We start from the raw sequence: 72,089 nt of genomic DNA on the forward strand, positions 1-72,089 counted from the left end.
ATGTTTCGGATCGAGTTAAATTAATATGATTGAAAGGGCCTCTCCCTGTACTTCTGGCCCACCGACAACAAAACTTTCCACTTCGACTCGTAAGCTTTTTGTCTGGCATTGATAAACAACAGCACTAAGGATAACTATCTCTCTCCATCTCTCTGTCGGTTTGCTTCAGCTGCAAGGATTAATGGATCAAACAATCCGAAGCCAGAGTAACAGTAAGTAGCTGCCTGCCTGTCTATCATTTAAAACAAACAAATGGGAAACTCTCATGATCATGGACATCGCCGCAAGTTCCGTGACAACGGAAACGTTCCTTTCCCCGATAAAACTGCTGCAGCTCCTTCGGCATCACAGCCTGTCCCACCCTTTATTTATCAACCCCAGATTCCCACCTCATCAACCCGCACACCTAAGATGGCTACCGCTTTGCCTTACCCTCATGTCGACTCTTCCTTACGTGCTCTTGCTGCCCAAGCCGAGGGCTTTGGTCGCTCTGCCACTGGTGGCCTCCATGGCCCCATTTATTACGTCACTACCTTAGCAGGTAAATTGATTTGTGCTTTCATAATTTTTTTTTTGTTGGGATTTTTGCTTGATTTTCTTTTCTTTTCTTTTCTTTTCTTGTGGCTATGGGTTTGAATTATGGGTTTCTGTGTGAAAGTATGCATTAAACAATGTGAATAGTTTTGAATGGGGAAATGTTTCTATGGTTAGTTAGAGCAGGTGGTTTAATACATATGTAGGATAGCCGCTTTACTTCGCGGGACTTTTGAAGCGTTATTTATTTGCTTTGCAGCAATTATTGGAGTTTCACCGGATTATGATTTCTGAGTACAACATTTTGGACATCTTTTAGTATTTAGCGAAACCCTGTCTTATTGGCTAAATTTTGAGTTTTGACGATGGACACCTAAGGTTTTGGTGTCAACTGTGGTTGTGGTCATGAAATCGGGAAAAAACAAAGCTTTTTGAAACGTTTTGTATCCATTTTCTGTTCCTGCTGTTTTCTGGTTGCCGATACCGCTTCAGTGATTTTGTTGGCATGCCTTGCCATCAATTTCCAAAAAACAATGGTTATAATTTGTAGCTAATCAATGGCCTTTTTTATTCATTTAATTTGTTATGGATGGTGCAACAGCATTTTGACAATATTTGATACTCGCCATAAGTTTATTGTTGTTGTTCATTTAATTGTAGATAATGGGCTGAGTCACTTTGGAATGCATTTTGCAAAAAAGAGGATTACTTTCTCCAACATTGCGCACCATGTGATGTGAATTGTTTTAAGGTTTTGTGTAGAAATGCTGTTTCTGATTACTTTGAGTGGATGATTCAAGATACAGAGGATAAAATTGTTGCATTAGGTTGTGTTACTAAAACAATCTAGTAGTTGTTTTATAAAACATAATTTACTAGATTGTGCAGTGTTTTGTCACTGGTAATTTTAGAGATTTGTTGGTTCTCCTTTAACAGGAAATGTTTGGAATGAATCGTTAGAATTTAAAAATTTTGATTTTGATTTTTACTTTTTTCAACATTTTCGAGTTTTTAGAAAAACCTAGTGTTATTGATTGAATTTTGATAAGGAGGCATCATGATTTGGTCGTGAAACTGTGATTATGGTTGTGAACTGCTGTTCTTCGGGTTGCTGACAACCTGACACTGGTTTTATAATTTTATTCGCATGTCACAACTTCAATTTCTAAATCTAATACATTGCATTTTGTTGCAAATCAATGGCCTTCTTCTGATCATTTTCTTTGGCGTTGATGGTAGAACTGCCCTTCGAGACTATTTTTGGTGCACATCTTAAGCTCATTATTGATTGCAGATGATGGGCCTGGATCACTTAGGGATGGATGTCGTAAAAAGGAGCCACTTTGGATTGTCTTTGAAGTATCAGGCACTATTCAACTTAGATCTTACTTGAATGTTTCGTCTTATAAAACCATTGATGGCCGGGGCCAAAGAATAAAACTTACAGGCAAGGGTTTGAGGCTGAAGGAATGTGAACATGTTATTATATGCAATTTAGAGTTTGAAGGTGGTAGAGGACCTGATGTTGATGGCATTCAGATAAAGCCCAAGTCAAAGCACATATGGATAGATCGTTGCAGCCTTCGTGATTATGATGATGGGTTGATAGATATCACACGAGAAAGCACAGATATTACTATTTCTAGGTGATATGAATCCCTGGTGTGTGGGAAGCACTATTTGTTTTTGCGCACTATTTTATTTGATGGGTTTAACTATTATCTACAGGTGTTACTTTGGGCAACATGACAAAACAATGCTAATTGGAGCAGATCCTACTCATGTTGGTGACAGATGTATTCGAGTAACCATCCATCATTGCTTTTTTGATGGAACAAGACAGCGCCATCCTCGTGTTAGATTTGGAAAAGTACATTTATACAATAACTATACCAGAAACTGGGGCATTTATGCTGTTTGTGCCAGTGTAGAGTCACAGGTGATACCACTACTACTATTTGCGATTCTTTGTATGTGACCATATTCTGGTTTTATTTGCTTATATATATTGCTTCTTATCTTTTGATGTCAGATCTACTCCCAAAGCAACATATATGAAGCAGGGCAGAAGAAGATTGCATTTAAATATCTTTCTGAGAAGGTGAGTACATATTGTATTTCTTGTTGCTAAATTCATGTCCTTTCTTGTGCTTTTCTCAGACTTGCACCTTAATATTTTATTGTATAATGGTTTTTCCTATGGGCTTGAAGGGCTGGGTTGGATGATCCTGCTTTCAATATGATTGAAACTGGTTCCTGTTCATATTTGCAATTGAATTTTGTACTCCAGCTCATTTTATTCATAATGTGTGCCAAACTAATTGGCAGACTGCTGACCACCCTGCCTCTGTTTTCACCTAGCTTTTCCACTGAATCCACCTTGACTTGCTAACAAATAATTCACACTTGTGTATGAATTTGTTTGGCTAACATTTCACTCTCAAATGGCAGTTTGTCCGACTGGTAAACTACATATTATTAAAGCAATGACCGTATGCTGAGCAAATCCAGTAACTTAAATTTATAGTATATTGAATTTTGTAGTGATGAAATTCAAACTTCAAATTTGCCTCCCTTACACTGAAATATGCTTTTGGTTCTTGATTTTAGCAATCAAATGCTTTGCTAGTTGGAAAGTAGACACGTTAGGTGGCCATGTTTTCATAGTTGTTAGTTTGTAGTTTTTATGCTTTGTAATCTTATATCTATTGAGGCATATAAATTCCCATTCTTCCTTCATCGTCAAACAAGAGCTTGGCTGTCCACTTTGTACTGATGTTGTAGAGTAAGGCATCTAATATCACTCAACAGTTTATGCATTCCTCTTTTCTCTACTAGTCATTCTAGGTGCTAAAATCAAGCAATATCCCTAACCCTTAAACCAGGAAATGGACCCAAATGGTGAACTTCCTTTGTGGCTGTAAAAAACTTTTATACAAATAAACAGTGATAAAAACTGAGAGAGACAGATAGAGAGCTGAAACCCTACAGAAGGCGACCTCAGTGGAAAGAAAGAACAGAATTATCATTGGAATAACTAACAGAACTAATTTATCAATGATTTGGATGGGAGAGAAAAAAAAATGCTTATGGGTGTTGTAAATTATTCTACGATTTGGGAATGCCATTATGATTTTTTCGGAAGTCATTTTTCATACACCAGTGAAGCTCCTCTGTTAACTTTTAATCCTCAAAGCATGTAAACACCTTGCAACTTAACAACTTTGAGTTTGATTTTCAACTGGTGAGAAATATATGCGCTTTTTATGGCCTACATTTGTTATGAGAGATTTAGTGTTACCTTGAATTTTGTGCACTTGGATGTAGATTATGGATGAGTTTCCTGTGATGAGCGTGTTGTTTAAAGGACCATAATTATCATTTTGATTCCGAGGTTAAATCAGTGGCTATTGTGATGATGTTTAGGCAGCTGACAAGGAGAAAGCAAGGAGTGGCAGCATAAGGTCTGAAGGAGACTTATTTGTTACTGGGACTCAAGCAGGGTTAATGACTGAGGATGGTGAATGCTCTATGTTTCATCCCAGTGAATATTACCCCACATGGACAGTAGAACCTCCTACAGATAGCCTTAAACAGGTTCTCCAGCATTGTACTGGATGGCAGTGTGTTCCACGGCCAGCCGATCAGCCACTAGCTGCACAGTGATATCGGGGTGGAGAATATCTAATACACTAAACTACTATGGTAGTGACTTAATTTATTTCCTGCTTCAATACCTTTTGCTTGTGTTGCTATATGGTAAATGTGTAAATTTCAATCAATGTGTTTCTGAGCAATAATAAGAAGAATGAAACAGATAATAATGTATTATTATTATTTATCATGTCATTGTAGCCAATGTTTTTCTCTCCCGTTTTGAACTTGTTAGGGTTCTTATGCTTCTTGTTTGTCACCTTTTGGCTATCATGGTCGTCAGCGATCAACTGGTGAGGATTTATCAGTCTGTGTGTGAACAGTGAGTACTATTGAGCGTGAATGAACCGTTCATTAATTTCCATACTCCATCTCTTGGTTCCTGGGATTGAATTGTGCATTAATATTTCAAATTTAAAACCATTTCTTGGTCCGGTTTAGCACTTGATTTTGCTGAAACTTGGTGCAGGAGCACTTGATTTTGTTAAAAACTTGGTGCCGGGATCATTCATTGACTCTTGTGAAGTGTGAACTAGTTAGATTCTATCTGGGGAAAGAAATATAGCAGGTAGATAGCATGAGTTGAAATGTCAACGCTGCCAAATAGCTGAATTAAATCTGTTTTGGATGCAACTTGCTAGGGTTTTGTCTGGCTGTGTAAGTAAAGAAAAAAGTTAAAAATTTAATTTAAAAAAAAAAAAAATATATATATATATATATATATATATTTGAAGTGCAAAAACAAATAAATCTTTGAATCTATTGTCAAAAACTAGATTGAATTACAAAATAATTTTTTATAATTAACATTTATGTTGTCCCGCCTTTATAATAAATTTTGAAAATAAAAGAAAGAATTTTTTTTCATTGGATTGTTTATTCTTCATTAGCAACATGCAACCTGCCAATTGCCTACCTGGCAAAGAATCTCGCTCGACTTGGTAAAACGATGTTTAATGCCAAGAAGCCGCCAGTTAGGACCAGAAATCCAATGTAGGTGCACACACGACCGCACGAGTGTAGCGACCTTGCCGACTTGTCCAATTGGCTGGGCTCGACTGACTTCGATAAAAAAAAGTTTTAAATAAAATTAAAAAAATATTATAAATTAATTAGGAAATTAATATAATTTTTGCATAGTAATTTTTAAATTTTATTGTAAGGCTTTTCTAGTGTGCCTGAATTTTAACCCAATATAAAATAATTTCTCTAAAAATCTTTGGTAAAATTTCAATCTAATTTAATAATTGGATAAAAAATTATATTTGTTAGAATAAAACTACATAAAAAATAAATTTTTAACTATTGAAATTAATTAGAAGAATCAAACCTTTTTTATACATAAATTAAATAAACTAAAGTTTTATTATAACTTATTAAAGATGTAACCTCTTTAAAATTTATATTGATGGGAAAACTTTGAATAAACTTATTTAATATATTTTTAAACTTTTTTATTTTCAATCTGGTCAAAGTAGAACTTAAAATGAATCTTTTAGTGTAATTTTAATTGTATCAATCATGCATGTTTTTTTAATTAACTATTTTTGGGTTAGATATCGTTGTTGTTTTCTTGTTTTTAAGATTCTTAAACGCAAAAAAACTAAAATTAGAGAAATAGAAATTATAAATATATATATTTTTAAATTTGTTTTAAAATTTTTTATACTGCTGCTTAGAGTTCACACCCGAGAGAATTCAACTAATTAAAAGTGTTTTTATTTTTGTATTTAAAAAATATTTTTTATTTTTTTTGATTTTTTTATAAATATTTTATGATTTTAAATTATTTTGATATAATATCAATTACATCAACGCGATGTTGTTTTCACAGATTTTCAAGAAAGAAAAAGGCAGTAAACGACATATGCAATAGTCTAAGATTTTGGTTCAAATAATTGATGCTATATATATATATATACACACGAGATGATATGCCCGCGCGTTGCTGCGGGTTTATAAAACAAATGTACTTGATAGCGTTATAATTATGAACCAGCGCTAGATAAGTAATAGAAATTAAAAATATGATGGAGCAAATATTTCATGACGAAAAAAAATTTGTGTTGGTGATCAAAAACTGAGACTGAACAAAATGATTTGTAGCAATTTACCGTGTTTTGTGAGGAAAAATACAGTGTTTTCGCCACATGATTTAACTTTTCAGTTAATAAAAAGAAAAAAAATTACAAAACTAAATTCTCTACCAACTTAATATTAAAAAAAAAAACAAAGATAATTTTGGAAGGAAAAAAACCCATGAGAAAAAATGTTGTAGCAATTGACAATGTTTTGTAAGGAAAACTATAGCGCTTTTCCCAATAAAATAAAATAAAAAACCATTTAGAGAAATATTGTAGTAATCCATAGTGTTTTGTAAGAAAAACTACAATGCTTTCCTCATATGATTTAGTTTTATTGTAATTATAATTCTTAACCAACTCAATATTCAAAAAAAAATTGACAAAGATAATTTTGGAAAAAATTATAAAAAAATCACATGGGAAAACACTGCAACAACTCACAGTGTTTTAAAGAAAAAAATTACAAAGTTAAATTCTTAATCAGTTCAATATTAAAAAAAAATCGACAGAGACAATTTTAGAAAAAAAAACAAACACCAAAAAAAGAAAAAAAAATCATGTTGGAAACACTGTAGCAATTCACAGTGTTTTGTAATGAAAGCTACAGTGCTTCCCTACATGATTTAGCCTTATTTGTAATGACTTGTAATTATAATTTACAAACAACTCAATATTAAAAAAATAAAATGAAAAAAGATAATTTGAAAAAAATTATAAAAAAAAACCATGCGGAGAGACACTGTAGCAATCCACAATGTTTTATGAGCAAAGCTACAATGTTTTCCCCACATGATTAAGCTTTATTACAAAGTTAAATTCTAACCAACTCAATATTAAAAAAAAAATCGACGAAGATAATTTTGGAAAAAAAATATCACAAAAAAAGAAAACACAAAAGAAACGGGAAGAAAACCATGTGAGGAAAAATTGTATCATCCATAGTGTTTGTGAGAAAAAACTTGTATTTACTTGTAATTGCAATTCTTAACCAGCTTAATATTTAAAAAATAAAATTGACAAAGATAATTTTAGGAAAAAAACATTATAAAAACAGAAAAAAACCATGTGGGAAAAAACACTGTAGCAATCAACAGTAATTTTCAAAAAAAGTTACAGTGCTTTCCTAACATATTGTAACTGTAATTTTTAACCAGCTCAATATTAAAAAATAAAATAAAAAAGATAATTTTGGAGAAAAAAAATCAAGCGGAGAAACACTGTAGCAATCAACAATGTTTTAAAGAAAAAAAATTACAAAACCAAATTCTCAATCAGCTCAATATGAAAAAAAAATCGACAAATATAATTTTGAAAAATAAAGAAATAAAATAGAAAAACTATGTGGAAAAACATCGCAACAATTCACAGTATTTTTTTAAAAAAAATTATAAAGCAAAAATTTTAACCAGGTTAATATTTAAAAGGTAAAATCAATAAAAATAATTTTGAAAAAAAAATAAATGAAAAAAAAAAGAAAAAATAGGAAAGTTGAAAAAAAAACGAAAAAAAAGGGAAAGTTAGCAAAAAAAAAAAACCGGGAGAAGAATCACTGTGGATTACTGTTGTAATCCACAGTGAAATGTGTGTGGGGGAACAGTGATTCCCCCACACCATTTAGAGTATTGTACGAGATGACATGCTCGCGCGCTGACGCGAGTTTATAAAACAAATGTACTTGATAGTGTTATAATTGTGAACCAACACTAGATAAGTAATAGAAATTAAAGGTATGATGGAACAAATATTTCATGACGAAAAAAAAGTTGTGTTGGCGATCCAAAACTTAGAGACTGAACAAAATGATTTATTGCAATTTACAGTGTTTTGTGATGAAAGATAAAGTATTTTCGCCACATGATTTAGCTTTTAAGTTCATAAAAAGAAAAAAAAATTACAAAGCTAAATTCTCTACCAACTTAATATTAAAAAAAAAAACCAACAAAGATAATTTTGGAAGGAAAAAAACCCATGAGAAAAAACGGTGTAGCAATTGACAATGTTTTGTGAGGAAAACTATAACACTTTTCCCAATAAAATAAAATAAAAAACATTTAGAGAAATATTGTAACAATCTACAGTGTTTTGTGAGAAAAACTACAACGCTTTCCTCATATGATTTAGTTTTATTGTAATTATAATTCTTAACCAACTCAATATTAAAAAAAAATCGACAAAGATAATTTTGGAAAAAATCATAAAAAAATCACATGGGAAAACACTGCAACAATTCACAGTGTTTTAAAGAAGAAAAATTACAAAGTTAAATTCTTAATCAGCTTAATATTAAAAAAAAATCGATAGAGATAATTTTATAAAAAAAATAACAAAACAAACACAAAAAAAAATCATGTTGGAAACACTGTAGCAATTCACAGTATTTTGTGATGAAAGCTACGGTGCTTCCCCACATGATTTAGCCTTATTTGTAATGACTTGTAATTGTAATTCACAAACAACTCAATATCAAAAAAATAAAATTAAAAAGGATAATTTTAAAAAAAATATAAAAAAAACCTTATGGGAAAAAACACTGTAGCAATGGACAGTAATTTTCAAAAAAAGTTATAGTGCTTTCCTCACATATTGTAACTGTAATTTTTAACCAGCTCAATATTAAAAAATAAAATAAAATAAAGATAATTTTGAAGGAAAAAAAAACCATGCGGAGAGAAACATTGTAGCAATCAACAATGTTTTAAAGAAAAAAATTACAAAACCAAATTCTCAATCAGCTCAATATTAAAAAAAAAATCGACAAATATAATTTTGAAAAATAAAGAAATAAAATAGAAAAACTAAGTGGAAAAACATCGCAGCAATCCACAGTATTTTTTTTTTAAAAAATCACAAAGCAAAAATTTTAACCAGGTTAATATTTAAAAGGTAAAATCAACAAAAATAATTTTGGAAAAAGAATAAATGAAAAAAAAAGAAAAATAAGAAAGTTGAAAAAAAATAATTTTGTAAAAAAACAAAAAAAAAGAAAAAAGGGAAAGTTAGCAAAAAAAAAAAAGAAGGAGAAGAATCACTGTGGATTACTGTTGTAATCCACAGTGTTTTGTGTGTGGGGAAACAGTAAATTCCCCACACGGTTTAGTTATATGTATAATATAAGGTGTATACGTTTGAAACACATAAATGCGTAAATTCGTACAGAATTTGGCATTTTGTATACAGTATGATAAAAATTTATATTTTGCTAATTATCGTAAAGAAATGATTAACTATATAAACCAATTACGGCATCATCACAAATTTATTTAAACTAGTTTCCTTATAAAAAATTTTAAATTTAAAAAAAAAAGCAATATTCAGGATGCAATAAATTATTTGAAATTATTAATAAATCATTCTCATGGTCAACCTTGAATTCTTTTGATCTAATTTCTAATCTGACCCGAGTTTAAAAATTAATTTATGTGAGAGTTGTCCTGCATGACACAGTTAACTTGACGGATTCAAAGACAATATAAACAATTAATAAAAATTATGGTTTTACTTTAAATTTTTTTAATATTGAAACAAATACATATTAAATTGATATGTGTGTCGCGACTTAACCAACCAAACATGTTACTCAAATCATGAAATTTATTGTGTTTAAGAACTTTGTTTTTTTAAAAAAAAATTATTTTTTTACTTAATGATATGATAATAAAAATAGATTCTTATAAAATTGAGTACTAATCAAATATTGGGACGCTTCTTTGAGACTGCGATAACTTCATAAAAAATAAATTGAAATAAATTATGATGTTCAATTCAAAATCAATCAAATATTGAAAAATAAATTAAAAAAAAAAGCCAAAAAGAAATCAATTAAAAGAGAGAGAGAAAAAAGAGGAAGATGGAATTTTGTTTTTTAAAAAGAAATTATTTGGAATTGTTGTTAAACCTAACTGAATGAGTTAACCTTGAAACCTTATGACCCAATTGTTTGCCTAACTCAGAGTTTAAAACTAACCCATTTGACTTGGGAGTTGTCTCTATATGACCCATTTGACTTGATAGATTCGAAGACAACTCAAATAATCGGTAAAAATATAGTTTGGCTTTTAAAAAAATCCAAGACGATATTTTTTTTCAATATTAAGATAACAACATATTAAATCGTCTTGAGCTTCATGACTAAACTCGTCACACTCACAACTCGAATATGGACTCCACAGCAGCGCTTAAAAACTTTGTTTTTAAAAAACTGTTTTTTTATTTAATTATATGATAAAAAAACAAATAAATACTTGTAAAAGTAAGCACTAATTAAAAACCGAGATATTTATTTAAGACTGCGATAACCTCATAAAAAGCATATCAAAATAAATTATGATGACCAACTTAAAATCAATAAAACATTAAAGGATAAAATTGAGAGAGAAAACTAGAAGCATTCAATTGAAATAAGAAAAGAATGGAAGATCATTTTTTTAAAAGAAAACAAAAAAAAAAAAGAAGGAAAAGAAAGGGATCACCTTCTTTATTGTTCATATGTACAACGAAGAAGGTGAGGGGAAACCCCAACTTTGGCAATTGCCAGTTAGAAGTTTCTGATATGTTCTACTGCTTATAATATCCTGCTTCTAGCTTGTTAGTTTTTGTAAGTTATAACTATTGACTGCATCAAAGGTTAACTGAGATAGGTTAACTGCTTAAAATAAATATTTAACCTCACGGGCTATACACTTAATTATATATAGTAACTTCATTTCTTAAAATATATATTTTTTTCAATCAAACGATTATACATCCTGGTAAAACATAAAAAAATTCACCAACAAAAATAAATTGAATAAAATTATGAAACTCAAATATCAAACAACTTAATATAAAATTTTGAAACTGAAAAAACAAAAAACAATGAAAAGAAAAAGATATAGGTCAAATTGGTAACCCCATAATTATGGATGCAAGATTAGGATAGATTTTTTTTTTTTTGGATTCGAGGAAACCCCACCTCTTGAAAAGCGTACTTTATGGGTCCAGGTGAACGAGTAAAACTCCGGCTATTCCAGGCTCTTACAAGAGGTACACGCCCTGACTTGAACTTGAGACCTACTGTACATATCTCAAGCCCTTTGTCATCACGCTATGTTTCTTGGGGACAAAATTAGGATAGACCATAAAGAGAAAAGATTAAATTTGACATAAAATAAATTAGAATCAAATGCTTATAGATGAAATGAAAAACAAATTTTAATTAGTAAAGGGGAAAAAAAGATCAAATGAATGAGGACCAAATTTAACATGAAAATAAAATTAAATTAAATGACATGGATGAAATTAAATAAACAAATCAATAAAAATACAATAAAAAGAAAAGTATAATATAGTAATTAAAAAGAATGATGACTAAAATGGATGTAAAAATAAATGATAGAACACATATATTTTGGGAAGGAGAAAAAAAAGAAAAGAAGAGGAGAAAAAAAGTTTATTGGGACCAACCAGAGCTTCACCGCACACAAGTGTTGCACTACTGTGTGGAGGACGTCAACATGCTTCCAATGCCACCTTTGAAGGTGATGTTTGACCATAAAATACCTACATATGCGGCATTTAATAAGAGCTAATAGCGTCCACTCTCTGACATGTGTCACATATTCACCAACAACTATTTTTTATTAATATTTTATATTTATTAAAAAACTAAAGTTTTTCTTAGCCCTTCTAAGAATAACAAAAAAGCCAAGATCAAAAGATAAAAGAACCCTGCAAGTAAACTTTAATTTTTTTGATCCGGAGACAGTTGAGTAACTATATTGTACGTCAAAAATTAAAATTTTAATAAAGGCCCTCCACAAGATTAGGATGAGAGGGATGTGGCTTTTCAACCTCTTATGTTTTGATGAAGATTGAGGTGGTTCTTACCGGTTTGCACAGCCGACAATTCTACATGCACGTATCACCTTTAATATTTGCGTGAAAAGATGAGTCTTGGAATTCCGTACGCACACTCCACTAATTTTATATCAAGTAATTAATTTAATCTAAAATTTTATATTATTATATAAAATTTTAAGATATAATTTATATTATTTTTTAACATATATTTTTAAATGAAAGCTTTTTGACCTTCAAACTTATACAGACTCATACTACGTTGTGTTTAATTTTTGTCAAATAAATAAAAATAGTGAGATTTGAACTCGTGACCGCTTGATTATCAAGACTCTAATATCATATTAAAGAAGCAATTCAATTCAAAAATTTAAATTATTAAATAAAATCTCAAAATATGTCTTATATTATTCTTTAGCATTGTATACTTTACTTACTTGACATTGTTGGATTTTGTACCATGACTATTTTGGATGTGTGATGATAAGGTAAGTATTGTGTTATTAATCATATGAGATGAGGGTAGTAAGATTTAAATTTGTGATTAACTAGTCAATAAAGTTCTAATATCATGTCAAAAAATCATCTCAATCCAACAACTTAAATTATTAAATAAAATTTCATGATATATTTTATATTATTATTTAATAACATGTATATTATTATTTAAAAGGTACTAGGTTATCAGTTTCATTTTTATATATATATTTTTTATTAATATAGGTGTCCGGACCAGCTTGCACACACCTCGACTAATCCCACGGGCCCTGAAGTTAACGAACATGTAAGCCTCCAGTGGCCATCATATGAGCAACCACATGACTCAAACCTGAGACCACATAATCAGTTTCATTTTAGTTGAATTAGTGGGGAATCAGTTCATGTAAATATTGATATTGCCTTACTCATTTCCCGTGTCATAAAGAAACAAAAATTAGGTTTCTGGATCGAAACTATATGTTTAATCAAGTAATTACTTTGTACCAATTCTAACATTATGCTATGAAATAAATACTAACAACCATGTTGGATAAAATTACCAATAAAAAGCTGATGTTAAATCATGGGTCAAGTTCATCTACATGCGTTTAAAATACAAATATACAAGCTAGTCGAGGGAGAGGGAGATATATTGTATTGATTGTACAGTGAGATTATTGGATAAAGAAGGAGCAACAAACAAAGTGATTAAGCTTTAATGGATGCACGTTATAGCCATACTAGCAAAGGATTGATGGGTTTTAGGGCAAAGGACTCCTTTAAAATACTATTTTTGTCTGACCAGCTAAATCTCTAATTGCGATTAGAAAACTACGTCCTTCATTAATTCTGTGTCCCCCGATTCAAAGAACCACCTAGCTAGCACCCTGGAAGTTTTCGAAAGACTAGAACTCAAGTTGCTTCATTTTGCTGCCGTCTATCGAGCCAGGGTGCATCAGAAGTCAAGCCCTGGTATTGTCCATGTGCTAGTTTTTTTTTTTAGACATGCTATGTGATGGTAACTTTTATATTCTTGTAAAGTCAAGGAACAATTTGCTCACACTTTGTAAAATATTAATCAATGATCAACTAAATATAAGTGTGGACAACTTATCTTAACAAGTATGTAGGAGAAACTTTTTGAAGAATTTTTTAAAAGATAAAAAACTCTCCGGGACAACCAAACTTAAAATAGACAACTTTCACTAGTTTAGAAGATTATAAAAGAAGTATTTTTAACTACAAATCCTTAGTATTTATACTATCTTACTTGTCAAGACAAACACTTTATTTTATCTTTTACCGCACTAATTTATAATAATATCTAACAATTTTTAAACTATTGTCATGCTAACTAGAATATTTAATTGATAATAATTAACATAGGAACTCCTCCTAGGAGTCTACAAGTTTTTCAACTCTTCAACAAACAAGTTTCTTTGATTTGAGTTTCTAATTTGAACTTCAATTTAAGTTTATTATAAAATAATTTTTTATTTTATAAATAATTATTTTCTTACAACCCATTTATATTATTAGCCCATGAATAAAGATTATGGACAAACTTCTTCTTCCTGAAAAATTTATTTTCAAAGGAAAAATATGTGGGTTTTTAAATAGTAAGGTTTTTATTCTTCTTATGGTTGAGTAATTAAGGTAAACTGGCAAAAATTAATTATGCATCAATTTTAATTTCAAAAATTAGTAAAAATAAGGGATGAAAGGAAGATGTTCTTCACACTTCTAACCTTTTCTCCACAGTTTTTAAGAGTGGTTTGCCTTTTATTCTACTTTTTTTTCTTGCCTTTTGATCTATAACTTTGGTTCCAGTTTTTCATAGAGATTTTTTGGCCTTATCCTACTCATCTCATGTGTTTTTTATTTATTTTTCACAAGTTATTTCACTCGTGATTTGTAGCGGGATAGATATTATTTTGCTAAAAATAAATAAGCAGGTCTTCTCAATATGTTTTCTTAGACAAAAAATCCTGATTACAAATAAAAAAATCTACACATGCATTTAATTAAATAAATCAAGAATTATATGCGCTATTAAATGAAAAAAAATGTTAACACTTCTATTCAACTCGTCCCGCTATAGGTTATATAATTATTTTTCCAACACAAAAGAATTATATTTAGTAAAAAATATAATTGTGAATAAAAATATCAATGTTTACATACAATAAAATAAAGTGAATATCATATGCATTAATAAAAACATTTAAAATCTCAATTTACTTTTTAATGTAGTAGAAAAATAAAATAATGTTACAGTTGGTACAATGAAACATCATTTACTTTTACTTTTGTATAATAATTTTTTTAAAAAAAGAAGTGTAAAGAAAAAAAATACCAAATAATGAAGATAAGAACAAAAAGAATGGTATAGATAAGCCAAATGTAGAGTGATAAATATTCCAAGTGTAAATAATAAAAAATAATATTTATTTACCAAACTAATATTAAGAAAAAAGGAAAAACTAAAAATATATTATTAAAAAATGAAGATAAGAAAAGAAAATGTTGATATATAAACCAAGCGTAAAGTGATAAATATGCTAAGTAAAAAAAAGAAAAAGAAATCTAAGAAAATATTTTTTTCTAAAAAAACAAAAAAAATTATAGATTTAGCACCGCTACAATACCTGCTGTAGTAAAGAAATGAAAAACAATCTCAACCATTTTTTACAGTGAAATAGGGTTTCTTTTAGTGTATGTACTAGCTATTTGACTTGCCCTACAGTGCGGGTTAAATAATTTTTTTAGCAAAAAAATCAACATGCAAGCTTTTTTAATGACTTTTTTTAAATATGCTTGTCATTAAATAAATTAAAAATTATTTGTGGTAATAAATAATTTTTTTTATTAATGGTTCTATTTAAATCACCTCGCTGTAATTTGAATAATTTTTTTTCTTACACAAAATAATGAACATGTAAGTGTTATTAACGTGTTTTGACATCGAGAAAAAAAAATATAACTGTGAATCAAAACGTGTAAGATCTCAAATTAATTTTTAACGGACTAGAAAAATAAAACAATGTTACAATTGCTACAATAAAACACATTTTCCTTTTAGTCTTGTATAATAATTTTTTTTTAAAAAATGGGTATAAAGAAAAATAATTACAAAAAAATGAAGATAAAAACAAAAAGAATAGTATAAATAAGTTAAATGTAGAGTAATAAATATTTCAAGTGTAAAAAATAAAAAAATTATATATATATTTTAAAAAAATATAAAGAAAAAATTGAAAAGTGTTACAACAGAATAAAAATAAAAAATTATAATAAATATACCAAGTATAAAACAAAAACTCAAAAATTACATATTTGTTACCGCTACAGTAAAAAAAACTAAAAAATTTCAACCATGTTATTTTCACGGTGAAAGAGGTTTCCTTGTATAATAATAAAAATGAGATTATGTAGAATTCGAACCTTTGGCATGTTCTTTTAGCTCAGAACAGTTAAAACTTTTTATCAACGGAAAAACAAACATTCCATTTCATCCAGCATGATAAAAAACATGGCGGTCCTCCTCTTGGCTTCCCCAAGAATAGAAGAAGAAACCACTGATGCTTCAACCCAACACAACTAGTCCTCTCTTCTTCTTCTTCCGTCTCCAAAACTTTGAAAACAAGAAATCCCAATTCCCACGATGATGAAACAATTACACAAACAAACAAGCGTAAATCACAGGAGAGACGAAGAAATCCCAACTTCCCAATCTTACTCTCCTAAAATGCTTAAACACCCCAGATCTCTCCCTAGATCCATTAATTATCTCTTCAAAGAACAGCGCCTTCTTTTCATTCTTGTTGGCATTTTAATTGGTTCTACTTTCTTCATTTTTCAGCCTACTCTCTCCCGCCTTAACCCTTCTGATCCAACCACCCATTCTTCTCTCTCCTCTTCAATTTACCATCGCAACCAAGATTCCTCCTCTGGGTCCTCCAGATTTTTCTCTAAGAGGACGTTTCCAGGCCGCGTCCCAGCTGGGATCGGCCGGAAGAATTTGCGTATCGTGGTTACCGGTGGGGCTGGATTTGTTGGGAGTCATTTGGTGGATAAATTGATTTCGCGGGGTGATGAGGTTATTGTGATTGATAATTTTTTTACAGGAAGGAAAGAGAATCTGGTTCATTTGTTTGGGAATCCGAGGTTTGAATTAATTAGACATGATGTCGTTGAGCCTATTTTGTTAGAAGTTGATCAGATCTATCACTTGGCTTGTCCTGCTTCGCCAGTTCATTATAAATATAACCCAGTCAAGACTATTATATCCTTTTTATGAAGTTGTTACGCTTTCTTAATTGTCATTAATGTTAATTATGTGTGTGTGATTCGTGTGTTTTTGTTTTGGAATTCTTGGATCCTTGACTGTGAATTGTTTGCTTACAAGACTAATGTGATGGGCACGCTTAATATGTTGGGTTTGGCGAAGAGGGTAGGGGCGAGGTTTTTGCTAACCAGTACGAGTGAGGTTTATGGAGATCCGCTTGAGCATCCGCAGAAGGAGACATATTGGGGAAATGTGAATCCAATAGGTCAGATGCTAGTTAGAAACATCTGTTTGTTTCATTAATGCAACAACGTACTGTTTTTATTGATAGGGTGTGCTTTGGAATTCGTTAGGTGAGAGGAGTTGCTATGATGAAGGAAAACGGACGGCAGAAACACTAGCCATGGATTATCACCGAGGTGCAGATGTCGAGGTAATTGTGTTTGATATATTACTAGACTGCAAGGTGCAAGCTATAATGACACGCTTATTTTGTTATTAGGATCTTTGGCTGTATAAAATTTGCATGATGTTGTTTGTATATCAGTGGTTTTACTCGGGGCTTCTCAATAGATCTGCTCCTTTCAGATGATGAATGCAATTCTACAGGATCATGCACCGTCAAAAATTACTGGTTGTTGTTGAAATGGCAGTCATTAAATGTTAAGCTTTTATTTGTATATTCAATAAGTTGATGCATGTGTGTTCTAGACAATCAATTCTGTAGACAATAAAGTGTGAACTGAGTTGGAGCTACCTTGTATATCTGGTAAAATAGAGTTTATTATTGATTAGTCTCTCCTTTTGAGCGTACAGTATTTGAGAATGGCCTGCAATCAACAAGCCAATTCCTTGATTTGTTGCATGGCTTTGACTTCTTTGAGGGCCTAAATAATTCGATTTGGCTCATTATGTTTCATGGAAGTGTTTTCATTTGAAAGAAATCACGTAATGTACTTGTGTAGAAAGCAATATAATGGTCTGCTATTTTAATGTTGGAAAGAACATGGTTTTCAGGCATGATTTTATTCATTGTTCTTCTGGAAATAACTGCAAATGTTCAACATGAATCTAATGTCTTTCCAAAAGTATCTGCTATAGTTACTTCAAAAATGCACTCAACACTGCTTAGATTGGTCACTTGTCTTCGGAAAAATATTGGAATACAATGTGAATGAATAAAAGTAATTAATTTTTCATGGAGTTGTCAGGCATAATGGTATCCTTTCTTCTGACAGTTTCAGCATTCTACCAGTCCATCTGTGTTACTTCCTTTATAATTGTTGATTTGTTTGGGTAGGTTGAAGGGATGGGGCAGGGCAGGGGGGATTTTCTTCTTATCCACTTGAATTTGCTTGTTCAAAATGTTATCAATTTAATTTGACGTGGTGTGCCTGATGTCCACATCCTACAATGTTTAAATGGTTGCATGAAACTGGAAACTGACAACACCACCCTTCCTTTTGGCACTGTTAAACTATTGGTCCAAGTTTCACCCATTTCTATTTTATGCAAAGTCCTCAAAGCTTGACATTTATCTTCACTTCTTCAAAGATTAGTTGGCTTGATCAGCTGCTCCTGGGCTTTGCCACATGTAGAAAAGGGATGGGTGATATAAGCCTGGTTTTAAGTTAATATCATTACCGATTGAAATAAATGAAATTTGCTTATAGAAATATGTTGTTTAACTTGAAGACTAGTAAACTTGATGAACTACCCATAGCCTTTGTGTGGGCAGTAAAGGATGGGTTGGATTGGCCCAGGTCTTTGGTGAAAATAGCTACTATTGAAATAAATGAATTTAGTTTATAGAAAATGATGAATAGTTGCAGCGATATATACCATTCATTGTCTCCTCTGTTGCAGCAGCTTGGGTTCAAAAGAAGCTTGTACCCATTTTTTTCTCATAACAACTGGTGAATTTCTCCAATTATTTGATACTGGGAATGCAACACTTTAAAGCCTTATGTCATCTGTGTTGATATGATATCAGCCTTTTTGTGTTGTCTGTGTTGCCTATTTTTCTATCCTGCAATGGCTGCTCTTGCATATACGTGCTTAGTTAACTGGCGGGAAATGGGCTAATGATGGCTCTTTCCATTTGCAGGTGCGTATTGCTCGCATATTTAATACATATGGGCCTCGCATGTGTTTGGATGATGGACGTGTTGTCAGTAATTTCGTTGCTCAGGTATTATTCTCCTTTTTCAGGCAGTGATGTCGGCAATAGACTGCCATTTGAATTTTGGAATATCTAAATAAAGTTTTGCTTTCTATAAGTTTTTTTAACTAGTTGAGCAATGTTTGCAGGTCATTCGCAAACAGCCAATGACTGTTTATGGGGATGGGAAACAAACTAGGAGCTTCCAATATGTTTCTGACCTGGTATGACTTTATTATCCACATTTCCATTTTACTGCCAGCATCTAAAATTTCATGAAAGCTGTATGGCCTTTGAGATCCTTTATCTCAATGCAAACTACTCAAAACACATTTGTAGTTGCAATTCATGGCCACTAATCAGGGAAGTGGTTGCATAAGGCTTTGGAAAAGAAGGTGCTAGAATTGATGAATTCTATTTTTTTAAAGAACTGAATAGAGAATAATTGCAAATGCAGAGAATATCTTGAACATTAAATATGTTTTAGGATTCCTGTTTAGGTTTTAGAAGGTTAACATGATAAAGTATGTTAAAAGCCTTTTCCATTGACAGGTTGATGGGCTGGTGGCTCTAATGGAAGGCGAGCATGTGGGACCTTTCAACCTTGGCAACCCAGGAGAGTTCACTATGCTTGAGCTTGCAGAGGTTTGTCTTCCTTCAAATTTTATAGTTTTCTTATTTTTAAATAGACACAGATTCCTTTTCCGAGTGCCTCAATCACCTTATCTTGGTGAGATTCAAAACAAGGCTATTAGTTTAGAATTGCTTGCTCCCAAGTGTGTGTGCATGGGGAGATAGAGATAGAGATAGTGAAAGATGGAAACTCCTAGTTGATGTTGGCACTTAATTTTTCCACCGTATTATGAAGGTTGTTAAGGAGACCATTGATTCAAGTGCAACAATAGAATTCAAACCCAACACTGCTGATGATCCACATAAGAGGAAACCTGATATAAGCAAAGCGAAGGAGCTGCTGAATTGGGAGCCAAGAATTTCTTTGAGAGAAGGATTGCCTCTCATGGTGAATGATTTCCGGAATCGCATTTTGAATGGAGATGAAGGGAAAGGGCTTTAAATAAAATGATCGGCAGAACTACGATGTATAGTGTCAAGACCTTGTCAATATCTTGATTCATTTAGTGGCTGTCTTCCGTAATCCATGTTTGCATGGAATTTATAGCAAGGTGCCACTTCAGCTGGAAGATATACGTGTTCGTCGTTCCTGGTACTTATTAGCACAAAATCAAAATATCAGTGTAGTTTTTCCCTTGCAATGTTTTAAATACCGTGTCTTAGCTTGTATTAAAAAAAATTCTGAAGTTTTGGTGTGGAAAACATAGCGATGAAGGAATACATATCGTGTCATAACTGGGCCTTCTCTCCTCATGTGAAACTGCTGCTCTCTTTCTGAGCCAGTCTAGATATGGTGCAGGCCCTGAATATTGCTACACAAGCCCTCTGTTTTTGTAAAATTTATATCAAAGAAAGTTTAATTTATTTTTCCAAAGTTAAATAAAGTTGAATTTATTTAATTGAAGTCAATGCATTTATTAATATAAATAAATTAATCAAATCTTGAATTAATTATTTAATAAGGTGATAGTCTTTAAATGGAGTGAAAGGTGTTTTATTTAAGCTACGTGGAGCTTTTGTTCTAATTTTTAATGTGTTAACAATTTATATATAAAAATAAAAAAAAAAGATCAAACAGCAAATTCGTGAACCACGAAGAATAAATTAGACATGCTTATAAAGCAACATAAGAGATTAAACTAGCATGTCAATGAAAAAATATTAATGAATTAAATAAATTAAATAATACTGTACAAATTACATAATATAACAAAATGAGATGAATATAACTAATGCATTTCAATATTAAGTCTAGATGATTTTCAATAAACTAACTGACTTTCTTTCTACATGAAGAAAATTGAATAACCACATAAAAGGAAATAAAAGGAAAATAATTTTAAAAATACTTTCTTTTTATTTTTTAATAAATCAACAAAAACCTTTATATATAAAGGCTTTTAAAGTGAAGAAGAGTCTTTATTATAAATATATATTTTGAAAGAGAAGAAACAATTTTTTATTAATATGATTTAAATTTTTATTATTGGATTTTTTTTCAAGTTTAACTGAGATTAACCTACAAATAATTTTAGATATATTAATATTCCATGTGATGTATCATGATTTATAAGTAGTTTCACAAATATTTTTTTGTTGACCCGAACCAAATTTAACGAGCCTAAATATTTTTGAAGGGAAAAAAAAAGAGAACATATGCTCAAGAAATGTGTTAGGGCCCAATCACCCAACATGTCGCTAAAGCCTGGAACCTATTGGCCTAAGCAGTGTGTTTGGGTTTATTTTGGGCGCCAATCAAGCCCAACCGCATAATCCAAACCCAAAACTTTGAGCTTGATTTTTTGGGAACCCATGTAAGTTCCTCAATATTTTTTACCTACCAAATACATTTTATTATGAATCCTATGTCCTTTACACCATTAGTTGTACAACAATCCTCTTATGGTTACATCTCTCCATCTCATTAATACATTTGAGTGAATACAACTCTTAACTAACAATATTAATTTATAAGGATAAAATTACTCTTTAGTTTCTCTACTCAATAATAATAAGAAAACAATATTTATGAGCTATAAATACCTCATGAATCACCAAGATAAAAAGAAGACAATCTGTCTAGTATCTATATATTTACATATATATTTTTAGAGTCTCTCTCTAAAATATTGTTGCACTCTCTCTATAAAAATACTTACTTAAACATCTGTGAGTCCGTACATCTACTAAAAGAGATCTTTTGCAAGTACTTGGCTTCCCACACTAAGCTACCACCCATCTTGGCAAATGAGAAAATATCATATTGCAAAAATTAAGTGATTAACCTATTATCTAACCACATAAGCTTTATTCTCATGCACTTTGGATTTTGAAAAATCATCAATTAGCGTCGTCTATGGAAAACTGATAAAAAAAGTCACCATTTTCTTTCTAAAACTTATTTTTGACATTTCCAAACCATTTCATAGCAGATAACCAAGACACACCCAGGTCGGGACGCATGACAGATTTACTTGTTAAAGCGAGCATTTCTACTTAGCCAGACATCCAATAACTTATTAATCAAGTACAGCTCCTCACCTAGGCCGTGTTGGCAACCCAAGGGAAACAAGTAAGCCTTGCCACCCAATAAAGTCATAGCACCTTTAGCAACATAACGCCCTAACTCCATTTCCACTAGCCGCTTCCAGCACTTATAGATAATAACACTACCATAAGGAGTTTGGACAGAATGACCTCTAGGAGAGTATTTTACCTCAATGCTCATTAAGTCGCTTTAGGAGTTGCTCAAGCCATCATAATACCCTCGGGTAGAGTGGGAACTCTAGATGTGTTCCCCCTAACAACCATAGGATGGACACCATTTACCGATCTCATCATTCCATACCAAGACTCCCCGAGCTCTCTAAAGCCTAACATATAAATGATCAAGAGACAACCTATATTTGAGCATATCTAGGAGAATTTTTGTAGCCATCATCAAGTGAGGGGTTCTCCCTTGTCCAAATAAGTATTGAACACTCAAATTTCTCAGGACTATATTTCCATAAAAATAAGCTTGGTCAACTATGATGGTCTTGCTAACTTAAGGGAGCATGTGCAAATCATGCGTAATAGCTTGGAACTGGTTACCCAGAATAATAGTGTGATGTGTATGATCCTTTCCGTAACCTTCATAGGGTTTGTCCACACCTAGTACAATAATTTAGCCATTCTCTATTAGAGATTTCAATGGCCTCTACACCAAACTAGTGGCATGTTTTAGCACCAATATACCTGCTAAGAGAAGATCAATGAAGCTATTAAATGTTACCTAGCTAGAGGGTGAGTCCACGTGGGCATACTTAAAAAGGTTTAATAAGGAGATATTCATGGTGGAAGAGTTACTTGAGTTAATAACTTTAGATGCCTAGGTAAGTAGAGTAAAAGACCACATTTTGTGGAGAAAGCTTTACGTCTTGCCAAACAAAAGCTTGTTAAATGAGAAACAAATATTGAAAAATTATATATGAATGGAGAAGGCAAGTGTGTTACGACATGAACTTTTTCATTTTTATAAAGACAATCAATATAAAGGACATTCCAAGCAGAATTATTCTCATAGTGAAAATGAAAGCTTAAGGAAGAATTAGGAAGAACTAGCCCATGTGTGCTTGGTGTATCCTAAAGGTTTACTACACCTAAAATGGGGTGACTCATTCAAAGTTATTAGGATAGTCAAGACAAACGCTTACCACCTTTAGGACATGGAAGGAGAAAGTCTTCTTTGTACTAGAAACTCAGAACACCTTATGATGCATATCCTCGATAAAAATGTAAGTTTATTTCTCAAATAAAAATATTGTATCTTTGACATATATTTTCTATCTATAGCTCTCCAATGTAATCTCGAACTAGCATGACTATCTAGTGAGGCTCTCAAACATCACATTTTAGAATGGATAGGCTCGACCTATAAAGCTATGGTCCACTTAACGGAGATGGACTTACTTTGATCAATAGATAAATCAACGATTAGAAAAACACAACAATACCTTAGTAAATAGATAAATAAACAAATAAATAATACATTTTACTTTAGATAGGGTGTACTAGGAGTAATATTATCCTTTCTATACACAACTAGTCTCTTTATCTAGATTCTAAAGATTAGTTAGGGTTTCTAGTGATCAAAATACTAGGTAGCGACTCTAAATCTTTTTACTTGATAAAAGACAAGAATTTCTTATTCTTTCCACCCTCACCCGAATACCTCAATTTGGAAAGATGATCGCTGCGACACTGTATACGTGCGACAAGGATTATTAACTTCCAATTAAATAGAGTTCAAATTTATAGTAACCCTCCACTTCTCAGTTGACATAACCTTATACAATGCCTTCTTCAAAGGTATATATGACTTACATGTTGATCTTCTATCTTTTAAAGTAATATATGGTAGGATTCATCTATCGAAGATACCACCAAGCTCACTATCCGGATTCATCTCCTCTTGCATATTCAAGCCATCATAATCAGCCACAAGAACACCTCTATCATCCTTAAAGTCACTGATATGCTCCATGTTTTCATATATTTGAATTGGAGAGACACAATTCCCATCCTAAATAATAATCATTATATGCTTCTCTTTTATTAAACATGTTTGCGTTGCATTATTATTGAGGACATCGTGTGAGTATTGTTGACCAGTGAATGAGGAGCCTCCTTTAGGTCAAGTTTTATGAAGAGTTTCAAAAGTTGATTTAGTCTAATTCAGTTGACGCGGTCATACTTGAGGAGATTAGTAAATCAATCTAAAATTTATTTGACCCAACTAAACCCGAGTGAAGTCCAACCATGATAAATTCAAAGGTTTTTTTTTTTTTAATGAAAAGGACATTTCAATCTTTTAAGATACATCTAGGGTGATTCGCCAACCTATAGTTGATTTGCAAATCCATAAACCAAGTTTTATTTGGAGTCATGTTCTAGACCGAGTTTAATAATTTTGTAGAACTAACATGTCAAACATCAGCCCATTTACAAATTTCAGCTGTTTTTATGCTTATATATCTTCTTTAGATTTATTTTGCTTTTTGGACCACTTCGAAATTCTATCAACTTGGGCCTTTGATTATGGAAATTGGCTTGGACTTAAGGATCTTGTAGGCTTGCTTGTAGTAGAGGGAGGGAGGGGTAAATAAATGCGATCCCAAGGTTAACACTAACAAGTCCTTGGGAGGCACGAAACCTATAATCCCAAGGTCTCGTGCTTAAACAATGACCTAAAATTGTCCATGGACCATCAACATCAAGTTCTTGTAGATACAAACACCACACCACCCCCACCCCCCCCCCCCCCCCCCCCCCCCACATTTTTTTTTCAAGAAAATATTCCTTCGATATAATTATAGGCCAGCCCAAGTCATTAGCTGTTGCTGTCTACCGTTGCCCTGTCCCATTCGACCCTTGTGCTGTTCCTTCTCGAATATTGAATTCATAGACAACTTCTTGCCCAACTATTTATTAATTAACCATTAAAACTGTAGGCCATACATTAATTTACACCCCTAAAATTGTCTTGTTTAAGCCATAATATTACATTCAAGACAATGTATTTTATGGAAATTTCCTCTGAGATCTTTGCTAATCTAAGCTTAGAGATTTCAGTGGGCTCCATATGATTTTACAGACAAGATTCTTCTGAGATTAAAGAATAATGGATTGGAAATCATCTGGCCTTGTTAATCCTCTTGTTAACTTTGAATTCTTGTTAAAATTACTCTGCGTCTAACACAGTAACCAAGAAGGATGATTTTGTGGGAGGAAATTGTACATAACATTGTCGAACTTGATATATTTTACTAAAAAGAGAAAATCGCCCAGTTCATATCATTTTCACCCATTAAAATCTGGGAAAAGAGGTGGTTGCATCTCATTTTCATCCATTAAAGATCACTGTTTTCCGGTTGTCCTCCAAGTAAAAGAAATGCTGCAGCGGCAGCGGCAGCAGCAGCAGCGGCAGCAGCGGCAGCGGCAGCAGCAGCAGCAGCAGCAGCCCATGTGCAATTTTCTTCGTGCCTTTTACAGTTTACAATTACAATGGGGTTAATTATCTAGCAAATTAATGCAGTCCTATAATGCCGTTAGGCTTGGACTCTAGCTCGTATGGCTGTGCCGTGGGCCCTTTATGTCAATGTCAAAACTACTGGAGGCACAAGCATGTCTGTCATGGACCATTTCCAAACTTACTAGTAGTGGCTGTGATCTGTATCTGCTGCATGAATCATTTTTCTCTACTCAAGATGTTATGGGTTGAACTTTCAACTTTCTGTAAGCATTTCCTGCTTGATTAAGAGATCTCATCTTCATCAACCAAAAAAATATAAAAACTCATCACATACCAATCATTAGACACTTCGTGCTGTGGCAACTGGTTAAGATCGAGTTGCAAGCGTAGAAACTTCTCCACTTGATCCGTACTTCTTTATTAGATAATAAATCCCGTAGTGAAATTGTGATATTCTTCATTCAGTACTCTTCCTCTCTAATCCAAATTGTTCAAGTTGTTCAAGCATAATTGAAGGCATAACGAACAACCTTCTTTAAGAAGTTCTTCTCACTCTCTCACTCTTTCTATCGCTCTCTCTGAAATGCAGATTCTCTAAATTTCTAGCTAGCAAGGTCACACTCTTGTCAACTTCCGAAGATGAAGAAAATAGATATGTTTTGTGCATCTCAAGCTTCAACAGCAATACGCATGAGCATGGATCGGCCTTCTTCCTCCTCCTCCACCATTCAGCCCGGTGGCCCAACCATTGATCGCTGCAACCCCGTCATCAGAGACCAAAAAAGAATCTCAAGAACTCTCCCTTTAGTTCCTTGTACTTCTCAACCACCACCCATCAACCCCGTCCCTTATCAGCTACTTCACAAGAGCCAAAAAAGCACTTCAAAGAATAAAGCCAGTGATCAAAACAGCAACAAGAAGTCGAACTCTACAAAACCAAAACCCAAACCAAATGATCAAAAGAACAAGAAAATCTCTTTTAAGTCAGCTGATATTGATGATGATGATAAGAAGAGTGCTGCTTCTCTTAATGTTCCAAAAGATATTGTTAGAAAGAGCTGGGCTAAGCCTGGGGGTTCTATTATTGCCTCTCCTGGCTCGTCTAGAAATCTTTTGGGTGACGCAGCTTTCGTTGATGGGATACCAGACTATGATCCAGTTTCAGCACAGCTAGTTCCTGTTGAACCCAACATGAGTACTCAAGCTTTAAGTAAAGAGGAATCTGCCGCTTCGAGACCATCTTCATCTTCAAGTCCGAATCAGGTTTGCACTTAACTTTGGTTGAGATGTTTTAGTTACTAAGATCAGCAAGTAGTGCAATTCTTCATATTTATGGTTCCAAGGATTTACAGTCAAATTCGTCGGTGTAATTACTTATATTCTGATTTCAGGTAGTGGTTTTGAGAGTATCATTACACTGCAAAGGTTGCGAGGGAAAAGTGAGGAAACATCTGTCCAGAATGGAAGGTATGAACATGTAACACGACTTTATGCCATCCAACTTTATCTCACCCTTGTCTCTCTCGCTCTCTCTTTCAAACGTTATTATTACCCAGGAAGTGTTCCAAGTCTCTATATCCTGTCTTCTTCCAAATACACCTTCGTTTTCATTTACGTATTTGGCAAAACTAATTAAAGAAATGGAGAGAGAGAGAGAGAGAGAGAGAGAGAGGCGTCATTAATTTGACATAACTTATCAAAAGTAACCTGTTTCAAACAAATTCTATATGAGGTCATCTGCTGATGAATCAAAAACCAGCCAAGGATTGTGTCTTTCATTCAGTCAATTCAACTTTCATGCTTTTAGCTGGATTCCAAGATTAATTATGGCTGTTAGAATGCCAACATCGGCCAATAATGATGCTAATAGTGAATCTTTTGTCCTAAGTTACTCAAATGAATTGATCTAAAGCATTGGTCTGTGTACCCGCAGGTGTGACATCTTTCAACATAGACTTTGCAGCGAAGAAGGTGACTGTTGTAGGGGATGTGACCCCATTACGCGTCCTGGCGAGTGTGTCAAAGATCAAAAGTGCTCAATTATGGACGTCTACGACCCCTCCTGCTGGCTCAAATTAACACAGAGAAGTGAACAAGAAATAATATACACTTAATATTGGGCGATTAATCTAAGCTAATTAAGTGTGATTAGGTGCTTAATTTAGTGTAAATGCAGGCTTAGCATGAGTGGCTGGACCCGAATCTTTGTCTCTTAGAAGTTAGTAAGGATCAGATTAGGAGTGGTCATCTGGTTCACTTCTCGACTAACAATCTGGGACCTAATTTGTTCCTGTGTGGTCGAAAGAAGGAGTGCAGTTTTTAAATTAGGCAATGTTGGAATAAATTAAAGACTTTTTAGCTACGCTCATAAAGCAGTGGCCCATTTTTAAATCCAGTTTCCCATGATTTTGTTTCTATTGCAAGGACGTTACGCTTCCCAGTGATATTCACTGAAAGTTGTCTCAGAATACACACACACACTATATAGGCGACGCGCCACGCCGTGGCCGATTTATTTTTGTTTCAATATAAAACAAATATTAAGATGATGTAAATGTTCTTTAAAAAATAAAAAAAAATCTAAAATTTTAGTTATTATCTCAGAAAAGTTTAATAAATTTAATTAATTTAATAATATGATTAAAAAACAAGAAACAATGAAAAAAATCAACAATGATTCAATATAAAAAATAAATTTTTGCTAATATTATAAAAATACATCTTTACTACGTTCTTAAAACGTCTTAATTATCTTATTTATTAATAAAGTAAAAATTAACATGTCGAATGAGAAAATCGAAAAGAAAATAATTTAAAAAAAACAAAAATAAATTAACTCGAGTCCATTTAAGCCATCACAACAAATCTATAACTTAGTCGTGACACTAGAATAACCTTATGAAAAGCAAATTAAATAAAATTATAAAACTTAATTCTTAAACTAACCTAATATCGAGGGGTAAAATTGAAAAACAAATCATAAAAAAGTTAGAGTCAACCTTTTGAACCTACTGAATCTATGACTTTAGACATGACTTCATGATAACTCCATATAAAAAAAAGTTAAAAAAAAATAAAACATATCGATTTTCAATAAACTCAACGTTAAACGATAAAATTAAAAGAAATTAAATTTTTAAAAGAATCTTAAAAAGAACGAAGCCAACTTATCTAATCTTCAAAACTCGTGATACAATCATGAGGCCGAATAATAGCATATAAGGCAAGCCTGAAAAAATAATAATGTCAAATTTTCAACCAAACAAAATAATTAGGGATAAAATTAAAAAAATTAAATTAAACAAACAAAAAGAAAAAAAATATAGATTTGAAAAGAAAAGAGATTAAATTTGATACAAAAATAAAATAAAATAAAATCATAAGAGATGAAATTGAAAACAATTTCAATCAAGAAAATAATAAGAAAAAATATAAATAACAATTAAAAAATAAAAACCAAACTTGATATAAAAATAAAAAAATCAATGAATAGAATTAAAAGCAAATTCTACAAAAAAAAATTCAAGACCCAATTCATTGCAATAAAAAAAATTATAACCTGTTTTAATTCAATAAGCAAATAACTAGATTTCTGTGTTGTTTTGCAATGCTCAGTGTTTTTATCGAGGAGAGAAAATAAAAAAAAAAGAAAGAAAAAACATGTTCCTGATGCTAAATCGTCGCTTATATGGTACCACGCGTCCAACCAGCTGACGAGAGTGGCAAGGTGCATTGAACAACTCCTTCGAATTTTGTACGGCGGTGTTAACATTTTTCACGGTGGTGCATGCGCCAGCAAAGGGCATGGGGCGATGCCCACTTGCGCACACACCAACCAATACATACATACATACATACATATATATATATATATATATATATATATATATATATATGCTACTGGAGATATTCATTTACACAAATGAATTCATGCATCCAACAATGATTGAGCTATATTGTGGGATTTGCTTTGAGAGGATTAAGTGACTGTGTGATATTTATGAGTAGTGCTGCCAAACCAAAAAGGACATTTGTCTAGTCGCTCTACTGCTACAGTAAGAAAAACCACTTGACGCTCTAATGGAGTAACTTCCATGTGACCATTAATGATCCAACAAAAAGCTGTAATAAATCAAAAAAAAAAAAACCTCATTTTCTCTCTCCATGAGCTAATCACTTAAGCTTCTGCTAGCAGCGGGCCAGTGACATGATGGACCTTTTTCCGGCAAAACCAGCCACAGACTCTTCGGTCTCCGATGGCTCCTCCACCACTTACATAGCCCCTCTCCTTTTCGTTGAAAATCCTACACTCCCAGTCCCTCCCTCCCTCCCTTGGAGCATCGTGTCTTGAACAGAATTTTTCATGTCTTGAACTATTAAATAAATATATAATTTTTTTTTAAAATTAATTATTAACTTATGTATATGAATTTTTGAAGTTAACAGAATTCAAATACACTACCCAAAATATTAAAAAATAAAATTAAAAGTACATAAAATTAAAGTGAAAGTAAAAATAAACCCACTATTAAAGATACATCTTTCGATGTTTTGTGAAATATAATTCATCTATAATCAAATCTGAATCGATATTGTAACAACTCCTCAACCAGGATAAAATAACAATCTCATGTCAACTGAAAAACAAAGTAATTAAATTTTCTCCTTTCTCAATTTCTCATTCCTTCACTTGATTCTTCTTTAGATTAGTGTTTTATAGGTTAGACTTTGTAAGTTTAAAAGGTTATTCTCTCACTTTTTTTAATTTTTTTTTTGGATTTTTTTTATATTTTCCCCTTACTTTTCTCTCTTTCTCTCTCGCATTTTCTTTTCTTTCTTTGCCTATTATGTTTCTGCTTAGTCAGCAACATATAAAAGGAAAGAAGAACTAATTTTTTTTATTTTTTAATGGCAAATAACTATTTTACTCTTAATGAGTCATTTTGTTTTTATTTGACGATCTTTTTTTTTTTTGTTAACACTGCCAAGCTCCGTTCATCCTAAAATTTTAACCAGATTTTATTCAATATATTTTAACATTCCTCGTAAAACTGGTTAAATTATGTTTTTTTTATCAAAATTTTGAATTTATCCAAAAATTCTGAAATTTTAACCCAAGATAAAACATCATATTAGAAAACTTCACATAAAGTTTCAGAATTTTTTTGATAACTCAATCAAAAATTATGAATTTTATTTACATAAAATTAATCAAAAAATATTAATAAAATCTTAACTTGAGCTATAGCTCACCCAAGCTTTTACCATGCCTCCGCAAAACAATCTCCATGTCCAAAAAAATAGAAAAGCTAAATGAAACTAACCTTATGTTAAACAAACCTCATTAGCAACTTTAACGTACATGTAACCCATCACTTTGAGTCTGATAAACAAAGCAAAGGCAAAAAAGAGAGGCCAAAACCCATATAGGTTTTTTCTTTTATAGAAACAAAAGCAAAGAGTTTTAATAGTAAACTACGATCTCAAGAAGAAATACTTGATACCTAGTTGAGATTCCAAGATTTGCAAAACAAGAGTACAAGCACAACTACAAATGATGTTTCTCAAAGATAAACATGGCCAGAATAATGAATGACGGAGAAGGGGTGATGGAGAAGGAGAGAGGCAAAGAGAAGACTTGATATATATTTGTTGATAATCGGACGTGAAGGGTATTGTGGTGAGATGGGGAGATGGGGAGAGACAAAAAAAAAAAACAAAAAAAAAAAAAACGAAGGAAAGAAGTGAAGAAAAACCATGAGATAGATTTTCATGTCTTATGGGTAAATTTAGCAAGAATCCAGACAAAGTCTATAAGCAGATATTAGTGGGGTCGGGGAGACATGATTAATTCAAATAAAATATTTTGTTAAAAAAACGAAAACACTATAATTATTTATTTAAATAGATATTTTAGACATAAAATAATAATATATTACAACACTAGATAGATATATCTTTCATGTTCTTTTTTAAATAGAGATCCACTGCAAAACTGGTTTTAGAATATATTTATTTTAATTTCTTCAATGAAATATGTTTCTGTCTCTTCTAACCTAAAACACTAATCAAACATAATTTAATAAAATTTTATATTTATTGATAATGATAAGTAAGTTAAAAAATACTTTACTTATTTACCATCAAATGTCACGTGACATGAAAAAAATAACCAATATTTATTATGTGTAGTTTTGTAAAACTTTTTTTTATTAATAAACACATATGAAGAAAAAAATCATTCTTATATGAACTTAATTTAATTTTAAAAATATGATATGATATTATTAGTTAAAATATAAAAAATAATAATGTCACATAATTTATTTGCAGTGCTGAAACAATGATACTGTAGCAATTACGTGGGAATGATCGATGATAACAGTAATGATAATGTAGCAGTATTGACATGAATGTAATAGCTATAATGGTGTATGGTAATATTAATTAGTAGTGATTGTGTTTTTATCAATAAATAGTGATAATTTCAGTGGTTGATAATGATTTGATAAACACTACTAGAAAATTGTGAAATACAAATAGAAATATTATTGAAAACAATACCATAAGTAAATTATAGTGATATTTATCAACAAATCATGACATCGCTATTTCCTGTCGGTATTCACTGACAAAAATTTTATGTTAATGAATACCGAGGGAATTAGAGTTGGAAATCAAATAATAAAAAATAGAAAAATAGCATGTCATTATTACAAATAAAATTACCAATGAAATATAAAGTCTCTAATACCTAATAGCAATACTTAAGTTATAACATAATAGACGACTCCTCATCTCCCTCTCTCTCATTTCTTGTTCTTGTTCTTTCTTTTTATTATGTAGAAAACAACACATAACACCCTCGTCCTCTTTATTTTGTCACAAATTAAGATCTAATCATCACAAATCCGACCACTCCAACACCTAGTCTGTGAGTATCACAATAATGCCTTTACTTTAACAAATAGTGGTAAATCATTTTTTTTAACTGTCACCGGAAGTTCTTGACAACCGATCACAAGTACTGAAAGAATGGAAAGGACTTCTTTATAGGTAGATTTGAAAGAGATCTTATATTGTTGGTACCATTGGGTGAAAAATTATATGATGTAGTCCCGCAGTATGAGAGCATTGTGTTTAGTTTCAATCTGATAAGCAGGAGTTTCTTGGTTTTGGTGTGACCTATAATTGGGGAACACATAATATTTTTTTGGAGCTTTTTTATTAGAAGACTAATCTTCTCCGTCTCAATCTGGATGTTAGATATATAAAAAAGAACGTGTTTGAAAATATTTTTAATGTAATGATGGACGTAAAAGGGAAGACAAAGAACAACTTGAAGGCTATAATGGATATACCTTTGTTTTTTCACCATAAAACTATGGAGTTAGTTTATGATGGATCACGGGATACAAAACCCCAAGCCAATTTCATCTTAAACTAGAATGCACAGTTACTTGTATACCAATGGCTTAAGAATCTGTGTTTTCCTGGTGGATATGCTTCGAACATATTTAGATTGATGAATTTAGAGGATGACATATTGTATGGAATAAAGATTCATATGACTGCCACATGTTTATATAAACACTAATTCCACTTGCTTTCTAGGATTTATCGATTAATGGGATATGGAATACACTCACAGAGATTAGATATTTTTTTAGAGATATATTCTCTAACAAATTCCATACCTAATACATAAAGAAGCTTGAAAAAAATATCATCTAGATAATTTACAAACTTGAGATGATATTCCCTCCATCCTTCTTTAACTCGATAGAGTATCTACTTATACATTTACTATTTGAGGCAAAAGTTAAAGACCCTCTCAGTATAGATGGATGTATCCATTTAAGAGGTTAAGGATTATACTTACATCATAATTAAATTTCTATTTTTTAAATAAAATTTTAAGGCATTCATTTAATTCTATGAAGATATGTGTTCAACCTTAAAAAAACAGTTAAAAACAAAGTGCATGTTGAGACATTGATATGTGAGGCTTATATTGTTGAAGAGATTTTAACATTTGTCTCGTACTATTTTAAGTCATACTTGAGAACAAGAATTAACCACGTTCCAAAACATGATGGCGGTGTGGAAGTGCTTTCAAATGAGAATTTGTCAATATTTTCCAATAATTGATGACATTTACTAAAAAATTATAGCGAAGGAAAGATATTTGACATAAATTAAATTTAGACATGCATATAATTATGTAATATTTAAATGCGATGAATTGAGACCTTTTATTTAATAAGTATAATATTAAAAGACATTTTTAAACAATTCTTCTTTTATACTCTCAAAAACTAATAGATTGTACGTAATATCGTCACTTTTTACTATCTCAAAATGCACATTTAGCTGAATCTTAAATTTTTCAATTACAAGATGAACAATTTACCACGTGGTTTAGAACATATATAAGCACTGCTTAATAATTTTTATCTCTCGTAATACTTAATTTCATTACACATTTCTCTTTAATTATTAATGGTTGTAATCCTATACTAGGTTTATCAATTGGAAAAAAATATTAGTGGTAGTTTGAATTTACTATGTTTGAGTCCTGAAAAAAAGGTCAAGTGTTATAACAAATATTTTGTCAATAGATATGTCTTTCATACTGAAGAGTATGGTCAAGGTAGAAAGACCTATAATAATGAATTTCATGTTAAGGGATCAACTTTTAATGAGTTTGAAGTTGATTATTATGAGAAGTTAGAAGAGATGATTGAAATGCAATATCATAGAGTCCTTTTGTTTCAATGTGTTCCTCTTATTTTTAGTGTGTTCCTCTTGTTTTTATTGATTGTTACTTTCTTACTGTGTTTAGTTTGCTGGTTTAAGAAAAAATTGTTGGGTTAAAAATGCTAACTTTGTAGTCAACCACAAGTCCACAACTATTTTAAGACTCCTTCTTATCTTTAGGATAACCAAAGTTTAGGCCTAACAAATGTTTGGCCTATGAATTACAATAATAGCTTTGAAGTATTTTTTTCTTCTTTTTTTTTTTAGATATTCCAATTTAAAAACAAGTTAAGACTTTTTAAGTTGGGGAAATGAATCTAAGTTTCTTTTTGTTGTTTTTGTAACAATTCATAATAAATGATGGCTTGATTTCTAAATCTAGATCTTTAATTCAAACAAGTGTTCAACTGTTATATCTATTATTGGTGTTGTTTCTTTAAATTTGTTCTTTAATTTTGTGCCATTTAGTAATGGATAATTTGAGAGTTATCCTTCCATGACATTATATTTGTTTTGAGTTACTTCTAAATTTAGGCAATTAAGGTTTGTGCATGAATGTGTTTGAAAAAGTAAAAAATGGGTGAATATTGATTAGTTTTAGGTTAGATAACATGGTTTGAAAAAAATATGGTTAGTTTCAAAATGCGAGTCACTTAGTTCGTTGGGATGAATATAGAGCATAAAATGAGAAAATGAAGAGCGACAATCAAATTTTATGGTTTTCTTTTTAAAATATTAGTCATAAATAAAATCAATTGGTTTATGGTTTTATTCATTGATGCGTATTTGCAGGTAATAAAATTTTAGGTAGTCTTATATACAGGGGAGGTGCTGCCAATTTTTTTTTTTAAATAGAATATAATGATAATGTTATTACCTTTTTCATGCTTTCATTTGTTTAGATGATGAAGAGAAGGTCATTAGTGAGTAATACGAATAGGAGCGCTACTGGTTTTTCTAGCAATATGTCTAATGATCATGAGTCGTTAGGAGCAAACTATGACCAGGAACCCTCTCTTAACACATGCTTTTCGAGTGCAAGACTGCCGTATAGAGAGGTTGTCCCTTCTAAGCATGATGTATACACTAGGAAGTTTTTTTACTCTGTGGAAGCCCGACCACATCATATAAGTTTGTTTTTCTTTCATTCATGATTAAAAAATAAATAACAATGGATAGTTTTTGAATAATTAATTTCAATGAACAAATAAAATTTCAGGTTTAAAAATGTGGAGGGTACTCGCATGATAACATCTACGATAAAAGTGTAGATGAAAGTGCCCTTGTTTCAGTAAAGTTAGGTTTCTGAAAATCCTAAATGGAAGCCTATGATTAATGTTTGGTTCAAAAAGTTCAAAGTTAGTGTGTGTGTGTATATATATATATATATATATATATATATATATATATATATTATTGAATTCCATCAATCTATTAATTATAATAAACTAATTATTTTATAAAATTAACGTGCAAGGAAAACTTTTACTGGGAGGAGGATGTGGGAAAATCACAGCGTTATTAGTTAAGACTGAATTAAAAATGTGATTTTTTTTAATGTTCAAATTTTATTTTTCATTATCTTAACTGATAATTTATTTATGTACCAGTTGCATGATTTATGTTATAAGGCATAAAAAAAATCAAAGAAATATATATAAAAAAAGAAGGTGGGAAGAGGTGGCCATGTGGAGGGATTTTAGACCTCCACACATCTTAGAGGCTATATGGGATGCTTATTCCAATATGTGATGTCTAAGCATTTCTAGCGGTGGTCACAATTTGGTGTGGAGAACCGAAACAAAGAGATTCATGGTTCAATTAACATGCACACCAGTGAATCCATTCCATTCATTTCATATGCAAAATGGATGATAAGACTCTGTTTTATTACATATATTTTTTTAAATATTGTATTATATGAAAATGTTTAAATAATAGTAGATTCCTTTTACAAGCTAAGGTTTTTGGATGCGATCCAAGATCAATAGAGCTTTTTGTTGAAATTCACATGCAAAATGAGGACTGTTGGAAACATGTGCAATAGCTCGTGGATAACTGAGCTCAAAAGTTCAAGGTAAGTTAGATTTCAACAATTTTTTTCTTAAGTTATTATTTTTTAAAAGAAATTTGTTGAGTTGTTTTTTTTTTCCCAGGAAACATATAACACCCAATTCTAGAAGAGATACGGGGATGATCTTTCTATCCATCTAGAACTCGGTCTTGATTTATAGTTGGAGGCTGGATCGTCCGATGGACTCGATAGAAATAAGATTTACAATATCTTAAACATTACGATCAAGGATATGCAGACATGTCGTAGTGTAGCGATCATTGGTTCCTTATAATCGGGTTCAAGGTAACAATATTCTATTGTCCAGATGATTATACAAGGACAAGTTCATGCTCAAACAACTTGACTTAGTGTTGAGATAACCCAATTTAGATCTGAGACGACGACTTAAAGGATAAAGTAAATGTTCTTGAGTAGTCGTTGTCAACCTTCACTGGTATATGTGGTCTATCTCATCGCCCATTTGATTTTGACAAAGATTCGCGTCTACCTCCTCCTTCTCCTTCAGCTTTTGTCCGCTAGATAAATTATATTCAATAATATTTTTAAATTAATAATAAAATTTTGGTTTTATATTTTAGTTTTATTCTTTTATATATTTTTTCTTCTTTTGTTTATTTTATTTTTTAAAAATATTAAATACAATATTGACAGAATTATCGATGAAATTTTAATCACAAACATAATGATCGACAAACTAATCCCTCGAAAAGTTTCAGAGAGTTAGAAAAAATTACAGGACTTTGCTACTAATAATTACATATGAATTTAGTGGCGAAATAAGTTTATTGGAAAGTTCCATAGAGCTCAAAAAATTACAAGACTTGCGATTTTTAGATGTAAATCTACGATGGTTTAATTTCATTGGTTATATGCATTTGATTACCGATGAAGTTACCAACAGTTTATTTTGTTAGTAATATGTCATATTTCTCAATGAAATTACCGAAGGAATAATGCCGATAAATTTTTTTGTTTGGTGTTCTTTTTTCATTTATAAATCCATAAATAATTATATTACTAATAGAATGATTGACAAAATATAAATCACTGATGATATGTTTTCCGACGATCAGTTACTCTTCATGATTCTATCAATAAAGTTTTATTTCAATATAATCAATGTTTAAGTACTAACAAAATATTCAGTTGGTATTATACAATACATTGGTAGTGAAAAGTGTCTAATGAATTAATGACAAAAAAATATTTTCATTATATATTTGAGTGGTTATAGAGATAATGATTGGTGAAAGAGGTGGATTTAATGATAATGATGATAATATTAAAGGATTTGATGATAAAGAAGAAACGATGAAATTGATGGTTAATTTTTGTATAATGATAAATAATGGTTGCTTTTATTGCAGTGGAGGATGATACTAGTGGTGTGATGGTTGTTAATGTGGCGACATGAGGATGAAAATATATAAATAAATAAAAAACAATTTTTAAGGAAAAAAGAACTTGTTCACCTCGTTATACTACTAAATAGTGAAATTATCCCTTCCCTTCCTTCAACAATGACCTAGAATTTTCCATTGATGAAAACACTTTCAAGTAATTAAGGTGCTAATTAATGCAACTCGTAAACAAACAACAAGCTAGTCGCTTTCGCATCATCAAACTGTATAGATAGAAAGAAAATTGCTAGCCATCTTAGTAGCTATAACAATGTTGCAAGCAAGGATTCATTAAATAAAGCTAAAACGCAAATCTAAAGAAAAAACTAATAAGGCTTCTCCATCCAGTGGTTGCGGAGAAGGTCCAATGGTAATTCCCTACGTAGAAAACTTCATATCAAACGATCTATCTAACTGGTTACAAAGATCTACGTAAGTAAGATAAAGAACTCGATCTTTAGCACCTGTTCTATGATTCATGGTGTGTTTGCAAAAATATTTCAACGCCTTTAGCTGGCAGCACCCAAGCATTTGCCCCAACAGCAAAAATAACCAATTAATGGACCTCTTCTTGGAGATAATTGGCTTCAAGCAGTTTCTTTTATCACAGAAACTGCAATCAGGAAGGGTTGGGTTCAGCCAAACTGATGGCGCTCGATCATGCATGGTGTCCTTGTTTGCAGAAATAAAAGATGCGACTTCCATGAATTTCTGTTGCAAATCATATTCAATTTCATACTGTCTATCGCATTTTTTGCACTGCATTTGACCGGAAATAATGGTTAGTCCGTTGGCTAGCAGATATTCAAGGCTATGTACTGCGGCACGTCTAGTAGTAGCCCATGGATACGGTGCCGGTATGGTGTCACTTTTTCCTTCCCTTAAAATCTTAGAGGGAGACTTGCGGATGTGAGAATGCAGTTGCCCAATGACAGCTTCTTGATGAGATGGGTTAGCAGGGGTCTGCATATGGAGAATGTGTGGCGGTGGTGGAGGCGGTTTCACTGGTGGAAACAACTGCGATATTGGAAGCGTCGGTGGTTGACCTAACATTAGTTGTGATGATGATTGCGATAATGGCTGTGACCTAGATCCAGTAGAGAGCGAGAGCTTAAGCAACTCTTCATCATCTGCTATGATTTTTTGTTCTCTTAGAAGTGAAAAATTATTCTCCATCTATTACGCAAAATATAGAGCAAAAGATCTTAGACACAAGAGATGCAAGAATTTGTCAAGTAAAACTTGAGGGAAGACAAGAAACTGTTGAGGATAATTTATAGAAATTACAGGAGAAGACAAGTTGAACAACGGAAGACAAAAGGTAGCGTTTTGAAATACAATTCTATTGCGAATAGGATCCTATTTCGAATATTTTTTGGTACATCTTACTTGAAATTTGAAGAAACTGGTAATTAATATAATAATTATCCGATTAGGGGATTTTATTTATCTCTTAAACTAAATGAGTTTCCTAACGATTTTTGAGTTATCTACAGCTGTAAATATTCTTCCATGAATTAAAAAACCTTCAACAAATTAAATACATGTTTTAAAAATATTAGTAGCACCGATGCTGGTCTAGCTCGGAGTCCACGAGAAAGGAACAGTACTGCCTGTAACCTGTCTTGGAATTTATAATTTGGGCGAGGCAGCAGCTATGCATGGATGATCTCCTGTGAAGATTAATATTCTTGTATCAAATAAATCACGCATGAAAATTTTATGGGGAATTTTATGGGATAATTGACGAGCTAGCTGCATGCTTCCCCCTCATTAAAAGTTTCCATAACTCGTCGAGGGACCCTGCCACTTGCAAATCTTATTCCATATTTGATTTCCGTGACGCTTAATCTTACCATTCAGCGAAGAAGAGGCCGAACGCATAGAAAAGTGGCTTCAATTTTATGAATAATCTCCATTGGAAGCAGCAGATGATAAGAAAGGATGCATTGCCACTGATTTAAAGCAAAAACAAACGACGATACTGGCCTATCCAAACACATTGTTCTACGCTCAAGCAAAAATATCCGGTAAATTCGTTGCTAATAAAAAAATATTGTTACTGATAGATTTACTGATAGAAAAAACGCATAAAAAAAATTATCTGTTTTATTTTATCGGTATTTCCTTCAAAAAAATACCGTATGTAATTCCATCGGTAATTATTTAAAAATATTAAAAAATCCATTTTTTGAAATTATAAAATAATTAAATTAATATAAATCAACAGTCTATAATACTTAAAACGCTCGGAAAAAAGAAAAAAAAATCATATGAAAAAAATCGTACAACAATATTCATTCAATTATTAAGAACAAAAACAATTAAAAATAAAATAAAAAAACAAATATAGTGAAAAAAAACATGAAAAAAAATCTCACCTTAATGTGGTTGCAACATGCAAGTGAAGCTAAGAAGAGAAAAAAATCGTAAAGTATATTAATTAAAAAAAAGCTAATAAGAAAAAAGAAAGGAGAAGAATACATACCTGAGCATGGAAGAGAAGAGAAGGAGTTGAAGAGAGAAAAGAAGAGAAAGAAATGGATATTGATGTTTTTTACATATGAGAAAGAAAAAGAAGAAGAAGAAAGGAGCCCTGTCTGTTGTGAAATTAGGGATTCTAAGCTTTATATTGGGACGTTTTACCAACGGTTTTACTGACGGGTTATTAAATGTTAATATTTTTAATCATTTCGTCAGTGATATATTCTGTCTGTAATATTTAATTTAAATTTTCAATTTAATCAAAAAATTTCAGAAATTGTCAAATATCACCGACAACTTTTCAATCCGTCGTTGATTCCGTTTGTAATATTTGATTTAAAATTTTAATTTAATCAAAATTTTTCAGAAAACCGCCAAATAACACCAACGACTTTTCAATCTGTCGGTGATTTTGTCTGTAAAGAACAGTAATTAACAGTGCAATTGAAAAATGAACAGTTTCAAAGCTCTCTGGAAAATACTGACGGAATTTTCTGTTGTTGATTCTCTTTGTAATTGACATGAACAATGTTCACAATATACTAATGAATTTACCAACGGATTTTACCAATGAAATTTATTCTGTCGGTAATTTCATTGGTAAAAATGGCACATCATCGTTTTTTTTGCTTTGTTTTAATTATTTTTTTCCCACTATAATTCCCTCGGTAAATACCGAGGGAATATTTTTGTCGGTAACATCCGTCGGCAATTTACCAATGAAAATATTCTCTCGATATTTCCATTTGTATTTATCGATTTTCTAGTAGTGTTATGCAAGGGTGCATTCCACACATGCTTTAATCACATAAGATCTAGATCATTGATTCAGAGTCAGGCCAGGCTATATAATTTCTAACCATTACACCTAGATATGCTTTCCCTGCAACGTTACTTTATTTTTTTCTTATTTATTATTTTATCATCTTATATTTATTGACTTAAGCATCAAAGTGTCCAATGTTCTTAAAGGGAATTGGTTTTCCAAAAACAACATGCGCTAGACTAAAAAAAGGTTTACATTTAATCCATCACTCCCCAACCTTACAAACAGTCATGGAAAGCCTATATTCTCTGTGAAGATTTTTCTTAATTTCATTAATGGCGTCGTTTATGAAAAACTTAACAAAAGCTAGTTCATTCTCTTTGACTCATCATACTTTTCCATGGCTAACGAAACTCTAAAATATAGAAGAGTAACTGATCTCTCTATTATAAAAACTCTAGCTCTCCAATAATTTTCCTATCAAATATAAATGGTCAACAATATTGCACTAGTCATACAAGAACAACTCCCCTTCTGTCAATAAAAAATACAACATGCTCCACTACGTGTATTAGATAGAGAGAACTTTGATTTCATGAAGGAACATGACAAAATAACATACAGAGTATGCATGATGCTTCCACTTTAAAAACAAGTCTTTCTCACTCTGAAAAGTACTCCTCCATAAATCCGAGCCACATGTGTGGTTATCTCCATCAATCCTCATCTAACTCTCACTCGCATGTTCCTTAACAAAAAATACTTAAACACAAGATGAGATCAATGGTTATACAACCTTATAAGAAAGAACATCATTTCCACTATGTGGAAGACTCTCTAATTTATCAGAGTGTTACATGCTCATCTCTTAAAAGATTATGTCTCCTTGAAGGTCAATTCGAAGAACTACAACAACCTTATAAATCCCATATAACATATATAAAATGTTAGAAAATCATAAATCCTATAATATAAAAGAGTGATGCTATGCACAAGATTTCCTAACAATTTTTCATGGATTTATTAGGGTGTGGTATCACACCTTTAAACCTGTCTCCATCATTAACCTTTATGATATTTATATTAAGCTCATTTTTCATTTTAGCACTAATATTTTAGCTAAAACAAGAACAACTAAGCTTTTTTCCATCACCTAATGAGAAGATAAAAACCCCAAATCTTATCTCTACAGATTCAATTAGGAAATGCTAAGAAAGAAAAATATATTTGAACCTATTACCATTAAGGCCTTAATTAGTGGAGTCTATAACTACTCATTATAGGAATGCTTATATACTTTCTCTGATAGGACTTCCTCAATATAAAATAGGTACTAGAGAACCATACTCTAGTAGAAGAGACAAGTGTCACTAGATAGGGACACCTTCGATTCCAAAAAGCAAAGTCTCCATAAAGTCATTCGTTTTCTACTAAAGTATCCCAGAAGAGCACCAAAGAATTTATTCATTATAATCTTACATCCCCTAAGCTTCTTACTCACCTACTAAAATATCCTCAAGTTAGTGATAATAAAGAGTAATACTTTATACAATATTTTTCCTAACTTTTTAGGAATATGCTAAGGTCCATTACAACTTTGATTATGGCTTTATCCTAAGTCTTCATGATCTTTATGTCAAACTCATTTCTCATTTCAACACTTGTATGAGAGGATGAAAATACTAAGGCATATATCTAAATATTCAATAAGGAAATGCAAAGCATGAAGAATCTACCCGAACCCATTATCACTAAAGTCTTAATTAGTAGAGTTTATAACTACTATTTATGGGAAAACTTGTATACCCTACATGACAAAACACTTATCAATGTTAAACAAGTGATAGAGAACCATATTTAAATAGAGGAAGCAAGTGTGACTATGTTGAGTAACCATTGTTTCTAAAGAATAAAATCTCGACAACATCACCAGTCTCTTACTTGAGCATTAAAAAATAATACCAGTGAACATATTTGTGATCGCCTAACATTCTTTGAAGTATTAACCAAGTTTTATGGCGTCTTCTATACTTTTTTTATGTTTGATTATAGGTGTTATGTAGGGGTTGATTACTTATAGTTTTGGTTCCTCGAGATAGGTTATCATTATATCAAGATCAATCACAAGCCTAAATTTAGCTTTCTTGGGAAGAGTTGATTTGACTGTGAGTTTCTGGATTTTTATATTCACGGAGTTCATATCAGTAGGTACTACAGTAAGGCTTTAAAATCAGTTTATATCTCTTTATTTTTTTAATTTTTTTGTTATTTCATCGTTTTCATCATCTAGAATAAAGTTACACACACACACACACACCAAAGTAAATGCAACACTAAGCTATACTAGAGAACAAACTGAAATTCAAGACATAAGAACTAGGGTAAAAATTGCAAAATGAAGTTGATATATCTTTCCAAAATGAGTCAAAATCCAAACAATATGAGGATTCGGTGATTCAAGATCGAATCCTTTTAAAAAGAGAGGGGATGGTAAATTCAAACTATATGAAAGGATCCATTATATGTGTCAATAGGGCTCATTGAAAGGTCAACAACTAAGAATGGTAAAAAGGCATTTAATCGGTTAATTCAAGATATATGGACCTTATTTCATACAAGACTTGTGGATTCAACTAATTTTCCCACTTACACATGGATTTGACTTTTTTTTAATGTATAGTTGTATGCTAACAAGCATAATTTTCAATCCAACTATTGAATCAAGCTAAAATTCTATCAGAAGTTTCCAGAGGTCTTTTTTATATTAGTTTACGATTGCAAGACAATTAGACATCAGAAAGGCCTTGTGAGAAGGTCTAGAAGCTATTATACAAGAATTTTATTAGTTTTCTAGTTGATTTAAGATTTTTTTTTCTATTTTGTTTAGAACTTTTTTATTATTTTTCCAAAATTATTTTGGAAGATTTACCTAGTATAAATAGGTTGATTTAACTTGTATTTCTTTTGTTATACAGAATTTGATTTTAGTAATTATTATTATTATGTATATGAGGTTTTGCTCACACTTTTTAGTTCTTCATAGAACTACTTTGACTTATTAAAAAATTAATCAAGTTTTGTGGCATCTTCTATAATTTCATTTGCATCTCAATTATAGGTAATGGGTAGGGGTTTGTAACTTATAGTATTGGTGTCTCAGTACATGTTATCATTATGTCAAGTTCAATTACAAACCTAAATATAGCTTTATAAAAAAGAGTCAATTTGATTATAGTTTTCTGAATCTTTATATCCACGGGATTCATGTCATGCTAGAATTTAAGAATCTATTAATTTAATTGAGGGCTTAAATGAAGATAACAAATGAGAATTTAGGTCAATTTGACCAAAAATAAACTAATTAGAAATCCAAAGATTGAAGAGTAAAAGGTACCAACATTAAAGGATTGTTTTGAATATCATCAGGGATTTAATTGAAAGAAATTTGAAAAATCAATCCAAACTAACTAAATACAAAGGAACTAAAATTAAAAAGACTGATTTGAAGAAAAAAAAGAATAAAAATAGAAACGGGAAAAAGGTTTAATAAAATTTTGAATTTCATATAAAAATAAAAGAGGAAGAAAGCCAAAAACAATGTTGTTATGGCAATGAGAGACAACCCTTCTTCTACCTCATAACATATTTCTCCCTTATTTCGTTTTGACAATGGATTCTTTTGCTTCCTTTTTTATTGTGTTTAAGCTCAACTTTGGGTACAAGTTTCTCTCTCTCACACGCTCATTAAAGGCCAAAAGACATATCATTTTTTTTTGTGCATTTGTACTTTATTCCTAGTTAAAAACCCATTTTATTGCTTTTCTATGGTGACCAAAAATACTTGCCATGCAAGTAGGGGCGGAGACAGGGGGTGGCAAGCAGGGGCTGGGGCCCCTTTACAACTCTCCCTTGATAATTTATATAATTTTAGCTAAAATAATAATATAATTGAAATCTTGCCCCCTCTAATTTTATCTTTTGGATCCGCCTCTGCATGCAAGGGTGCATGCCAAATAAATTTTCATATAAAATATACATGTGGAAAGTGTGAGAATATATATATATATATATATATATATATATATATATATATATAAGTCATGAAATTCTAACTAGAAAAAGTGAATTCATAACAAATTGATGAAAATCTTTATTTGAGAATTTTTGAAAATTTAAGGATAAAATTGTTATAAAAATTGTTTGATAGTAAAATTAAGATGGCCTATATAGTTGGAGGGTATTTTTGAAATTTACCCCCTTTTTTATTATGATGGAGGAATATTTGATGGAATTTATTATTATTTTTTTGTGGCAATTGAAAAGAAAGTATTTGTTACGATAGGAATAAACGAGAGAGTGCTTAAGAAGTAATTCTATTAATTACTTTTCAGGTCACATATTTAAAAAGAAAAATAATTATAAATAGAAAAGAAAAATCTTGAATTGAAATATGCTTTATTAGTTTTTAGTAAGTTATGAATTTTATTCTATATAATTATTTAAAAAAATTAATCAAGAGAATAATTAATAAAATATCACTAATTATTTCTTGAATATTATAAAATTTATCGGAAAGGGAATTGAGAAAGAAGAATTTTGTTGAGATTATTTCATTGTATAGTAAATTATTGAAGGAAATTAGCTGACTGATTTGATTCCTTTTTTTCCCTAAATATAAATAAAATTGGATAAAATAATAAATACATTATTCAGATTTTGCTTCATAAGTGTCTAAGAAAACCCATGAATCCCCGCTTGGCTTGGTTCCATACCTTCTATATATAGTTAGCCCATACCAAAGGAAAGGTGAGAGAGAAAAGAAAGATTTCCCAAATATTCAAAACCATTCCAGATCCAGTAGCATATAATTTCAGCTCCCCGTCAATTTCTACGTTAAATATTGACCACCGAACCAGTTTCCTTCTTTAGTTAAGAAGGTGGTTCTTGTTCAAGAGTGCAATCAAGGTCTAAAAGAGACGATAAAATTGAAAATTATGACAATGGAAGGTGCCATGAAGCCATTAGTCGTAGCCTTCATGGTTTTGCTGGGCATGATGGCCTTTGCCTTCTCTTCCACAAATACCAGGACGCTACCGAGTCCGCCGCCACCTCCAAAGAGTAATATTGATCTTTTGAGCCAGCAAGAATCCTCCGCCTTCAAATTCATGCCCAATTCCCGTCGCCGTGGCCCACCACCTCCATCTCCCAAGAGTGGTGTTGATCTTCTGAGCCAGCAAGAATCCTCGGCCCTCAACAAGATTCCTGCTTAAATCTGGGGTGTTTCGTCAGGGCTCAAAGATGGTGTACTGCTGAGCAACAATGCAGCATGCATCTTGTTATGTACGGGTACCATGTTAATAATCCAATAAAAAAGTTTTTGTGATTGATTGAAAAATATATTCAAATGTCTTCCAGTACTGTGTTCTTTTATTGCAAAATAGATCATACTTATTATTTAAGTTGGAAATCGTTTATAAGATATGCGCGAGGGTTATAAAAAACAGATCAAACGATTTATATAAAATTAATAAAATAACTTAAATAAACATATCAAATGATTTATATTATAAGAATATATTTAAACGGTTTTGTTAAGTGATTTTATTAAAATTATAATTTATTTTATAGCTTTCTATGTTCATAAATAAACGAATAGCATAATAACATGGAGTATCCGTTTACACCTATATAATTCTCGCATTTTATTCGTTAGAGTTTAATCATACACACAGATCATATATATATATATATATATATATATATATATATATATATATATATATATATATACACGCTAAATCTTAAATTGATATTCTATATTAGTTTTATTATACATGCTACATTAAATTTTTTAAGAAAAAATTTAGCTGGAAGCTGAAAAGTTGATGCTAGTCTTTAAAAAAATAAATTAAAAATTATATGTATTAATAAATGATAAAAACAAATTATTGATTCTAGTAAAAAATTAGGTTGGGAAACTGAGATAAATATACATATTAATTAAGATATCAAATTTTATGTGACGGGGAGTTTTTAATTTTTTTTATTTAATTATATAATAATAAAATTATTTTTTTATAAGAAAGAAACAATTTAAACTTCATTGAAAAGAATTTCTAGTCAATTCTTCCTTTTTATATCAATATTTTATTCAATGAAAAAACGTATTTTTTTTGTCATGGGTTCTTAATTTGATAAAAAAAAAAAAAAAAGAATTAGAATAAATAAGATATTGTATTCTCATTCAATATTAATAAATAAATTATTTTCAAGATTCTACATATCATTCTAATACATAATTATCCATAAAGTAATCGATCATATTATGATAAGAGTTTTTTTATTTTCTAGAAACAATGATATTTTTTTTATTAGGAGCACAGTAATTTTCTAAATATAAAAATGATAATTAAAATAAAGGCCGGTTAAAGCCTTTGAAAATAAATTTAAGCTCTTTGAAATAAGTGGGAAATATTTATTTCTCAAATCTAAATTTAATTTCCTTCCTAACATATCTTTTTATTATTTTAGTGAAAGCATTTTTAACTAGAATCAATATTAAAAATAAATCATGACTGTAAAAGATTTGGTGCATGTTTTCTTTTTTCGTTCTTTTCTACCCCTTGAAAAAATCACATCAACCCTTCAATTTCTCTTCCCATCATATTTAGTCCATGTTCTCTTAATTGTATTTTTTTATTTGAAAAAAATATTCAATTTGAAAATTATTTTTAATTTCATTATTCTTTAATTTTTTTTCATCTCTCAAATTTAATCCCTATTCTTTTGATTGTTATTTTTTTTATTTGAATGATTTATAAAATTGATTTCTTTATGCGATTTCATCATCCAATTTTTTTTTCTATCAGATTTGATTCTCATTCTTTTAATTGTTGATTTTATGCCTTGACAAGTTTTTAGATTGATTTTTGTTTTTAATTTTATCCATCAATATTAAATTTGTTGGAAATTAACATTTTTTATTAAGTTCAGATCTAAGATTTTACGGGTTATAAACTTAGAATATTAACTCAAATTTAGAAGATTCATCCGGGTTTGTTTTTTTTTCATGTTATTAAATTAGAATTATCATTTCTATATTATTAAATTAACAGAACTTATCTTTTGTTTCTTTCATGTTATTAAATTAACCGGGTTATGAGTTTTATAGGTTAACCATAGTTGACCCAAGTCAATCCGATATGTTGACATCTCATTTTTTTTTAAGAAAAATATGTCGTCCAACATATCACTATTTTTTACTTTCTAACATTTTTATAATTTTTTTAAGGTTAAAAAAATAATATATAATCCGTTGCGTAGAGCAAGTTAAAAAAAATAATCTTAAAACTATATCATTAAAAAAATAATCCTAAAACTACATAATTTTAGATTAATCTGAGTTGATAAGTCGAAGTAGTGACCTAATCGAAGAGTATTTATCTAAGATTCCTGACACCTTTGTACCAGTCATAGAAGTATATTGACTTAATCACGTCTACTTAAATAGTAATGGAAAATAGCTCTTTAAAAAAAAAAAATAGTGCTATTTACAAGTTATAAGAGCACAAACAATCATCAATTCCCAAACCTGCGATTATTATGGCGATCTTTACTCTCTTCTTCTTTTTTGGGAGACGATTCTGGTTCGGTGTGCGATATAGCGTTTGTAAATGGAGATTTTAGATTGCAACTACTCAAAATTAGGGAGTTCAGTAACGAACGGTCAGTCTAAAATTCCAGATAAGCAAAACAACAGTAATGTCTATCTAGAAGGGTGAGCACTGGATACATAAGGTGTTTTACCTCGCCTGCCTGATCCTCGAGCTGCGATAAGCCCCCAAAAAAAAAAAAAACATGTTGAACTATTTGTTATTATGGATTTTGTTTTCTATGAAATGAGAAATTCATCAATTTCATTCCTACATTTCTGTAGTATATATATCTTACCTCCTAAATTATCTCAAGGAACTCGTGTGCAAAATCCATCCCTACACTGCTACTAGCTCTCTTACCAACTCTTCTGTCAGTAGCCTCTCAATTTCCCTACCTATAATATCAACGTCCTCCCTCAAATCCAACCACTGCGATTCCCTTTCCAGTATTTTTTCTGCTGCAATGTCCTCGTTAGCTCTCCTATCATGGCTAGCAACCAATTTGCACAGAGTATCCTTGAGTCCGTTTTTTATCCACTTGGGACCAATCACAGTTGCAGACCTCACCCAAGGGTGTGAATTTGCATATTGCTGGTAAATCACCAGAAGAGCAAGATTTAGACGGTCGAACAGCAGCCTCCGTTCAGACCTTGGCCAACTTGCATGATTACAGTACTTCTTCTCGACTTCTTCAAATATCAATGGTTTGACTGGCCATTCTGGGGAGTGCAATGTTCTCAGGAATGTATCAGGGTCGCCATCATTAATACCGGAGTCCACCAGTACATCTGCTATGTAGGAAAATTCACAGCTCTCCTCAGCTACTTGTGCTGCTTCTGTAAAGCCAACAGATCCCGCCTCGACATCTTCATCACTAGAGATGAGCATGGGTCCTTCCTCGTATGCTTCCGACTCCAACCTAAGAAGTTGAAGCTGCATCCGAAGTCCTACAGGCAGGGAAAAACATTAAAATAAGGTAGCAATAATAAGAATTCAATGTAAAATCCCATCAATGGGAGATTTGTTGCAGCAGCAGATCCTTTTTCTCTGAAAAATCATTTTTTGTCTCGACTCTCATGTATGAGAATGATATCTAGTAAATCCAAAGTGGCCAAACCACAAAACAATGAAGACAGAGAATGACTGCTCTCTGCATATGTAACTTGAATCAACCAAAGTCTCATTATTTAATAATTTAAAACATTTTTACTCAGTGTAACAGAATAATTCCATTCCCAAGGACTCGTTATCATTCTTCCACTGAAAAAAACAAACTAAAAAAATGTTATGCTCACAAATTCCAAGTGGAGTACTGAAAATGCAAACAGATACAAATTCCAATGAAAACGCAAACTAAACAATAAAATGCAATGACTCAAATCCCAAGTGAAGTTCAAACACTGAAGAATTAATAAACTAAACAGTTTTTCAGATTACCATTCAGGTCAGCGTTGAGACCCTCAAAGCACTCAGAACCAGATGACAGGTCATCTGGAAAAGGAGTTTCAAGAACTGAGACAGGACTGGGCTGATCAGCCTCCTTCGAGCTTGCTGGAGTTTCTACTTCGGCTACAGAGTGCTGCATGGGAATTGAACCTTTCTTAGACGGCCCATTTGATGGTTCCTAAAACATCAAGAAGTGCTGAGATTAAACCGTTCACTATATATTGAAGTATCCATTTCATGATATATATATATATATATATATATATATATAGAGAGAGAGAGAGAGAGAGAGAGAGAGAGACTAGAGTATTTAAATTAATTCAGCACTGTGTTTTTTTGGATTATTGAACTAAAGACAACCACTTCTAAGAAATTGTTCTTCAAGCATTTCACGGAAGAGGCAAATATTAAACATGTATATCCTAGGAAGTAGGAAACAAATATATATATATATATGCATGGGTGTTTGTGTCTCTACAAAATTTACTGAAAAATGACAAAAAAGAAAAGCCAGGCATGTTCAATATTGAGATTGCAGCAAAATTAGAATTATGGCCAGAGCAAATTGTTGGTATTGCTTAAGAAAACAGATAGCAACAAAAAAATAAATACTGAAATCTTGCAATAATCATTTATTAAAAGATAAGAAACACATAGTTGCTCGTATATTTAAGAATCTACTTTTAAAACTAATGCTGTTGCACATATGTATTCCATGAATTGAAACTCCAATCTAAGGGAAAAGCATAGGGTTTAAATCAGATGTTGTGAATCAAAAACTGTATGCATCTGACTGACAGTTTTTCTGAAACACAGTAGATGATTATTAGGAAAGGGGAGAAGATAAACAAGAAATTTCTCCATCCCTTGACATTGAGATTTAAAAGGAAGAACACCCTGCAGCTCAAAGTTTCCATCTATGGTGCTCATAATATGTCAGCATGCACATGGGTCATCCACAAAAGATATAAACCATACCTTTGAGCTTGAAACTTCTAGATCACTAGCAGAGGAATTGCCTTTTACCAACATATAAGTCGATGATTCTTGGTCCATAGGCTTAGATTGCATGGCTTTGTTCTCAATTACCACATCCACCATAGTTTCAAAAACTAAACCTGTATCTGTGACAAGAGAAGCTGGTGTCTCAGAAACTGTACAAATTTGTTCCAGTGAATCATATTCTGCAATGTCACTCTGCACTTGATCCTGGCCAAAATTAATATCCAAGGAAGTCTCACTGTGATATCTATACGAGCAGCTAGACATGTGAGATTTCTTAGAACGTGATCTGGAATTTCTAGAAGACGAACATTCTCTCTTATTGAAATTTCCTTTTATTGTTCTGTTTCTTTCCTGCCAGATCACTTGTCTAGGGATCATATAACTGTCATGGGAAACATTTTCACGGCGCTTGTCTATTCTAGGACTACTGATAATAGTAGATGAAGCAAGCACAGACCTTGATCTCAAAAGATTCCCAGTACCAACATCCTTCCAGCCTTCCCTGCTGCTAATACCCAAAGGTTCATCCCACCTAACTGTTCCATGATTGCAATCAACGTCATCACTGAATACTTTTTTACAGATCATGGCATCTGAATTTCCTAGCCTTGTTCCCAAGTTGGGGGTAGCAAGCATTTCACCTAGTGTGCTGCTCTGACTAACAATTCCCATGTTCACAGACTTATGAGTCAGTTTCCACCTCTCTGAGAGTCTCTTCCTGGCCTCTCTGCTCACCAATGATTCGTTAGAGCATGATGATGAAGGTATGCTTCGGTTACTCCAATCAATGGAATTTCTGGAATTCACTGCGGTCTCCTCTGATTCATTTGCAGACTCATTTTCAGTTGAACTCTCATCCCCGACATAGCCTCTAAAACCAGAAGTTGAAAAATTCATGGAGCTGTTTATGAAATTTTTTCTCATTTTCCTGGTGATTTCCCTTGCAATTTCCCTAGATTCTCTAGACTTATACCTTAAGGGCCCTGCGTCATCAGGAAAACTTTTCTTTCCCCATGACACCACCTCCTTTTTCTTGATACTAGGAGTTTCAGTGTGTTTCCTACAATCTGAAGGTGATGCATGAGAAGATTGAGATGATGAGGTATTTTTCTTAGAATTCTGCATTTTTCCGATATTTGGTTTCAGAACAACAATCCTTGTAGGGAGAATGGCGGATTCATCTTTCTGATCCAGTTGAACTTTTGACAACTTGACTGGATTTTGAGCTTCAAGCTTACTATAAGAGTAGCTAGAAGGATCAACATGAGGTTTTCTTCGATTCTTCAATGGGTTTTCTCTCTCTATATTACAGCCTAGGCCAATGCTCCCACAGTGTGCAGGATATGATGACTTCTTAGCTGGTATGTGAGTCCGACCGCAATGGGATTGTGGAGGGATACCTTGTAAATCATGCAGATGCTTTGTGAACAAAGAATCTGGCTGCTGAAGATATTTCAGCAAAATATCCTTGTTGGAGTCCAGATCCTCAATAGCATCATGAAATTCTTTTGAATTCTGAAGTTTTTCATCGGTAGAAAGCCATTTAACATCCGTGAATTTCTGCTGAATGAATGCCATCTCAGCTGCTGTGAGCTCTGAGTGTCCATTTCCACATGATGAGTAACTACTACTATCCATCTTTGAAGTGTCTAAAACTTCAAATACATCTTTAAATTCTTGCTCATCCTTGGAGCTTTTTCTGGATGACCGCCGACCATATGAGCCTCTGTTTCTTTGAGCTATCTCTGCCAATACCATTCTTTGGGTGTAGTTCTCCAAGGATTTCTTTGGATGCTTATGAGAAGATTGCTGCAGTGGTAGCCCATCAAGGCCCATCAATCTGGCAATAACACTCGGAGACCTTCTGGATTCAGATTCTCTTGACATCTCTTCTGCTAATAACTTCTTTGTCGGTGTTCCAACCGCCTTTTTTGGAGATCTCCACCCCAACTCACAAGTGAACTACAAGAGCCAAGAAATTCAAATCACAACAATGAATACAAGTAATCAATAAAATACACACAAGAAGAAGGCTGGCATAGAAGAAATTCACAATTCATACAGCTGAGCAGGATTGCTTTTAATAAGTTTTGCAAGAAATAGAAGCAGATAAATCAACACACCAGTTCTTTAAAATATGGGAATCACCACAAGAACTAGAATCAGAGGCCAAATATGGGAAGATTCTCGGTTCCCGAACCGGCCCGTTTCCTGGAAATGAATTTCTTGCACACCATGAGGATTGCTGTCACAAGTAAAAGGGAAGGGGGTAGCAAATTTAAAATCTTCAAAATATTGTTTGCAAAAATTAAAAATAATCCAATCCAGAAATCATCAATTAACTGTCATTTCGAGCATGCGAAGCTTAAAAACAAAAAACATAATAAAAATATCGAATATGGTTAATGAGTACAGCTTAAAGAAATGCAAGCATATGTTTTTATAGCCAGAGAATTAGTAAAAGAAGAAGCAAGCAAAATCATGGGCATGCCACTACAGAGAAAAGATAATTAAAAGGTCATAAAGAAACTCAATCAAAAACCTACTTTAACTAAAGCAAAGAAACAAAGCCAAAAGCTCAATCTAGCTCCTCATCAACCTCTACAATGCACACGTAAATAGTAGCAAAAAGATTAACACTACAATTTTTAATTTTTTTCGGAATTTCAGCTATTATTTTGCTCAACTGCCTGAGAAAATCTGAAGAGAAACGAACAAGAGACTACTTTCCTTCTGCGTTACTTCTGTTACTGAGCAACAACAATGCAGAAGAAACAGACTCTGCTGGGATGCTTGAGAAAAATGCAGGGTGAAAAAATGAAAGAATAAACTTCCACCACATTTCTAAGCTGAAAATGTGTAACAAAAATAGTTTACCTTTTCTGCTAAGATTATGGGTATGAAGATGAGAAATAGGCAAGAGATTGGACCTTCTGAGCTGAAATATTTCCATGGTTATCACTCATTACAAAAAAGATTATTTAAGCAAGTAGTGCAATGTAGCAGCAGAAGAAACCTTAGATCGGAAATCCAGCAAAGAAGCAAGCGAGAAACAGAAAGGATCCAAGAAAATCATGTAATTGAAACTAAGAGAAGAGAATTAAAAAAAATCAGCTCTTTTAACTCCGAAAATAGATTCATTTACCAGATCTTGAAAAAAATTAAAAATAGATTTTTTTCTTTCTAGAAAGAAAGAAAAAAAAAACAAGAAATAAAGATGGAGAGTGTGGTCCGTTACAAGTGTCGGGGAGAGAGAGGTGGGTGTATTTTTTATTTTTTTTTTCTTGAACATTCAAAAAACAGAGAGACTGACACGGTAGTTGCAGTGAGGGCGGGTAAGTAGTAGAGTGCGAGAGTGTTCGGTATTGCCCATGCTTCTTTTAATATTAATATATCAAAATAATATTTAAAGAATTATTTTTTTATTTTAAATTAATTTTTTAAAAATTATTTTGATATATTAATATTAAAATTAAATTTTTAAAAATAAAAAAGTTTTTAAAAAATAATCATTATTAAACAATCTCTGTACGGGTGGTGGTTGCTGTCGTTGGGAGGTGTACAGTACCATGCGACCGTATTTTGGTTACACGTGTATTGAGACATGGCTGCCACGTTCATTTTCTGGTGCGCCTAGGTTTTTCTGGTAAGGTGTTTTTTATTTTTTATTTTTTTAAATTGAGGTTTGTATTCTTGGCTGTTTTTAGTTTAAGTGGCCAGTTTTGTGTTTGATTTGGTAGGAATTGGAGTTTTCTATAGCCGTAAATAGAGAAAGTGCGAATTTCAGGTGGAAATATGGTTATCGTCCACATCTTTCTATTTGTTGTGAACGTGCAATGAATATGGAGGTTTGACAAGGTAGGTTTAATATTATGGTGTAATATAATATTATGCGAATTTAAGAAATGGTGTTTCCCAAAAAATTGAATTTTCTGTTTGAAATTAATTTTTTGATGTTTTTAAAATGTTTTGATGTGTTAATGATAAAAATAATTTTTAAACAAATAAAAAATATATTATTTTAATATATTTTCAAGTGAAAATACTTTGAAAAATAATTATTATCATACTTTCAAATATCATCCAAAACTTTCAATATTTAAAAAAAATGAGTATTGTTAATATTAACAAAAACTCTAGATTATATGGGTTTTTTATTGTAATAGTAGACAGTTTATTGTCGATTGCTACAGTAAAATTATTTTTTTACCCTCGAGTTGAAAAGAAAGTGTAATTGTATTGGGGTGTTTTGGTCTTTACAATTGGTTCATTAGTAATTAAAAGGCTGTTTAGAGGTATGTTAATATTTTTTATTTTTTTCACAGTAAAAATACGGCTTTGTCCCTAGATTTAACAATTTATTGAGTTGTTGCTCAAGAGTTTTTTAGTCTTTTAAAAAATATTGGAATGGTTAAAATACTTATTTGTCCCTAAAGAAAAAAAAAGGAGTTGACTAATGACTTTTTTGGTTTTTCACACTTTAAAATACAATAGAAGTATCATTATATTCTTAAAAAAAGACAAAAATCAAGACATGCATCTAAAGGTATTTGTATACTTTCACTATGTTTTTTTTTATGATTTTCAAGTTCATGAAGAACATTATAGTATTTTCATGATAGGAAACAATTATTTTATTCGGAAAAGTTGTTGACTCATCATGTTCACTCGCCAGCAAATAGGTGTCGTCCATGGTGTTTGGGTGATGCATGTCAACCCATCTAGTGGCCAAACCTGCCCTTCCACCGTGTCATTAGATGCACTGTTGTGTTTTTTTTCTTGTAGGTGATTGTTTTTTTCCTCTTTTTTTTCTCTTCTAGAAAAAATGCATCTTTGTCCTTTTTTTTCTTTTAAATTTGTCAGTTTCAGTCATTTTTTTATATTTTTTATTGTCGTCCTTAGTCTTGTTATAAGAGTTTTAGTCATTTTTAATGTAGTTCTTGAATTACAATTTGTTATATATATTTGTTTTTAATTCAATTCATATTCTTTTGATTTTTAATTTTTATTTTCCTTGACTCTTCTGTTAAGGTTTTGTTGGTTTTCACTTTTATCTTTCAATTAAAGTTTATATTTTTTATGATTTTCAATATTGCCCTTATTCTTTTTATTTATATTCTTTTTTTTTAAAGTTTAATTGTTTTTAAATTAACCCTCGAATTTAAAATTTTTTGATACCCTTTAATTTATTTTTTATTTCAATTTTCTTCCTTATTCTTTTAATCACAATTTTTGTTCGATTTTTCCTCTCTTATTTCATCATTCAGCCTTTAATTTGATAGGGAATGGGCTTAAAGGTTTTTTTTATTTTATTTGTGATGCTTCCCATCTATTAAAAAATTTAACAAGTTCATGTGGTTCAGGATCCTTTTTTTCTCAATTTCTTGTATAATTTTGACATTCAACATTATTTAAAAAAAAAACAAATTGGTTTTATGATTATCTTTAATTTCTTCTTTATTGGTTTATCCTGGTTGTATGGCCTAGACTGTGGGTTTTGCAGATCTTTTTGAATAAAAGTTTTTTTTAATAATTATTTGTATTTAATTTTTGAATAATTCTTTTTATTTTAGACAAGTGAGCTTTATTTTATGAAATAATATTTATTCTTAAATAATATTTCTTATATGTTTGGCATTGTATAATGTTTTCAATTCCGTATTTGTTTATATTTTTGTTATCTTTTATTCATTTTAATAAGTAAATTCAGTAGACACAGGCAAATAAATATCTTATTTTGCAGGATCAAATATCTTGGTTTACTTTCATCTCTCAAATTTTGCAGTTTCTATTTTGGTTATTATTAACAATATTTTTTATTTACATAAATAATTATCGATTTATTTGATTGGATATTTATATGAGTTTTTTATTTATATTTAATTTTTTTTTTAGAAAATAGCCTATATATCAAGTGTTTTTTTTTTTTAAATTACAACTCACAATAGTGTGTGGCTTAAATAGCTAGTTTTTTAAGAAATCTTGTGATTAACCAGGAATGTATATAATTTTTGTACACTTACGTGATAATCTAATTCACATACTTTAGGCACCATAGAGTAAACTATACTCAATATGAAAAACAAAATTCATAGACTTGGTATTACTTGGTGCTATGATTATAATATTTTTTTAAGATATTTATTTGATACAATTTTAAATATTCTTCATTGTTTGTTATATTTGTATATCAAAATCATCAATAAAAAAATCATTTTGATAATTGTTTTTTCCAAAGAATATGAATCAATTGTCAAGCGTGCGGAACTTATAATTTTTCCAAATTGATTTCTATACTCTTACAAATATAATTTTAAATTTAAAAAAAAAACAAGATCAAAACATGAAAATCAAAATCAATTTTAATAAAAATAACAATAAGTTTAATTCAGCATATTCGGCGTCTTCTTTCAAACAATAACTTGGAGTTTAATTTGCATTATTATCTATACCTTGAAATTATTTCCGCAAACAAGAAAATATATTCAGTAATAGTTTTTGTAAGCATAAAAGTAAAACAAATACTTCATTACGTTTATCTTCCAGAGTATGAAAGGTAAGTGAATGGAACATCACTAAATTTCTGAATATATATATGATTCAACGGTAGTGATTGATCAAATCTTAGTGCAATCGCCATCAGATTGGTACATAATTAAAAGTGAATTTATTGCCAGAGGTTAATTAGGTGAAAAAGTTTGATGAACCAAAATTGTCAACTTGTGCCTAATTGACACAATTTCTTTTAGTAGAAGGATTATCATGTTCTGTGTGCTGGCATTAATGTTCTTATTAAAAACAAAATTATTTTTTTTAATTAATTTGAGTGTTCGGGCAGTTTATGTGTACTTCGACTAATCCTACGAGTCCTGAAATTAACGATTAAGTAAACTTTTAGTGACCTGAAGGTTTATAAGACTCGAACTAGTAATATTTAGATAGTAAATATAAAACATGATCAATTGAGTTACACCTTAAAGATATTGTATTAGGTGATAGAGGTTATTGTCTTAATTAATGCTTACAAAGAAATTAAAAAAGAAGTTGTAGGTTACGTTTTCAAGTGAACAAGTTGCATTTCTTGGATTTTGCTTTTAGACTTTTTGTAAAATTGAGAAATCCCAACAGCAAAAAAAGATAATGACAATTGATTTGAACCCAAGAAAAGGAAAGGGGATTTGGCAATCTTCGGGTTTGTTTGAAACTTTGTTCTAAATGATAATTTTTTTAAAAAATAAAATTAATTTTTTATATATATTCTTAATCGTTTTAAATATTAATAATATGTTTTAAAAAATAAAAAATATTATTTTAATATATTTTTAAAATAAAAATCATTTAAGAAAACAATTATTTATCTCACAGACACTGTTTACGCGGCACAACCACTAGGCTTAACTGATCAAGATAATTCATCTCATGTTTGCAAACTTCAAAAAGCAATCTATGATCTCAAGCAAGCGTCTCGCACATGGTATCATGAACTACGCACTGTTCTTACTAACTCTAGGTGAAACATCTCTGTTTGTCCTGCAAAGAGCTAACCATCTCAAATATATGTCAGTTTATGTCGATGACTTAATGATCACTGGGGACAATTAAGAGATGGTCAATTCCTTTGTGCACACTCTTGCTCATCGGCTCTCTCTCTAAGGATCTGGGGTCGCTCTTTTATGTTTTTGGAGGTGAAAGTTGTTCCAACAGAGCAAGGTGTACTGCTGTATCTCAACGAAGATATATTATGGATCTTTTAGCACGCACTTGTAAGACAGATGCTAAGCTTGTTCTCACTCTTATTCCAACCAGTCCCTCGCTTATGTTAAGCTCTGGTTCCTCCTTGTCTGATCCTACAGAGTATAGATATGTTGTTGGTAGTCTTCAAAATCTTCTGATTACTAGACCTGACATTGCCTTTGCAGTTAACAACCTATCCCAGTTCATGCATCGTCCCACAGATGAACACTGGACTTTTGTTAAACATCCGCTTTGCTATTTATGTGGTACACTTAATCACGGCTTACTGCTTCATCATTAGTCACCGCTAATCACAATTAAGAGTTCACAATATATGTGAACTAAATAATGCCTGCAACTTGCAATTACAATGAGAAATGACATTTAATGTCTAGAGGGAAACACAAGGAAGATCTGCCATGAAAAGCCTGCTTATAAAGCTTTGCCCAAGAACACAAGGGACACTGTATTGTGAACTCCAGTGTTGAGCTTTCCACCAAGTCAAAGAATGGCAAAACAACCCGAGTTAAGATTGATCATAGGGGATCCAGGTGTTCTCAGCCTGTAGGCAGACCATGACCGCCTCCAAGACTCTTTGCAAGCACTTGCAAAGATGCTCTAAACAACCCTATATTGCTGCAACTTCGACAATCCAAGGCGACAAACATTGCCATAATGACAACTAAAAAGTTCATCCTACTGCTAACTTCATACTGTAGAAATGGCCCTTACAGTGTTACTGAACAATTTAATTGCCTTCAGAAACATTTACCAGGCAAGCAAAAACATAATGCTTCCATGCACAGAAGAGTCACAGATAATAAATAGCTGAATTACTCAAATGCATTAATATATATGGCATCTCCTAAAACGCACTTAGAAGCACACATTGCCCAGAAACACGAAAACTAGCTCACCAAAATTCCCATCCAGATAGAATGCAGAAAGTATAGGAATTTGAATTCACTCTGCGTCATTATAAAAGTGGAGTTCAATCTTTAGTTGACAATAGGACCACTACGATTTTTGGGAAGCATGAAAAGCTAGATATAACAAGGCAAACATGGTTGAATGCTTGACCCTTTATCACATGGATTGCATTGCAATTTGTCCTACTATAGCAAGTTGAGAAGAGAATGCCGGGTCATGATTCTGAAGAATTTCTCTGTTGAATTTGGCTGAGGGATGATTAGGAATAATCGGTTTATGGAGTAACATAGCACTTCAAGGGCATGTAGAAGATCAAGCATAATGGAGGAAGAAAGTAGTTTATGATGAATAACGTAGCTATTGGACTGGGTGACTGAAAAGCCAGGTTCAGAGAAGACAATCTAGCATCAATGAGGATGCCCAATTGCATCAGCCAATAAAAACGTACTTCATCTTGTTGTTTCAACCTGATGAAGTTCAAAATGCACACAAATGGAGTATTTTCTGACCATCTCAAGTATCAACCAAGTATAAAAGAACCAAATGCTTTGCTACTCATTGTTCTCACCAGGACATGCAACATCACTGATAAATACCACAAATTCTGAATCTGAATACTGACGATTTCTAAAAAGATAAATTCAAAATCAAGCATTTCCACATACATCTGCATACAAGGTATAATGAAAGACTTCAATTTCAATTCATGCTCTAATTAGATGCTACAAAATCAAAGCCATAAATATAAGCACGGGTGGCCTATAATTTGTGGGAGCAAGCCACCCCCCACACACATCAATTTTTTGGAGAAGTGAAACTTCATACCTATATGTAAGGTTTTCATTCAATTAGGCACCTATAGAAAGTTTCATTGTTATTACACTTTGTCCCTAACAAAAATGCAATTTCTCTTCACCTATTTAACTAGCATATCCAGTACCATTCCACTAGTAACTACAAAAATTCAGGGACAGGCAGTCATGCACTGTAACTCCCTCTGACTACCAAGGTATTTAGCTAAACCGAACTACAAACACACACAAAAAATATAAATAAATAAACACAGAAATTTCAACCTTGATGTTACCCATAACCTCAATTCGTTCAGCAATTATTCTAAACTACAGGGGCCAATTATTCTAAACTACAGTTGCAAGCAAGTTATCAATCAAATATTCCCTACACGGACCAGGAAATAAAATCACTTGAGGAAATCAAAACTTCAATTAAAATTCTACAGCATCCATGCAAAGGAAAGGGCAATAAGTGAATCTGTTTTGTAGAAAAAATTATGTACCTAATAAATAGCATCTACCATGAGAATGCAGTGCTACAGGAAAATAGCAATAAGTGAATCTGTTTTGTAGAAAAAATTATGTACCTAATAAATAGCATCTACCATGAGAATGCAGTGCTACAGGAAAATTGAGATACTGATGAATCATTTTACATGAATTAACTAGTTGTTAACAACACAAGCTTGCAGACTACCAATTCAACCATCCCAAAGGCCAGTGGCACATGGAACTGAAATGGATCGCAGGCTCTAAAACTTGAATTCTTTATGGTCATATATTCTCTATAATCATTGGATTAACATGACATTTTAGCTTGACTTTAACCAAATAAAAGATTCTTTCACTAAATGATACCTGTACAATCTGAAATTTCAGTGAGAAAATATATGTAGTTCCTAACAGATACGCTAAGTGGAAAGCACAGGTACAAACCGCCTTGGCAAAGCCTGATCACCCCAAGTTTGCCAAGAATAGAAAAGACACCATAATGCAAACTCCAGCATTTGCCTACCCTATATGTTACAGAGTTCAAATTCACTCAGCCTCGTTATTTTTCTTTACAGGGCATTTACAGAGACGGTAGATCCCTTCAACACCTTAGTACAAGCCTGACATGTATGTTCAGCAATCAAAGAAGAAGCTCATGGCACAAAGCCATTTAAAAGTTCCTCCTCCTGCCAACTTTGTACTTAAGAAATGGCTTTTTCAGTCCTATTAACAAGCTGATAATACACAGTGCACATAAAGCACCACGGAGTAAAACTAAAACACCACATATCTGAGTGAACAATAATTTGAAGACAATAAATAGCCTGCAAGCAAAATATAGCCTCTAATCCAGGATATTCACCACATCTTCAAAAAGGCACTTTTGATGCCCATTTCCAAGTACCACAAATGCTAATAGTTTTTGAATTAGCGCATAAGAATTGTTAGGTGGATCTAACAACCACTAAGAGGTTTTGGAATTCACTCTGTGTTCTCACCTATGAGGAATTTATTCTTCGCTGACAATAGCATGACCTAGAATTTACTGCAGGGGAGAAAAAGAGAAGCAACAAGGAGAGTGTGGTTTTATCTTGGAACATTTATTATGAAGAACTGCACTTGCTTCTACTTGGCAAGTTGAGAAGAGAATGTCATGTCATGATAATGAAGGTTTTATTTATTTATTTATTTATTTATCTATTTTTTGTTGAATTTGGCTGAGGAATAATTAGGAATTAACAGGTCACATGGAGTAATTTAGCACTTCACGAGCATACAGAAAAGCAAGCAAAGGGAAATGAGAAGCTGGTTTCTGATGATTAACATGGCCATTGTTCTGAATGTTGGCAACACTCAGGTTCAGATAAAATAAGAACTAGCATAAAAAAAGCCTAATTGGCTCAACCAATACAAGGGAAAATGGGTACCTTTTTCTTGCTAATGCAGCTAATGAAGTTCAAAATACACGCAACATGAAAGTATTTCATCCTCCTCAACCAAGTAGCAAAGAACTAAATGATTTTGCAATGGTATAATCTTGGCAGAACATACATCAGCAATCAATACCTTGATGCTCGTACAAAATAGTAAAGACTCAACAAGTTAGAAGATAAATTTTCAACTGCACAATGTTCATTTCTACAAAGCCACAAATTCACTATCATGCATTCCCTAAAAAATTTGCATATTAGCTAAAGACTTTCATGTCCCCGTCATAAACATTTGAGCTCTAAGTTGATGCTACTTTACCAAAGACATAAATATATGCAATACCATAACAAATAAATAAAAAGCTTCTTCCCCAAATAACTAGCATATGCATTATCATCTTCATTTTTAAATTAGAAACATTTTGAGACTGATAGTCATTCATGGACACTTCCTCCTATCAGCATGGCAATTAAAATCTTAACTAACCACTATCCAATTCATTTAACAAAATCCAAACCAAAATCAAACTAAAAGCAATAAGAAATAAGTTGCAACCTTGTCATTATCCTCATCCTCATCGCATAAAGCCACACCCCTCAACTCCTCTCTCTCTCTACCTTGTCCGAAAAGAACTTAGTGGCAAACATATTATCAACCAAGTACTCCCTATAAGGATGATTCTTCGGAACAAGCTTTTTAAACTGCTCAAACTTTTTCTCTGCTTCATCTTTCTTCCTCAACAAAGTATAAATGATCCCTTGACACAAATACGGCCTAAAATCCCTCGGTTCCTCTTTCACCAACTCCTCATAAACCTTCAATGCATCAAGATACTTCTCCTCCATTACTCTAACTTGCGCAACCAACAACTTAAAATCCCGCAAATCCGAAGTCTTCTTTTCTTTTTTACATTTATCCATTGCACTCTCTATTCTTTTCAACACAACTTCCAAGGAACCACCGGATTCCGAATTCGCCATTACAAGGCCATGATAAGCCTCCACGCGAAGTGGATCTTTTTGTAAAATCGCTTCAAACCCATCTTTAGCAGACTCAAAATCTCCACTGTAAGTGTAAATTTGTGATTTCAACAATGGCCATTCATCTTCATTTGGCTCCAGCTCGATTAATCGATCAACAACTTCAATTGCTTCAAGAAGTTTCTTTGATTTGATCCTCACCTCCATGAGAGACCGTAGAGCTTCAATATCATTGGGGTTTTGAGACAGATAATCTTGAAGAACTCTCTCTTGTTCTTCGTACGAAACATTTTCTTTCGAAGATTCCTGTGTGGGGTCTACTGTGGATGACGCGGTAAGAGGGGAGGCGATTGCTGGTTTGATATTGAGGCGAGTGAAGAATAAAGCGGCTGCCGCGGTGAGAGTGATTGAAGTGGTTTTGATGATGGTGCCAAGGTTTTTATTGAGTGGGGTGATGCGGGAGGAGGAGGAGGAGGAGGCTCTGATGGAGGTAGAGGAGAGTTTGAAGGGTGACGAGGATGAGGGAGGTGGGGTTTTGAAGGAGAGGGAAATGATGGGTTTTGGAAATGATGGGCGGTGGGGATTGAGTGAGAGATTAAAGGGTTGGTGACGGCAGTGCAGTTTAGCAACTGACTCCATTTTTTCCGAACGAGAAGGCTAAAACCTAAAACCCTGGTGATAAAAGGAGGGGGAAACAGTGCAAAACCCTGGGCTTCGAGCGGAGAAAAAGGAGATGTATGTGCCAGTTTTTGTCCAGGAAGAACGAACGGTCATTAACGCTGCCGTTTTTAGAATTTTGATGAGTTATGGGCCAATTTGATTATAGGGGTCACGTTGAGGACCGATTCGCTCCAAGGACTCATCATTATATTATTATTATATTGAATTATAATATTATTTTTAACTGTTCTAAATTCAACGTGCACACACTTCTAATTTATTATTCATTCATTCACTATGCACCTTGTCTTTATTTATATTTTGGTTTCCATAGTTTGCAAAGTTTACAATCCAATCATAAAAGTTTATTTTCTTCACATTTAGTCCTTGAAAGTTTAAGAGGGGAGAGAGTAATAAGGAAAAAAAGGAGAATAAAAGATTTTGAACGACCACATTTTATCAATAAAAATAACAATTTTGATATATACGGGTTTGTTTTTATAAAAATGGTTCCATGAAGGTGATTTTGTGTATTTAATTATGTTGAAAAGGTAAATCTAGGCTAAAAAAGAATTTAGAGATTATTTGAGGTTTTAAGCATATTGGAGGATATTTTGAAGTTGTTAATGAAATTATTTAGCTTTTTAGATTTTCTTATATTTTTTAGATAAAAATATATTGAAAATTGAATTTTTACTTATTTCTACCAAAAAAATACCTTGATCCATAATAAGTTCTTCAAAGACAAAATTAAGATACTTTTCATTCACTCATAGGTTGCAAAGGTTATTTATGTCTTCGAAAACATTCGAGTACATGACATGACATCATTCTCATGATACGGAGGATGAAGTAATGGTGTATCATTCTGATGGTGAATCTCTCAAGCAGTTTAATAGAGTGTATCCTCAGTTTTCAATGAAATTATAGAATTTATGTCTTGATTTATGTACAAATAGATTTAATCCATTTAGACCTTTGCTGCATCTTATTCTTGTTGGCTTGTCATACTAAAAGTTTAATAATTTCTTTTAGAGATGTGTATGAGGCTAGAGTTTATATTTTATCAACAATAATACTAAATTCTTATAGTCCAGGTAGGAATATAAATGTTTGTCTTCAACTATTGATTGATAAGTTGAAACTGTTATAGTTATTTAGAGCTTTAACGTATAATGTATCATGAAAACAAAATTTTCAAATAAAGATAGTTTTGATGTGAACTATAAATGATTTTTCTATATATGAGATGGTTTCAAGATGGAGTACACATAGAAAATTAACTTATCCATATTGTATGGAAAACAATAAGGCCATCACCTTAATGAATGATGGTAAAGCTTCTTTTTTTTTTATTGTCACCGAAAGTTCTTGCCAAGTTGTCATTGATAAAGAAAAAATAAAAAGGAATTTTTAAAAGGTAAAGTTCAAAGGGATGTTGCATCACCGATACTTTCGAGTGAAGAATTATATGATGTAGTGTCATAGTATAAGGATATTGTATTTGGTTTTCAATTCGGTAAGTAGAAGTTTTCTAGTTTTAGTGTGACCTATAATTGGGTTAATCAAAGTGTTTTTTGAGAGGTTCCTTATTGAAAGATTAATGTTCTTCGCTATAATTTGGATGTCATATATATTGAGAAGACTATGTTTGAAAATATTTTAAACACGATCATGGATGTCAAAGGAAAAATAAAATATAACATAAGAACTAAATATATATATATATATATAGCTTTATTTTATGATCATCAGGATATATAGTTGTTTAATGATGGGGCATGTATCCTAAAGCCTGAAGCAACATATGCCTTAGATAAAAAAACCACAATTTCTTATTTACGAATGACTTAAGAGTCTGTAATTTCCTAATGGATGTGCTTCGAACATAGCTAGATAGATGAATTTAAAGTAATGAAGATTGTATGGAATAAAGAATCATGATTTTCATGTATTTATGCAAACACCAAGAGATAAGGGATACACCCACTAAGATTAATTATTTTTTTAGAGATGTTTGCTCAAACAAGTTGCATTCACAACACATGGAACAACTTGAAAGGAGCATCGTTGAGACCATATAAACTTGAGATAATCTTTTCTCCATCTTTCTTCGATCCAATGGAGCATTTGCCTATACACTTATCGTATGAAGCAAAAGTTAAAGAGCTTATGCAATACAAATGGATGTATCTTTTTGAGAGGCTAGGAATAACATTCATCATAAATGTGTAATGTGGTTTCTTAAACTTTTTGTTTCAATGCATATGTGTTTATGTTTACCTTCAGGTACTTGTTTAATCTCAGGAAAAAAATTAAAAACAAGAAACATGTTGATTCATCTATATGTCCGGCTTATATTATTGAAGAGATTTTAATATTTATTTCATATTATTTTGAGCCTCATATGCGAACAAGAATCAACTGTGTTTTAAGACATGATGATGGTGGTCAAATATCTTCTGGTGGAAATGTTTCAATATTTTCTAATCCTAGATGATCATTGTCGAAGAATACATCTTCAAGAAGATATTTGACAAACATCAAATTTAGAAAAAACACATAATGATGTATTATTTAACTACAGTGAATTAATGCCTTTTGTTTAGTAAATTAAATTTACAGTCTTGAGTTATTTTCTTTTGCATTCTCATTTAGGCTAAATTCACAGTAACTTTCGTTTAGACAACATCGTCAATTATTATTATTTCAAAATCCAAATCTTGTTGAAGCTTAAATTTTCCAAATATAAGATGAACAATTCACAATGTGGTTTTAAAAAAGTATGTTTTTAATTATTTGTAATTGTAATAAGAATACATTTATTTATTTATTTTACTATTAATGGTTGTTATCTTTAACTACATGTATAATAAGAGAGGCAATAATGAAATTTTAAAATTACTTTCTTTGGGTTTAAAATGAAAGATCCAGTGTTATAACATGTATTTTGTTAGTGGCTATGTCTTATATATTGAAGATTATGGTGAGGGTTGAAATTCCTATAATAGTAGGGTTTGTGTTTAAAGATCAACTTTCTTTGAAGTTGATTATTTTGACAAGTTAGAAGATGTGATTAAATTGTAATATCATAGGGTGTAAAATATAGTTTATTTTATTCAAATGATATTAGTATGATACTGATAGAGAAATTTGAGTACATTATCACCATGGTTTAATTGAAATTAATAAAAAAAGGTAGACTTAACAGCATTAATAATATTTTTGTATTTACCAAACAATGTCAAAAAATGTATTACACATATACTCTTTCATTTAAATGATCGTACAATAGTTGATTAGTTATCCACTATAAAAACCAAACCTAGGAGTCATGTCCAAATTGTAAACTAGAGTAAAGATGAAGAAAGTAGGGTAAAAGATGTATTTCAAATAGATGAGTTAGTTGATCCATATTGAGTTTCTCCATCTACTGAGTTAGAAGAGAATTCTCATTTTCATGTCACTGGAAATACTTATATTCATGTTGATATTGAAAAGTTAAATAATATATATTGAGTACCAATGGACATACTGATATTGATAAAGATGAAAAGATTAAACAATTTCAGTTCAACGATGAAGATGATGGGGATTCAAATTAAACATGGGATTTGAACTCATTTTAGATATAAAATATTATTGTACAATTAAAATATTTATTGTCATTCAATAATGCATTGTGTTTTGTACATTTATCAAGTGTTTATTATTGAAGAATATGGTTTTAAATGAGTTGTTGTTGATTTTAAGTTATGAATATATTATTGTACATTTAAAATATTATTGAACATTTATTGTTGAAGAATGACACAAGGTCTATGAATTCTCGCAGGTGTTGCTGTTAAATTAGGTTAGATTATGAACATATCAAAATGCATTAAAAGAGGTGGTTAGATAAGGAACATATCAAAATGCATTTATTGTCGTTCTATGAATTCTCGCAGGTGAATGTAGCAGAGGTGGTGTTTATGTTTTGCTAAGAGTTTTTTAGCTAATATGAAGAGAAATCATGTAAATTAATGTTTAGACTTTAGTATCTGTTTAGATTGAAAAACACTATGTTATTTTCTAAGTTATTCACCATGAGCATTTGTGTTTTATTTGAGTTTTTTAGGATAATTTTTTATCTGCTTCTCTTATCTGCATATAAGTATTTTAACGTGTTGAGAAAATATATGATCAACTACTTTCTCATCACTATAATTTATGTATTATCTCAATATAAGCATGTGTTATTTGAGAATCTTGTTTTACGATAGTATTAATTCTGCGATGTATGTATTGCTTATATGTGGTAATCTTTTTTTCATAATGTGAATATGTGAAAAATATTTGGCAAAATATCTCTGTTATGCTTTAATTTCTTTGATCTTTTCATTCAATGGTTGAGTTAGAACTACTTTCCTGCTATTCGAGCCTTAAATCTTCCCCTCTAGTTGGGATAGAAGTTCTAATTGTACTGAAAGTCTAGTGGTTTCCTATGCAAGTAGTTCATTACTAAGCTTGAAGTTAAGAGCTTCAAAAATACTAGTTTAGCCATATTTTGCTGATGCAAATGAAAAGACAAAGCTACTAAGAATCACTACATTTTGTTATCATTAGTATATCTCTATTTAGAATGGAGATATTATGGTTCATTTGGTGTGTATACATGTGTTGGGTTAGGTCTCGTATAAAGAAGGTGCTGCTGGAATTTTGTTATAAATGGATAGATGCATTAAAAAAACATAAACCATTTATTGAGTTTTTAATTAAATATTCTAAGTTATTTAATTATATTATTTAGATGCCGATAAAAAGTATAAGATCAAAACAGAGTAGTACTGCATCATCAAACAATAGTGTTCTTGACCTTTCGTTTTATTTAAGTGTCGATAATGAAAAGGCACATGATGTACTTTTTAACGATGTTGGCTTATTGACTGCTGATAGCAGATCTGGGGTCTCATCTACCAGGGATCCATATTCTTGCAAGTTAATTGCAGAATGGATGCTAGATTTAAGCATGTAAGAAAATCTAATTTTGTTCAAATATAATATTAAATTAATATTTACATGTTTATATAGCTTTGAGTTAATTATTTCATTTTCAAGTTTACAAATGTGGAAGCTGTGAAAACAATAACATCGACGATGAAAGCGATGAAAATGCCTTTTTTTCAATGGAGTTAGTTTCAAGATCATCTAGAATGGAGGCCTATAGTTGAGGCTTGGCAGGGGAAGTTCAAGGTTAGTATGTAATCAATACTTTTAGAGGATAAAAGATATTTTTAAAATTTAAAAACTAAGTATTTTATGAAAATGATTTCAAGGAAAGGAAAAAATTGATGGGATGAATATGTTTTTTATATGATAGTAATCGTTTTTCATAAAAAAACAATTTTGTTCAATGAGTTTTTTAACCAAGTTGTGAGAGTTTTGGCATAACGTCCACACATATGTTATAAGATATGCTGAGTCAGGTGATGTTTGGAAGAATTGTAAACCTCCCCACATCATAAAGAGTAAATGAGAGAGATATCTAAAGTTATTTACATTGGAAACTTTTAAAAGATTGTCACAGAAAGGGTCCTTGAACAGAAACAAGAAGGCCTACAGTTCCATTATCAAGCATACTAAAGGATCATTTTTTTTCATTAACCATGCAAAACGCCTGGTAAGAACCTATTTATTTTTAAGTTTTTTTCTTCAAATGGTAGTTATAATCTGTGATAAGGTTTAAGTACTAATTTATTTTGCAATCTACACAGCTTGTACACGAGCTTTCTTCAATGGAGTTGTATATGGAAACACATATACAAAAACACATATACAAAGGGAGGATAGATGGAAAGGGGTACAACAATTTGTTGATAGTTGGGCCGAGGTGCTTATTGTATGTAGACTTTGAAACCTTTTGTACATTGTTTGGACTAATGTTTTTCCATCCATATCTCTAACTTGTTTTTCTTTGGTGTAGAAAAAATATAATGTCGTCATGCATGCCAAATATGGAGAGGACCCTTCAATTTACTAGGAATATGATATGAATTTATGGTTAGAGGTTGGAGCAACCGATGGACCTTATAGAAATTGGGTTTACGATATATCTATCACTACAACTCGAGATATGAAATCAAGTTATAGTGTCTTGATTGTAGGCAACCCATAATCCAGCTTGAGTAAACCATCACTAGTCGTTGAAAGGTTAGTTGAACAACGAGCTAATGCTTTTGAGGGCTAAAATGGAGGCAAAGTATGAAGAACAAAAAAAACCAGTTATAGAAGATAAAGGCATACTTTTCCAATCATTATCCTCCCCTTACAGACCTCCACGAGATTCTCCTCCCCCTTTACCTTCACCTATAACTTGTAATTGATTTATATAGACAATTGTAATTGACTTTTACATTATATTAAATTTGTTCTTCAATTTAAATTGGTTGTTTGATATTGTTTAATGCTATTATGAAATTGTTTGATAGCATTTTTTAAAAATGAACAATTTATTTAAAGACCAATCGAGTTTCTATTGGTAAATGATCAACCTTTTAACTAGATAGAGTTATTAATTGTTTTGGTGCACACCAATGAAAATTTTGTTGGTAAAATGATCATTGTTTTTCTTGGAAAATTGTACAGAGTTGTTAATTGTTTCAATATACACCCCGACGGAATCACTAATAGAATATGTCATCGGTGATTCTGTAAATGAACCCATCGATATGTTGCCGATGGATGTATTCGTTGGAAATCCATCGGTAATATTCACCAATGAATTTAGTGATAAATATTGGTCAGCCTCTTTTTAAGGACCAACGATTATAAGTCATTGCTATATTTGTCGGTATAAAAATCATCAATAGATATGATATTAGAGACAAAATATTTTTTGACAACACATTTCCATCAATAAATCCATCGATGATTTTTATATTTATAGAATTAGTGTGTTTGCTCTAATAAAATATTTTGTCAATATTTTGCTATTTTCTAGTTGTGTTTGTGAAATATTTATTACCATTTGGCGTTAAGAGGTGTTGTTCCTCAAATTTTTTAATTTTTAAGATTTTGGTTAGTTGGAGTTCACACTTCACAGGTAGAAAAATACGTTTTTTTTTTATATAGATTGGATGGAAGCTTAGTTTTATTTTTTCTTAACGCAAGGACTTGATTCAATTTTCAATTTCGTTTAGGAACTACTGCCATTAAATAATTTATTTAAGAACTATTTATGTGTTAACCGATAGTACAGGATGGTTTAGTATATTTTACCCAATTTATAATAACTAATTTTCCTAGCAAGTGTTTTGCATATATTTTATTGACAAAATTTATAGATTTTTTTTCTTCTGATTTCCAATATATGGTTTTTAATCATAAACAAATAAACATGTATGAATAGTACTATATTTAATTGTCGAATTTCTAAGTTCTTGATAATTTTATATAAATTTTGATAAGTTATAATTAAATTAGTTTGTTTTATTTTTAAAACATAAAATTGAATTATCTTTTAATATTTAATTGTTAATAGACAGGTAAAGAAATCATAGAAACAAATCATGGTTACAAATTGAAATCATACTTTTTGAATCAAGTTTTAAGAAAGTTTTATGTTTTAAATTTTAAGGACAAAATTTGAGGATCAAATTTGATATAATTAGTAAATAATATAACATTTCTAAATTTTTCACAACTTTCAGAAAGTGTTTTCCACCCAAAATAAAAGGAAAACACTTTTCTGGAAACCAAACCAAATTTTTCTTTGACTGAAAAATATTTTTTGTTGACCGGAAAGTATTTTCTGT

General features: G+C 31.5%; 6 protein-coding genes across 10 annotated transcripts; 3 read left to right on the top strand and 3 right to left on the bottom strand.

Annotated features, from left to right (window-relative positions):
- Nucleotides 1-90: 90 nt before the first annotated feature.
- On the top strand, nt 91-4,378 carry LOC133677718 (probable pectate lyase 4). Its single transcript, XM_062099848.1, has 5 exons — nt 91-541; nt 1,829-2,180; nt 2,263-2,473; nt 2,567-2,635; nt 3,961-4,378. The coding sequence occupies exons 1-5, from the start codon at nt 253-255 to the stop codon at nt 4,198-4,200; spliced, it is 1,161 nt and encodes a 386-aa protein (XP_061955832.1). The 5' UTR covers nt 91-252; the 3' UTR covers nt 4,201-4,378.
- Nucleotides 4,379-16,065: 11,687 nt separating this feature from the next.
- LOC133677135 (UDP-glucuronic acid decarboxylase 1-like) lies at nt 16,066-20,573 on the top strand. Its single transcript, XM_062098970.1, is given in 7 exon segments — nt 16,066-16,926; nt 16,996-17,140; nt 17,229-17,308; nt 18,983-19,066; nt 19,186-19,260; nt 19,589-19,681; nt 19,905-20,573. Coding segments are annotated over 7 exon segments (1,359 nt in total). The 5' UTR covers nt 16,066-16,251; the 3' UTR covers nt 20,112-20,573.
- A 5,256-nt stretch (nt 20,574-25,829) lies between these two features.
- Nucleotides 25,830-28,073, top strand: LOC133677134 (protein SODIUM POTASSIUM ROOT DEFECTIVE 2-like). Its single transcript, XM_062098969.1, has 4 exons — nt 25,830-25,945; nt 26,272-26,945; nt 27,074-27,149; nt 27,616-28,073. The coding sequence occupies exons 2-4, from the start codon at nt 26,322-26,324 to the stop codon at nt 27,759-27,761; spliced, it is 846 nt and encodes a 281-aa protein (XP_061954953.1). The 5' UTR covers nt 25,830-25,945; nt 26,272-26,321; the 3' UTR covers nt 27,762-28,073.
- A 10,224-nt stretch (nt 28,074-38,297) lies between these two features.
- On the bottom strand, nt 38,298-39,095 carry LOC133677550 (uncharacterized). Its single transcript, XM_062099630.1, has one exon. The coding sequence runs from the start codon at nt 39,093-39,095 to the stop codon at nt 38,298-38,300; it is 798 nt and encodes a 265-aa protein (XP_061955614.1).
- A 9,919-nt stretch (nt 39,096-49,014) lies between these two features.
- On the bottom strand, nt 49,015-54,551 carry LOC133676841 (uncharacterized). Of its 5 annotated transcripts, XM_062098616.1 has the most exons (6): nt 54,292-54,549; nt 54,153-54,213; nt 53,399-53,520; nt 51,249-53,237; nt 50,262-50,448; nt 49,015-49,771 (listed from the first exon to the last, which is right to left on the bottom strand). In XM_062098616.1, exons 4-6 carry the CDS (start codon nt 53,160-53,162, stop codon nt 49,161-49,163), a joined length of 2,712 nt encoding a protein of 903 aa, XP_061954600.1. In that variant the 5' UTR covers nt 53,163-53,237; nt 53,399-53,520; nt 54,153-54,213; nt 54,292-54,549; the 3' UTR covers nt 49,015-49,160. The 5 variants fall into 5 exon arrangements, with proteins under 5 accessions (XP_061954600.1, XP_061954599.1, XP_061954598.1 ...); XM_062098615.1 differs by having other exon boundaries at nt 53,399-54,213; XM_062098614.1 differs by having other exon boundaries at nt 54,153-54,549.
- Nucleotides 54,552-63,019: 8,468 nt separating this feature from the next.
- On the bottom strand, nt 63,020-64,430 carry LOC133676519 (protein SLOW GREEN 1, chloroplastic-like). Its single transcript, XM_062098199.1, has one exon. The coding sequence runs from the start codon at nt 64,273-64,275 to the stop codon at nt 63,253-63,255; it is 1,023 nt and encodes a 340-aa protein (XP_061954183.1). The 5' UTR covers nt 64,276-64,430; the 3' UTR covers nt 63,020-63,252.
- Nucleotides 64,431-72,089: the final 7,659 nt, after the last annotated feature.

The sequence above is a fragment of the Populus nigra genome, chromosome 17 (genome assembly GCF_951802175.1).
Source record: "Populus nigra chromosome 17, ddPopNigr1.1, whole genome shotgun sequence".
In the NCBI taxonomy this organism is placed as follows: Eukaryota; Viridiplantae; Streptophyta; class Magnoliopsida; order Malpighiales; family Salicaceae; genus Populus; species Populus nigra.

What these genes read in the sequence shown, in the direction of transcription:
- LOC133677718 (XM_062099848.1), top strand. Translation starts at nt 253, where the DNA reads ATGGGAAACTCTCATGATCATGGACATCGCCGCAAGTTCCGTGACAAC. An exon ending in ACAGATATTACTATTTCTAG is followed by an intron (nt 2,181 to 2,262) that starts GTGATATGAATC and finishes TATTATCTACAG; the next exon opens with GTGTTACTTTGGGCAACATG. An exon ending in GTGCCAGTGTAGAGTCACAG is followed by an intron (nt 2,474 to 2,566) that starts GTGATACCACTA and finishes TTTTGATGTCAG; the next exon opens with ATCTACTCCCAAAGCAACAT.
- LOC133677134 (XM_062098969.1), top strand. Translation starts at nt 26,322, where the DNA reads ATGAAGAAAATAGATATGTTTTGTGCATCTCAAGCTTCAACAGCAATA. An exon ending in CATCTTCAAGTCCGAATCAG is followed by an intron (nt 26,946 to 27,073) that starts GTTTGCACTTAA and finishes TTCTGATTTCAG; the next exon opens with GTAGTGGTTTTGAGAGTATC. An exon ending in ACATCTGTCCAGAATGGAAG is followed by an intron (nt 27,150 to 27,615) that starts GTATGAACATGT and finishes GTGTACCCGCAG; the next exon opens with GTGTGACATCTTTCAACATA.
- LOC133677550 (XM_062099630.1), bottom strand. Translation starts at nt 39,095, where the DNA reads ATGGAGAATAATTTTTCACTTCTAAGAGAACAAAAAATCATAGCAGAT.
- LOC133676841 (XM_062098616.1), bottom strand. Translation starts at nt 53,162, where the DNA reads ATGTCAAGAGAATCTGAATCCAGAAGGTCTCCGAGTGTTATTGCCAGA. An exon ending in TAGAAGTTTCAAGCTCAAAG is followed by an intron (nt 50,449 to 51,248) that starts GTATGGTTTATA and finishes TTGATGTTTTAG; the next exon opens with GAACCATCAAATGGGCCGTC. An exon ending in TCTCAACGCTGACCTGAATG is followed by an intron (nt 49,772 to 50,261) that starts GTAATCTGAAAA and finishes CCCTGCCTGTAG; the next exon opens with GACTTCGGATGCAGCTTCAA.
- LOC133676519 (XM_062098199.1), bottom strand. Translation starts at nt 64,275, where the DNA reads ATGGAGTCAGTTGCTAAACTGCACTGCCGTCACCAACCCTTTAATCTC.